This window comes from Urocitellus parryii, chromosome 4, assembly GCF_045843805.1.
Source record: "Urocitellus parryii isolate mUroPar1 chromosome 4, mUroPar1.hap1, whole genome shotgun sequence".
Classification (NCBI taxonomy): Eukaryota; Metazoa; Chordata; class Mammalia; order Rodentia; family Sciuridae; genus Urocitellus; species Urocitellus parryii.
The window spans coordinates 197,919,310-197,991,398 of record NC_135534.1 but is presented as its reverse complement, the minus strand read 5'-3'; the positions used below and the strand labels follow the sequence as shown (position 1 = coordinate 197,991,398).

Below are 72,089 nucleotides of genomic sequence, written 5' to 3'. Positions count from 1 at the left end.
CTTTTCTAGCAATATTTTCTTTTACAGATACAACCCAAACAACTGTCTGGAGAAAAAGGCTCTGTTTCATATGTATATTTGGAAGTCGTATCAAAGCATTTTTCAAGATCAAAAAAAATGCCAATAAGCTATGACAATGGATATCTCTTCGTTCATACAGACAAACCTGTTTACACTCCACACCAGTCAGGTAGAGTGCAAGATTCTTCCTTCTCTGGGGAAATTTGACACTGTGTTGTAGAACTTTTTAACACCTGAAATTGGAGATAGGTTTTCAACCCTGCTCAAGAGACTCAGTCCTAAAGACTTTTACATTTGCAAATAGCATTTTAATTTAGGGAGAAGTTGCTAAATAAATTGTGGAATAAACAATTTAATTATCTGGTCTGTCACAGTTATTTCACTTATTAAACTTTGTAAAATGTTGAGCTTACCTGTTAAACAAATGTAAGACTTAATTGCAAATACAATTTTGGCAATGGGAAAATAACTTATTATAGAACCACATACATGAAAAATTGACTCTGGAGCAGATCCCCAAACTGGGGAAACAAATCCAAGCCCAGGGGATTAGATGTTTCAGCAGAGAATACACCAGCTCACAGAAATGTGTGGATATTAATTTTCAAAGAGTTTCTACCTGAGAAAATGTCTGCTAAACACACTGTTCTTTTGTTAGAGGGGAAAAGCAGAATAGCCAGTCTAACCCTAGTGAGGAGTGCCTGGAAATATTCTCAGTGGATCAAAAGTTAAACCCAGAAAAGCATGATTCTGCCTACATGGTCATGTGTGCAAAGCCTTCACCTCCCCATCTCTCCTCCTCACCATCTTTGCCTCTTGACCACGCCAGAGACAGGATTATGAGAATGTGTCTGTAAACGGGGGAGCCTCTGACATTAGTGATAGTTTTGGGGAAAGAAGGCAGAACCAGCAGGTTTTGTTGAAAAATTTGGCACACAATGGGGACTTGCTAAATGTTGGTGGAGTTGGCATCAACACTGAGATGGGACATGGCAGTACCACTACTTCTTTAGCAGGGGCACCTGTTAAAATCCTCTCAATGGAAAGGTCCAGAGAGAGTGGGGATATTGCCATCATGTTAGACAGAATGTCCTTGCTGGAACAGTGCCATCTCCTGCCCCTTGAGGATGGCTTGGTGACAAGTTAACAGTCTCTACCCCACACAGGTCAGGTCTTTTAAGCTTGATCATACCTAGAAACAAGCACAACCTCGCCCTTTCTTCTTCCTGTATTAATGACGCTCCTTGACTGGGTCCTGTTTTCCCTGCCTACCACCTAGGGTCAGCGTCACTATCCAGTAAGTACCTAGTCTAATACCCAATGTCTGGGACCTTTCATGGCTATCAGTGCTTTCCTTAACAATGGCCTTGTTATTTACTGATCCTGTAAATCATATTGGGCTTATAGTACCAATCCAGTTTTATTATGTGGATAGAACTTTGGCCATGAAATGATTTAGGCATCAGCAAAACCTTAGAGAAATTACAACATGTCCTTAGAAGGCACTTGGTCAGTGTTTATCAAACAGCAAAGAGGTGGAAGATGAACAGAGGATATGTTTTAAAAGTAGGAATGTATTAATTGACAGAAAGAAAATTAACAATATAAGCCCCTGGCATTACACTTCTTTTTAAAAATATTTATTTATTTATTAGTTTAGTTGGACACAAATGTTTATTCATTTATTTTTATGTGGTTCTGAGGATCGAACCCAGGGCCTCACATGAGCTAGGCAAGCATTCTACCACTGAGCCACAACCCCAGTCCCCTGGCATTACACTTCTAAGAATGAGAAAATATTGGAAAGACCTGACTTAATAAATGTAACAAAAACATATAATTTAAAGCTGCCTTTTGCAATAAAGCTATTTTGGGCCTTGTTGGATTCAAAGGTCTGATTCAAACTCCCAACTTTTCATTGAAATCTTTAACCCTAATATAAAACAATATTTTATTCTTTTATATAACCATATGGTAGATGTCACTATTTTGCTACTTCTGATATCTGTAACAAATAATGGCCTAATATAACTAATTTTATACTATAGTTATATTTATCATGACTTGTTTAATAAAATAAATTGTACTTTAAATTCACTGGGAGAGCTGGGAGCAGTGGTGGATGCCTGTAATCCCAGCACATCTGGAGGCTGAGGAAGGAGGATCAAAAGTTCAAGGCTAGCCTCAGCAAGTTAGTGGGGCCCTAAGCAACTTACTGAGACCCTGTCTCAAAATAAAAAATAAAAAGGGCTTCTGATGTGGCTCAGTAGTTGAATACTCCTGAATTCAATCAATATTTGGAACCAAAATTTTTTTAAAAAAGAAATTATTGGAGTAACTCTTTAAAGAAATTTTAGAGGATTCCCTTTAACATAAAGAATTTTTAGAAATATCAACATCTACAAAGTGACATTTTCTTTCTTTTAAGTATTTTTTTTTTTTTTTTTTTTTTTGGTACCAGGGATTAAACTCAGGGGCACTCAACTACTGAGCCATATCCCCAGCCCTATTTTGTATTTCATTTAGAGACAGGGACTCACTGAGTTGCTTAGCACCTTGCCATTTCTGAGGCTGGCCTGGAACTTGCAATTCTCCTGTCTTAGCCTCCTGAGCCACTGGGATTACAAGCGTGTGCCACTGTGCCTGGCTTTAAATATAGATTATCAGGTATTGATTGTTTATTAAGTTTTTAAAATGAGAATTTTTCTTTTAAGGATGATTGTTTTTAAACATCAAAATATTCTTATGCTTAGCACAGTTTTTGATTATATTAATTTTTTTTATAGTAAAGGTTAGAGTTTATTCTCTGAATGATGATTGGAAGCCCGCCAAAAGAAAAACTGTTTTAACTTTCATCGTAAGTATATGATTTATTTAAATAATATTAACTCAAAAGTCCTATTCTATAATCCTGTCCTTACTCTACACTCAATCATTCAATATCCCATAAATGGTTATTAAGCATCTACTATCAAAATAGCATTATAGATGTATATGTCTATAATATAAATACATAAAAAACTAATAAAAATTAAATCTCAGCAAGTTGAAGAATTTTATTTTATTTAAACTGTTTAAATACATCCTTTATTATTTCATTTTTAAGAATACCCATCAATCACTAAGAATTAGTTGAATATCTGTCTTATGCATTGATTTTTGATTTGCATGACTTAAGATGAAGAATTATAATCCATAGTTCTTACTTTGAAGGAACTTAGAGTTTAATAACTAGTATGCTAACATGTGTGGAAATTTTTGCTGAACTATGACATGAACAATTATCAGCCATTTTTCAGACATGACATACATAATAAAAGATGTATAATAAACTTCCATGGTCTTACCCAGTTAGTAAGATTGTAATAAACTGACAATTTTACCCAGTTTCCACACATACCTAGGATATTTTTTATGGGGAAATAAAATACTTCAATTACTCATAACTACTCACTTATTAATAGTAGGTATAGGGGTAATGATCTTTTATAATAGGCTGGGTCACCTCTTCTGAAAAATAACAAATCCTTGTCAGAATTCAAGCACAAAAGAGTAGATACTAGAGAGAAAAACTATAGTAGAATATAAACTGAACCAATTATGCAGTAGGAAAAATAATGTAGGTGACAGAAGCTCAAAGGAAAGCAGTATAGGGTGAGAGTGAGGGCATATGTAATGCTTTTCTGGAATAAATAAAGAATCCCTTGAACTGGGCCTTATTGAAAGGATATAACTGTGTTAGTCACCTTTTTTTTTGCTGCTACAACTAAAAGAACGGACAAAAACAATTTTAGTTTATTTTGGGGCTAATGGTTTCAGAGGTCTCAGACTGTAGACGACCAGCTTCATTGCTCTGGGCCCAAGATCAGGCAGGATATGTCGCAGGAGTTTGGTAGAGGAAAGCAGGTCAAGGCATGGCCACCAAGAACGAGAGGGGCTGGGTGCAGGTGCCCCCACATCATGGACAAAATATAAACCCTAAGTGCATACCCCCAGTAACCCACCTCCTCCAGCCATACCCTGCTTGCCTATAGCTAACCACCCGATTAATCCTGTCAAGTGGATTAATGCACATTAGATTAATACTCTTATAACCAAATCATGTCATTTCTTACACATGAGTTTTTGGAGGACATCTAATATCTAAACCATAACACAGACATAGGTTCTTTTACAATAATAAATACCATTCCATTTAAGAAACAGCATGAGTTCATCTATGGGAGCAGGAAGACTAAAAAGTGAGAAGAGTAAATAAATTCCAGACTGATAGACTGTCTGGAAGAGAACTAAGCAGAAGCAACCTCAGCTCTATTGGAGAATACCAGGGCTGTGGACGCAGGCTCTCTAGCCCAGGTCTCATCGTTGATCGTGAGTGAAGCCGAATCCTGGCATCACACAGAAAATGGATGCCAGTGATCCCAAGTAAGAGCTTCCCCAGGGAGGGGGAGGAAGAGGAGCTGATCCAACAGCTGCAGGGAGTCAGAACGCAGTAAATTTCCTGAAAAGAGTACTCAGAAAGATCATATTAGATGGATCCTGTAAACTGATGATTAGATGAAGAACAGCAGGGAAGCTACTTAGCTACAAGTGTAATTTCTTCCTCAAAATAGGCTTTTGTAATTGTTAGTTTGTCATTCAAGAGGGAAAAAAAAGCTTAAAATTCCAACCATGAATTTCAGTCTGGATAAATAGTGCTTAGATTTTCAGTTAAGGTTCAACCTGACCTCCAAGTGTAGTTCCAAGACCCACAAAACCTCATCCTAATAATATGCTAAACCAAATGCAAAATGAAGCATGCAGGGACATTTTATGAGAACTTTCAAGTTGGTGTAGTCATGTGTGAGGGGCACTGGGTTCGATCCCCAGCACCATAAAAACAAAACAAAAAACTAAATAAACAAAGGTAAATTTAAACAGTGCCCACACTGCACATTTAAAAATTGTCTAGCTAATAAAATTCAGTTTGCAGAATATTTGTGTTGGAGAATTTCAAGTGAACACATATAAAAAATAAATTCTGATATTTCTAAAGCCTGTTAGGCTCACATTTGGTTTATTAGAAGCCTCAGGGATACTTTGCTGTTGTTTACATTTTGTTACACTTCTTTATTAAATTGTAAAATAGAGAGTAGAGCCTCCTCCAAATGATGAGGACAGACAGGGGAGCTTCCAAAAACAGGAAGGAAGTGGCTTTAAACAAACAATATTTGCCTTCAATAACATTAAACAGAATTTTGTCTTTCATATTTAATTTGAAAAGAGGAGTGTTGGTTGATAAGTGTTTTTGCAGGTCAAAGATCATATAATTTGTTGAAATTTGTTAAAATGTGGTTTCTGAGCCTTCAGGGCTGCTGTGGATTGAGTATGTGCCCCAAGCTCAGGTGAGGCAGTGTTGGGAGGTGGGGCCAGGGGAGGAGTCAGAAGGCTCCACCCTGATGAATGAATTAGGCCATTCTCAGGGGAGCAGGTGAGTTCTCTGGGAGAGGCTTTGTCATCAGAGCAAACTCTTTCCCATGGGCTTGTTTGCCCTTCCCCTTTTCCACCATAAGAGAAACAAGACCAGGGTCCCCTCAGATGCCAGCACCATCCTCTTGGACTTCCAAGGCTCCAGAACAGTGAGCCTAAATAAATCTCTGTTCTTCACCAGTTGCCCAGTCTCTCAGATATTCCATCCAGCCACAGAAAATAAACTAAGACAAGGGTGTGTTTGTTTTTATTTTAAGGATCCTGAAGGATCAGAAGTTGACATAGTAGAAGAAAATGATTATACTGGGATTATCTCTTTTCCTGACTTCAAGATTCCATCTAATCCTATGTATGTAAAAATATTACTTGATAAAGTTCCCTCTACAAAGCAAATCAGGAACTTTTGGCCTTGAAGCAGACAGTCAAATGAAGCCACCTAGTGTTAACAAAAGATGTCACAAATGTGGATATGCAAAGTCTTCAGTCTTTGGAAAAGTTGGATCAGTTCCTTGGGGCCGGGGGGGTGGGTGGGTTGGGGGTGAGGGGGTGGGGGGCATTCTTAGTACTAGAGCCTGGCCAGGCAAGTTGATAGACCTTGCAGGAGGCAGAAGTAGGAGGATTGGTTAAGCCCAGGAGATGGGGGCCAGGATGGGTTACATAGTGAGACCATGTCTCAAAAGAGGAAAAAAAAATCCCAATATGTCTCATTCATTCTCTTAACATATAGAAATAACAATTGGAAAGAGACAAAAATAGTCCTTGGGCTTCTTTTCATCAAAAGCATCACCTCCCACCTCTGAAGGAATTCTGTAGGCTATGGGTCCAAGAGACTGGCGTGGTGCCATTCTTTGCCTGGGTGTTAGATAATCAGGTCCTCTGTAGTTTCTGTCTGCATAGACCACCAGAAGGCAGAGTCCAACATGGGGACAGTTAGAGCCATTTCCTCATTGGTCTTCACGTGAAAGGACTTAAAATCGTTCTGCACAGGATCTGATGTAACACACCATTAATGAACACATTCCTGGCATGTGTAAATCACCATGGGAGGGAGAGGTGCTCAATGGAAACCAAGAATCCACAATCCCTGCTTTGAAGGAACTTAAAATAGAGGAGGACTCATAAGACAAGGGCACTTAGAGATGGCGACATTGTAACTTTGAGACACAATATTTTTATGGTCATTTCTCCTCTGTCCTCTAGAGGGGAGTTATATTATATTATCAAGTCATTTCCTAAAAATTTGGACTGAAATTGAGTGACTCTGATAATTTGAATGATTTACAAATTGTGTCCTTTCTTGAAAATGCTACATGCCATAGAGTACGGAATCAAGCCTATTACTTCACTACTATTATGGTGTCTCTATCTTGTGTCACTGGGAGATAATGTACTGGCAATGGGAATCTGACTGACCAGTAGTTTCCCCAGCCTGTTGCCCCTGTTTAGAGTGTGCTTCACCTTGTCCTTCACAGCGCAAGCTTCCTGTCATCTTTAGGCCTCAGGGAAAATGCTGCCTTTGCAAAAAGGCTATCGATCTATGGAGTCCCTCACTTTCTTTATCTCCATATTTGTGTATTTTTTTTTCATGACACTTATTTCAATATGGTAGTTGTTTACCTATTAATCAGCTTGCCTTTTCTTCCACACTATTTTGTAAATTCCTTGAGGGCAGGGGCCTTGTCCATATAGCTCACTGATGTATCACAGCACTTCAACATAATAGGCTCTTGGTGAATACTCATTGAGTTATGATGATACTAATAATCATAGTCATAATATTAACATTAATTGACAATCAGTCTTAAGGTAGGTGTTCTTTTTGTCATTTCAAAATAAGGTTAAGTAACTTACACAAGTTAAACCTGTTAGTAAATAGAAAAGTGACAATTTGAACTCATGTGGCCTATTAGCTCCATGAAGAACAGGTTTCTTCTATTTTGTTCTTTTTTTGGGGGGAGGGAGTACTTAATCACTGAACCACATCTCCAGAACTTTTTGTTTTTTATTTTTATTTTGAGACAGGGTCTTGCTAAGTTGCTTAGGGCCATGCTAAGTTGTTGAGACTGTCTTTGAACTTGTGATCCTCCTGCTTCAGCCTCCTGAGACACTGGGATTATAGGTGTATGCCATCATGCCCAGCTATTTTGTTCATTTTTACATCTCTAGTGCATTATCTAGTGCTCAGTAAATATTTTTGAATAAAAGTTGTTTGGTAAGTAAGTCATTTTCCTTCTTAAAGAAACCATAACTTGTCTCCAACCAGAATTTCATTTACAAAAGGTGTGAATATTATTATCCACATATGCTTGACCTACATATTGTGTATGTTTCCAGATTTATTATTATTATTATGAATTTGCTGCTCTATTGGGACTTTAGTGTTATGGTAACATAGTTAAGCTCCAGGATTAAATAAATTTCAAGTTATCATCAGTTCTTCAAATCAAAGCTTAGTGAATCTAAATTAAGTTAAAATAGGTGGGTATCATAATGCAAACCTATAATCCCATTGACTCCAGAGGCTGAAGTGGGAGGATCACAAGTTTGAGGTCACCCTGCTAACAGATAGACCCTATCTCAAAAGAAAAAAAAAAAGGCTGGGGATGTAGCTCAGTGGTAGAGAGCCCCTGGGTTCAATCTCCAATACCTCAAAGAAAAAGAATAAAAACAAAGCCTTGGAAAAATAAACCAATATACGAAGAACTAATTACTAAAAATTTCTATAATCCCCCAAATATTCAATTATTTCTGTTTATTGTTTAAAAATATCACGTAAACAAAACATTTACTTAGAAGATATATATATATGTACATATATATATATACATATATATAAACATGTGTATATATATATATATGTATATATATTTTTTCATTGTAACTTCTTTAAAATAGGAATTTATTCAGTTTCCCTGAGTGAATTAAAAATATTTTATCACAGCTATAATATTAAACATTTTGTTTCCACAGATTCGGTGTATGGACAATTAAAGCTAAATATAAAGAGGACTTCTCAACAACTGGAGCCACATACTTTCAAATTAAAAAATATGGTAATTTCTAACAATTAAAGGTCTAGCTGCTGAAAGTTAGAGCTTTTGCAGTAATTCTTTTCATTAGTGTGCCTAAAGCAAAATCTTCAACGATGAAGATAGGGCTGCCTGCTGGTGTGGCTGAGGACTTGTTGAATGTCTGAGTTCAGTGTTGCCTTTGTTAACCTTGAGCAAATCACCAGCTTCTCTGTGCTTGGGTTCCTCTTCATAGAGTTGGAAGAGCCTAGTCCCCTAAAGAGCTTGACTATTAAGTCCTTTGGAGAATGATGATTTTAGGAGAAGTAAACAGATGAGGAGAGGAAGACAAATAAATGAATCACTCAAGTCTCAATCACTTAGTGACAGAAGAAAGATGATCGAGTTTCCTTATAGCTAGTCCAGTGCTGTGCTCCTTCCAGCTCACAAATCCTTAACATTAATTTGAAAATTTCAGGTACTCTCATTTGAAATCAATCATATTAATGAACTAATAATTAACATGTGAATAGCTTAATGTCTGCAATTCTTATACTAGTTTACTAGAATATTCCATATGCTCTGCTATCAACTTTAACTTTCTTCAGCTTGAAGTCATTTTTCATTCTCTCAGAAGATTCACAATGATAGAAGGATCAATACTTAACAAAAAGTTTAACATCAAGGAAAACAGTGCCAAAATTTTATACTGAAACACAACCTGAAAGATTATAGGCTCCCAGAGGCATGGTATTCAAACTGACCTCATTTTCTCCTCATGCTTCTGCTACTTTCTGTAGCCACCCTGGTCTGTTCATCACTAGGCTCTCTCCTGGACAACTGCTAAAGCCTCCCATCTGGTGTCTCTGCTTCCAAGTGACCTTGATTGGTATTAGCCAAAAAAAAAAAAAAAAAAAAAGAAAGAAAGAACCCCAAAACTTCTTATTCATGATGAAAATCAAAATCCTTATTTAGACTGGCCCTGTCTAGCTCCTCCTCATCCTCACTTGAGTTCACTCCTGACTTCTCTCACCTGCAGCACTGGGGGCTTTACACATGATGTTCCCTCTGCTTCCAACACTCTTCCCTTCCCTCCTTGCCCAGCCAGCTCCTGCTCATGGCTCATGTCCAAGTTGAAAAGCCACAGGAAGCTTTCCTTGAACTCCTTTCCCTGCATGGGATCCCTGTACATCACATCAGTGCCCATCATTGTAGCTTGGGTGTGTATCTGTGTAATTAGTTACCTGTCCTATCTTTCCTGCTTGTTCCTGTCTGTCTTAGTCATCCCCGTGTCCCTGTTGATAGGTGTGTGCTGCTATATGGCGAGCAGGTGTCAGCTGGAAGGCTAAGATAGTTCCCTGCCCCTCCCACCCTGGAGAGAGCACACCTGCCTTGGTCTCTGAAGAACAGGAACACAGCCCACAGCAACAGATTGCTTCATTCTGTTTCTTCTACCTTCAATGTCTAGAAGACCTGTGAGCCATGGCTGCAGCTGACTCACCCCTCTCTAGGTCACTCTCTGTCCACAATATCCATTCCATGCAATCACCCAGTTTTCTATTTACTGTAGTGCAGGTCATCAGAATCCGAATCCATGACCCTTGGATGTGGCCTGAGTTAGCATAAAGAGAAGACAGTGCCATTTCAACAGATTGAATCATTTTCTCTTGGGCAATGAAGACACTAAAGAGATAAAAGAAAAAAATTAGACCCCTGCCTCCTTTTGGTCCTATTTTTAAATTTGACATTGATGTTCATTCTTATCTCTAATTGGGAGTTCTCTCTCCCTTTTCCAACATCAGAGTTGCTTGCTGGCACTTGCAGACTAGATGCATTTTTTTTTTTACTAGATGAAAATGGGAGATGCTAAATAGACCAGAATTTTCCTTTTATATTCCAAATTTAATAAATACTCATTGAACACATACTTTGTTAAGGACTTAGGAGAAGGGTGAAGGGAGATATATAAAAATGGAGAACAACCTTTCCTCTGTTTTGAAGCAGCCCTTATTTAGTGGAGGGAGTAACCCGTTGCCTGTCATGTACATTATAACCAAAATGGAAGAAGCCAGGTGCTTCCGGTGGGGAGGCTGGACTGCCTGGGGGGCAAGGCTTCCCAGGGGCATTGTTGCTGATGGCAGTGGTGATGCCAAGGCAGATGTGGCGCTGATGGTGCAGCCTGCCCAGGTACCAGCAAGGAGAGCCCTTTGCTGTGTTTTCAAGGCCTAATTCACCTGGTAATATTCCTCCTCCTTTCTATTTTCAGTCTTACCAAATTTTTCTGTATCAATAGAACCAGAAGGCAATTTCATTGGTTACAAGAACTTTAAGAATTTTGAAATTACTATAAAAGCAAGGTAAGAAAGTTTTGTGGGTTTTTTTTTATTACCCAGCTAAACTAGGAAACATTGTGCTCATAGTTTATTTGCTTATTCTGATTTTAGCTGATTCTGATTTTAGTTTTGTTGGTTATTCATCAGTGGGTGGCAGGGGAAGAAGAAGAAATAAAGAAAAAATGAAAAGGTCCTAAATATTTAAACTCTATGTATTTATTTAGAAGCCAGGATGACTTAGCATATCTGGGCTGAAATATGAATCCTTCACTTCTTGTCATTTTTAGTGGCTTACTCAGCCAGCAAAAGCTCCATAACTTTAAAAACCCAATGCCTTGAAACCACCACTGTTTACAAGTCAGCTGGGCAGTTCTGCTGACCTGGGCCAGGCTGATGTCAGCTAGGCTCACCCTACAATATAATGTAGTTGTTAATAACCAAGTGTGCTCCACTCAGTACACAGGTCATCTTGGGGGTTGGGTGGCAAGTACAGGTAGGTCTTATTCACATGTCTGTCAATAGCGGCAGGGGTGGGGGCTAAGAGTGCTTGGAACATACAGGTATCCTACCCAGTAGGCTAGCCTTCAGCAGTAGCAGTGCTCTGACAGAAATGCAATCAGAAAAGTTCTCTGGAGGCCTATGCTTGGTACTGGCACACTCTTACTTCCACCATATTCTTTTGTCCAAAGCAAGTTACAAGGCCAGCCCAGAGGAAGTAGGCTCCTCCCACGCCTTCTGCAGGCAAGGGCTGCCAATGTTGTGGATCCAGGGAGAGGGAGAGAATTGGGGTTAGTGTTGTAGCAAGCTATCACAAGAGCCAAGGTCATTTAGAAATGTCAATATAATGTAGTCGTTAATAACCAATTTATATAGCTACCTGGGCAAAGTGGTTTTCTGAGAACTCCGTATATCAGTACATTTAATTTTCCAACAACTCTCCATAGCACAAGTACAAAATTGAGGTGGATAAATGCTAGATAAGTTGCACACAATCACACAGCTAGTAAGTTGCACAGCTTGTTGGTTCTGGAGTCTGTGCCCTCCAACACTACCCCATACTGCTTCTTTTGTAAGCATATACTCTTATCTGAAATAGTGTCATTTAGTCTATACCCCTGTAAATGACACACTTGAGAGAAAATTATAGAAACTAAGCTCTTGTAATGGAGGCAGTGTTTTCAAACCATGAATGAGGAAAGTTAGCTCTTGCTGTAGTATTATTTGAGATGCAGAAAATTCACTGTATTACTTAGATCTAAATTAAAAAGGAATATGCTGGGTTTTTTTTTTAAAGAAGTTTTAACTAACAGGAATATCAGGCATGCTACTTTTAAAGAAACACACATGAAACAAGGAGTTGCTCCCCACTGATGTCAAGATCATCCAGGAAGTAACGTGGGCTGGAAGAAGGGCCTGAAGCTGAATGTCTTCATCTCCCCAAGATCAGCTCTATCATTTCTCTCTTAGTAATAAAAATCCTTACTCTAGATTTCTTACTGTGGCTTTATGAAATGTAACAGTGGATGGAAGTGTATCAAGTGCTTTATGTGATTTCAAATTGCTACTTTTTATCTGAATCTTGTAAGTGTTTGGGCAAAACTATTTTATGGTATTGTTTGATAGATATTTCTACAATAAAACAGTTACTGAGGCTGAAGTTTATGTCACTTTTGGAATAAAAGAAGACGTAAAAGATGATCAAAAGGAAATGATGCCAAAAGCAATGCAAAACACCAAGGTGAGATGCTAAGATGTGTTCGCTCATACCTAAGGATGACGTGAGAGCTGTGAGTTATTTCAGAACCCTCTGGTCCAATCCCTCGTTCTTCTTCATAAGTGTGGAAGCTGAAGCTTAATACCCTCCATTGGCTTCTGGTTGCCCTTGAGATAAAGACCAGGGCATCATCCTCTTATCAGCTGATCTTGTTCCATTTCTCCCTTCCTTCCCCAAACATCAAAAATTTTCCTTTCCAAAATGTCAATATCAAGGGGGACTATTCCTTCTTTTCATAATGGCTTATTTATTTATCTCATTTTCAACATTAAACTCTTTGCAGGTCCAAATCATTCCCACCATGTGGCCAGAGACAACTTATCTCCTTGCAAAGCGTAGATTTCTATAAGTATTTGGGAGGCTATTTGTTCATGGTTAAGAGCTAGTGATTGTTAGAACTGAGATTAGAGCCCTGGCCCCTTTTCCTCTCTTCAGTGTTGTTTACATTATACCATGGGTGATAAGAGTTTATGTCATTTTACCTTACTTTTGCATACTCATGTATTTTTCATCAATTATTTATTCTCTGCTTTTTAAAAATCCTTATGTATTTAGAATATAAGTTTAATGTCTTTAAAATGCAAAATTCTACCCTTGATGCTGAGATTTAAAGCTAAATCAGGGCAGGTGTGTAGCTGAGTCATAGACTAAGTTCTTAGTATGTATGAGGCCCTGGGTCCAATCCTTAGCATCCTTAAAAAAAAAAAGATAAAGTAAATAAAGCTAAACCATATGAAAATGCCCAGCTTCAAGTCAAAGTATTTTAGAATAAAAAATAAGACAAAGTAATAAATATGACATGGCTTCACCTGATACCCCTTACTTTGTGATGTGTTTTATAGTTAGTGTTTAAAATTATAAGTAGCCAAGTACAAATTAAATATAAATTCAGCAAACTTTTGGCTAATGGCAGAAGCAGCATGAGAGGCCTCTGAAGGTAGATTAGGACTCAGAGGTTGGAAGAAGCATCTGTGTTTCTAGTACCCAAAAGGCCTAATGTTCCCTGTCACCTTCCAGCCTCCTCCATATCTGTAGCTCCACACAGATGAAGCAGGAAGCAACTGCTGGACCTAACTGTGGCCCCAGTCATCTATTTTACTGACAATGCCAAAACAGTCATCCAACATTTGCCTTCAATTTAAGGCTAGTTAATACAGATTGTTAAATTTTCCTTGTAAGTTATGTAAAATGACTTATATTTTCCCTTCTTAAAAAGTTGATAAATGGAACTGCCCGTGTCATGTTTGATTCTGAAACAGCAGTAAAAGAGCTGTCATATCACAGTCTGGAAGAGTTAAACAACAAATACCTTTATATTGCTGTAACAGTCAAAGAGTCTACAGGTAAGTGTGTGTGTGTGTGTGTGTGTGTGTGTGTAACTTTCTCTTAGGAAGTATTTAGAGAGCATAAAAGTGGTAGAAATGATTTCTAGGGCTCCTTTACATTTTACTTTCATTTATAGTTAAATTTTATGTATTACTTTTTATTTCACTGAAGGCTGGGATTAGAGAAGAGCTCTACTACTCTGTAGTAACTGGCAAGCCACTGGGACTCTAGGATCTCAATAGCTGAAATAGGATAATACTGCCCGGCTGATATCCAAAATGGCTCTGCAGGCCATATAGCTTGAATATCGGGTACTCCAGTGTTTTCTCCTGGTGAGAATCAAAATCAACATGAGATTATGTGTGAGATTATGTGATGCAATGCCTATGTATGTGAGTTATTCCTGTTTCCACGTTCTGGACTCCTTATCTGTACAGTAAGGGGGTTGAACCTAATGCTTCCTAATGCCCTTTTAGATACCATCTGTGCAGGAAGGGAGTGAGAGAAAGAGTGAGTCTGTGGAATCCTGGAGACAATGCAGATACCCATACATATCATTAGACTTCAAATATGCTAATACCACGCTTGCCATTTCTTTAGGTGGGTTTTTTGAAGAGGCAGAAGTACCTGGCATCAAATATGTTCTCTCTCCCTACAAACTGAACTTGATTACTACTTCTCCTTTCTTGAAGCCTGGGATTCCATATTTTATCAAGGTAAGTGGGGCTGGGGAGAACCTGCTGAATATGCTTGTCTTTTTCTGTGTATGGAGGTAGGAAAGAGAAGGGAGCTGGAGAGGCAAATCACAGAGGGACTCCTTGTCAGGTCAACCCCTCCTGTGGGCACAGGTGTGGCACATTGCAGACCAGTGCAGCCTTGTGGGTGATTGACATTTAGGGTCATGCCATTATTTAGTAAGCCAGGCTTGCATTATGCATCTCCTCAATAAACACTGCATTACATTAGTGTAAATAAAACTGTCAATCCAAAATTCAAAAACACTTAACATTTATACAACTACAATGCACCAATGAAAAGAATGGAAAAATACTAATATTTAAAATTATTTGGTGACAATATTTATTATTTACAGTGGGCCACTGAATTTTAAGAGAGCAAGATTGACCAAACTCAAATAATGCACTGGATGTACTTATAGCTTCTTACATAACTACATAATATATCTTTATTTCTTAAAGAGCCTTAAGCTGAAGAGGTCATTCTTTGAAAATAGACCCCTTTCTCTCATCATTTGTTTCTGCTGTGTCTGAGTGCCTTTCTGTGGGCTTTTCTTTTTCCGCCATCTCTGTGCACAACCCTGTCTGGGCTCTCCTTTCTCTCTGTTGCGCTCTGTCCTTCCTATTTTGACACTTTTTGTCTCTGACTCTATTTCTTCTGTCTTTTTTGCTCCCTTCTTTGTCTTAAATTTTCTCTTTTTCCTCTACTCTTCCTTTATTAAATGCTGATAGTATGGAGTCAAAGCATCCTTTTAATTTTTTATTATATTTAATATTGTTAAAGATATTATTAAAATAATGTTATGTATTATAATTATTAAATGGAAATTTTTATTTTGCCTTTAATTTAGAAAGCCTGGAGCACAATGTTTTAATTCTTTCTTTGAAAACCTTTTACTGTTAATAAAATCCTTGGGTATCCAGTCAGCCCTCCATGTCATTGGTGTCTGTATGTGTGGATTCCACCTGCAGATTGAACTGCATAGACTTTTTTCCTTATTATAATTCCCTACACAATTCAGCATGACAACTATTTACATGAGGTTTCAATTATACTAGATATTATAAGGAATCTAGAGATGACTTAAAGTATAAATCTACTCTGCCAGAATTTTATAGGAACCTTGAACATCCTCCTAGAACCAATGTGTCTTGGATACAGAGGAACAACTATATTTAAAATTCATCACTTACAACTTATTTACAGTAGGCCACTGAATTTTAAGAGAGCAAGATTGACCAAACTCAAAGAATGCATTAGATGTGCTTATAGCTTCTTAGATAACTACACAATATGAGTATGTATATACACATAACATACAGTGATATGTAACATATAAAATATGAAATATTATGAGATTTAATATATATTTATGTAACATATAAAAATAAAACAAAGATATCCTTAGTGAAATCACATATATATATGTGTGTGTGTGTGTGTGTATATATGTATATATCATATATAATCATAGATATGTGTGTGAGAATTAGAAGATAAGAAAGAAATGTATCCATTTATTGTTTCTCATACACAAAAATATTGTTTCCAGAAGCCATTGCTTCATTTTCTCCATTATTCAGTCCTAATATAATTAAAGAAATGCAGAAGGTGGGTCACATAGATCTTGTCACATCTTTGTTGCCATAATGAAATGATGTCTGTGTTCTGAGTCAGGTTGATATGTGGGGGAATCCATTCAAGATGATTAAACTAAATAGAATTTAACATTTCTTTATGTCAAGAACACAATCTTACTGAATTAACAACCATAATGAATTTTTGCACTGATGGAGAGGAAGGAAAATGTCAGACTTGTTGAGCTTTCAAAGACATGATAAGCTGTTGACATGGATGGAATTGTTCTAACAAACAGGTGCAGGTTAAGGATTCTCTGGACCAGTCGGTAGGCGGGGTCCCTGTAACCCTGAATGCACAAACCATCAATGAAAACCAAGAGAAGGTCGGCTTGGAATCACAGAAAAGCATCACAGGTCTCAATGATGGAGTAGCCTCGTTTGTGGTTAACATCCCATCTGGAGTTACGGCACTGGAGTTTGATGTGAGCTGAATCTCTGGCTATATTTTCTAGGACAGTGTGTACTTTTGACTGTATGTTTTGGCAAACTGTAGAGAACAGATGTGACAGATTTTACACATGAGTCCAGTGAACAGTTCTACAATTTTGAAAACAGACCAAATGACTACGAGAGATAATCTTCTAACCCATTGAAAGGTTCTTAAGGAAGATCAATCCACCCTTTTTTTTTTTTTTTGGTTTGGGAATTAACTATTTTCTCTTACACCAATAAAATTATATTAGAATCCAGAAATTTCAGAATAGGAATAGCAGTGGACATCAGTGGTAAGAATCCCCCCTGCCACACACACACCCATTCTTTGTCTCTTTTCAGGGCCACACAAGGGTGAAATGTGAATGCCTCCTTTTTGTCTAATGCACAAACCACTCTACTTTAGGGATCAATCATCTTCTCTTCCAGCAAATAATGTTTAGGTTCCCAGTCTCAACCCAGGTATAACTAACTACACAGATCAATGACTGCAGCATGCACAGATTCACTATCATCTACTGAGCCCTTACTGAATACTTAGGCATTGTGCTAAGAGATTTCTGAGGAACAAATTCATTTATCAGCAGTAAGAGTTGGAAAATATCATCTTTGCCATTTTGTGTCAGAGGAAAGGAGACTTCTACCTCTGTTTTGATCTCTGTTTTGATCAAATAACTTATCCAGAATTAATAAGTGGCAGCACCAGGATGCAAACCAATGTGTACCTGACCCCAGATCACAAGCTAGTAATCTTTCTGCTGTCTGAAGGCAGATTTTCCTGCCACGATATCATTTCTGTCCCACCTGTGTTTAAGAGCATTCCTCTGTATCATTACTTCACAAAGATGGTGTCTGTGATGTTCATTCATAACTTCTGCCCTCCAGTGCTTGAGTTGGTGCTACCTCCCATCATTTTCCCTCTCTTCCCTCAGTCCCTGCCCTCCCATCCCCAGAAAGAGTAGTCCAGCTCATGTGGTATTTCAGGAAGGGAGCTGGTATTTGTTCCTGGAGCATCTTTCTCTCTTCATTTCACCAAACTTTTCCACCATGGCCCATAATCCCATCATTATTTACCATAGTCTTTACAAAATTACTTGAAACTGCAGCTGTACAAACACTGGAGTACTAGAGGATTTTTTTCCCCTCAGCATTTGGAATTGTGAAATTTAGAAATTGAAAAAGTAAAGAATTTAAAAGACGTTTTTACAAAAAGCTTGACACACCATTCATGTGTCTTTTTGAAATTTTCCTTTTTAGGTCAAAACTGATGCCCCAGATCTTCCAGAAGAAAATCAGGCCAGCATAGATTACCAAGCAATAGCATACTCATCTCCCAGCCAAAGTTACCTTTATATTGATTGGACTGGAAACTATAAGCCTCTGCTAGTAGGAGAATATCTGAACATTACTGTTACATCCAAAAGTCCGTATATTGACAAAATAACTCAGTATAATTACTTGGTAAGTACAATAATGATAGACTTTCATCTTATTTTCCCACCCTGAACATTTTGTTCTTTGGTTTATAGAGAAACCTTAGAATGATGCTTTGCATTTATAAATACAAACCATTTTCATGAACAGTTAAAGGGATCTTTGAAGACATTTTGACTTTACATGATATTTTTTAACCCTAACCTCCAATATACAATATAATCTATGTTTAAAAATCTGAATCCCCAAATAAGATACATTTAACTTATTATTTTGGTGATACTGAAGATTGAACCTGGGGTCCACATATACTACGCAAGTACACTACCACCAAGCTACATCCCTAGCCTCTTTTAACATATTTATTTTGAGTAAAGATATTGCTAAGTTGCCCATGCTGACCTCAAACTTGTGATCCTCCTGCCTTAGCCCCTTGAGTATCTGTAATTATAGGTATTCATGGCCAGGGCGAGTGCATCTATTTGTTTTCTTCTTTTTTCCTGGTACTGGAGATTGAACCCAGAGCACTCCACCCCTGAGCTACATCCTCAAGTCCTTTTTATTTTTTATTTTGAGACAGGATCTTGCTGAATTCCTCTCTAATTTCTAGATATGTCATTTTGAACTAAAATCAGTCTGACTTTTACTCAGTTTCTAAGCCTCAGATTCTCCAGTGGGGGACTATGCCTGGCTTCTCTACTGTAAGAACTGGAACATACACATATGTCAAATTTTTTCTTCAAGCTTCATCCTGATGCACAGGTTTTGTTTTTATACTTATTTTCACTGCCACTGTTTATTTTTAGATTTTATCCAGGGGCAAAATTGTACACTTTGGCACAAGAGAGAAAGTTATAGATTCTTCTTATCAAAGTATAAACATCCCAGTGACTCAGAACATGGTTCCTTCAGCTCGACTTCTGGTCTATTACATCGTCATTGGAGAGCAGACTGCAGAATTAGTGTCCGACTCAGTCTGCCTAAATGTCGAAGAGAAGTGTGACAATCAGTTCCAGGTGAGACACAAATTATATGTCACAACTGGATTTTCTTCTTGTTGATTCGCTCCTTCATGATTTCACCTATTCATTCATTTGTTTTAGACATTGATTGCAGCATGTATTCTATGTACAAAACACCTTGGGTCAATTTCTAAGAATCTTCAGTCTTGGGTGAATTTTGAATAGGCATGTATTTATAATTATAAAATCACAAAACTGAGGCATAGAGATGGGAGATTTTGTCCTGGATAAACCTGTGCCCTGTGCATCTCACAGGTTGCGCTAACCACTCAATGCCCAGTATCTTTAGTTCTTCACACACCTGAAGAAGCTCATCCTTTTGCCTTTCTGGACAGGCATTCCAAGCTCTAGAGAAGAGTGACCTGGGCTGTGGGGCCGGTGGTGGCCGAGACAATGCAGATGTGTTTCATCTGGCTGGACTCACCTTCCTCACCAATGCGAATGCAGAGGACTCCCAAGACAATGGTAAAGCCTGCGTTTATCACTGAGATTGACTTTGATCATTTGCTTCCCAACTCTCCTTTTTGTCCCTCTTCCAGAATATTCCCCACAATGATCTTAGAATGCTGTGACTACATAACTCCCCTGTATAAGGTGTTTCAGTGGCCTTCAAGATAAAGAACAAGTTCTTTAGCATAGTACTCAACACCTTCTGTGATCTTCTCCCGGGTCTTCCAACAATTTCTCACCCTGCTGTTCCTGCCTGTCTACACAGCACCAGGTGTAGCTCTGATCTGCTGCTGTGCTCTTCATACCTTTGGGCCTTTACTCATGGGAACTGCTTTCCCCTTTATTAGCCTGGAGAAGCAAGTAGAAGAATCCTCTCTTCTGGGGGGCCTCTTCCCCACACAGAATTGATCACTCCCTTCTGCTTTAATAGGAGGGTCTTGTAGGGACCAGGTCTATTTATAACATGACAGCACTGGGTCATTCATATCCTCAAACTCAGTTATAGTCCTGTCTCACCCACAGCCATGTGGGCTCTTCATGGGCAGCGACCACATCTTAATCACTGTCCTTTGGTTTTAGAATGGTTCATAATTACTGGCAATTATCCAGAATCCAACAATAGTGCTGATGAGGATGTAGAGGAAAAAGGCACCCTCATACATTGCTGGTGGGACTCCAAATTGGCGCAAACAATCTGGAAAGTAGTATGGAGCTTCCTTAAAAATCTTGGAGCCACCATTTGATACAGCTATCCTACTCTTTGGCGTATACCCAAAAGACTTAAAATCAGCATACAATAATGACACAGCCACATCAATGTTCGCAGCAGCTCAATTCACAATAGCTAAACTGTGAAACCAACCTAGATGCCCTTCAACAGATGAATGGATGAAGAAACTGTGGTATATATACACAATGGACTATTACTCAGCATTAAAAGAGAATAAAATCATGGCATCTACAGGTAAATGGATGGAGCTGGAGAATATCATGCTAAGTGAAGTAAGCCAATCCCAAAAAACAAAAGGCTGGATGTTCTCTCTGATAAGTGGACACTGATCTATAATGGGTGGGGGGCATGGGGAGAATGAGGAACTTTCATTGGGCAAAGGGGAGGGAGGGGTGGGAAGAGGACATGGGGTCAGGATAGATGGTGTAATGAGACGGATATCATTACCCTAGGTACATGTGTGACTGCACATATGGTGAGATGCTACCATATTTTGTACAACCAGAGAAATGAAAAGTTTTGCTATAATTGTGTACAATGAATCAAAATGCATTCTGCTGTCATGTATAACTAATTAGAACAAATTTTAAAAATAATAAAAAGATGTGTAGTTCCCAATGCTTAATCAGAAGCAGGCTTTCAGAACAGGTTTCTCAAGTGAATGACTTGTGAATGTTTTAAATACTTAGTTTCATGCAATTTTTTTAATAGATTTTTAACTCCCCCTGCTTCTCCTTGTCTCTATCTTTTGCTTTTGTTTTAAATGAAACTGGTAGAGAAATTCTTAGGCCACGAAAACGTCTACAACAGAAAATACAGGAATCAGGTACTTTAAAAGTTTCATGTAATTGTAAAAAGGTTATGATCATATTGGCGATAATTGAATGATATGAATGTTTTAAATAGTTCCATGCAACTTTTTTTTTATCAAGCCCCCTTTCTCTTTGTCTCTATCTTTTGTTTTTGTTTTAAATAGATGAAGCTGGCAAAGAAATTAAGCTAAGGTCATCAGGAAATCTGCAACAGAGAATAAATGAACAAGGTACTCTAAGAGTTTCATGTAGTTGTAGAACATTTCTACATCATTGAAATGATGATATGATCATTTCAGTATCATATATTCAAAAACTGGAGAAAATGAAATATTATGTAATTTTACTTAAATAAAATGGGTGGGAAGAAAGATATATATGGATGTCTAGCTCACCTCCCTCAGAAAGATTAATCCAAATAAATCTAGTAGTTCATTTTCTATAATCTTAATATGAGGAGAACAAGTCTATATCAGTTCTATCTCTAAAATGTAAATTATTAATTTGAATTTATCACAAATATTTTCTCTCTACAAGCTCCATCTAACAATTAAAATATTTTTCCATTTTATTCTGACAAAATCCATGATTTGAGGGGCTGGGGTTCTGGCTCAATGGTAGAGCACTTGCCTCACATGCATGAGGCACTGGGTTCAATCCTCAGCACCACATAAAAATAAAATAAAGATATTGTGTTCATCTACAAATAAAAACATATATTTTTTAAATCCATGATTTGATTAACTTTGGAATATATGTAAAAATATATTTCTTCCATTTCATATATTTAATAGCTAATAACATTCTGGATTATTCTTTGGAAATAAGTCCAATGGGAATTATTTAAATTGTAATATGATAATCAGTCATGTTAAGTAGAAAGAACATCAATCTGGAATCTGTAGACTGAGTTCAGCTAGTTGTCATTCTTATAGTAATATAATGACTTCTTCTATTTGCATATGAGTTATTATACTTCTTTTTTTGAGTGGAGATTACTGGGTATTGAACTCAAGCCTGCTTTACCACTGAGCCATATCAAATTAAAAAATTTTGAGACAGAGTTAATTTGCTGAGGCTGGCCTTGAAATTGACATCCTCCTGCCTCAGCCTCCTGGGTTGCTGGGACTACAGGCTTGTGTTAGTTTGTCTTAGTTACAGTAATTCTAGTTTTTATTCTCTGTTTTAATGATATGATAGTAGAGAAGTTGATTGAACACTTACAGTGAAGGATAATGGCACTAGTAGACATCCACAAACCATATCCTATAAGGAATATGTGAAAAAGAAGGCTATTTAGCTTATGGAAAATAATTCTTATATAATAACAATATATACTTTCAAATATTTAAAGGCTTCTTAGATATTTAACTTATACTCAAATGCTGCTGAACCCAAAGTTCCAGCTTCGAAAGTTTGTAGTTAGCTTGGTTTGCAGGAAGCCCTTTAACCATTTAGTGTGAATTGGGATGACCACCTGGTGGGGTCACATTCTCCCTAATCCTACTGTAGTTCCAAGGACACACTGGAACTGTGGCTCCTGTGGGTAAGGGGAGCATTTGGTAGTAGAAACTGAGTATTTCTTGAGATTCCTTCTAAACCTGAGATGCTGACTCAGCCTGATCAAGGGCACTTACATTATTACCCTTTTAGCTGCTAAATACAAACATCCAGTGCCAAGGAAGTGTTGCTGTGATGGAGCCCACCGTAATGACGAAGAAACCTGCGAGCAGCGGGCCACACGGATCACCATAGGTCCAGCCTGTGTCAGAGCTTTCAAAGAATGTTGTATCATCGCAAACCAGTACCGAGCTAACACCTCACATAAAGAGATCCTTTTGCTTGGGAAGCGTAAGTATGGCATTTTCTATAAGAATTCTGTTTAATGTAGGGAATTTTGTGTAATATTATACTGCCAAGAGAGACAGTTTTCACACTGTAGTTAAAGTAGAAATAATAGCTCCTAAATACCCACAGAAAATCTGTTATAATTTTGGGGAATTTGAAGAGATGTAGCACAGAGCAGAGTACACTAGTTCAGAACCAAGACTCAGTGAATGACTATACTCTGTGAGCCCCAAGCAGAAAGCTTGGACCAAATATCTGAGTATGTCTTTGAGTTCTAACATTCTGTGATGCTGTGGCATTACCATCATTGAAAATTCTGTTTATACCTACACTGTCCAAATATAGCAAAAAGCTCTAAATCTAGCATAAGGTGAAGTGTGCTTATAAAAGTTAAAATCTTATTTCGGTTTCTTCCACAATAAACATTTTCAGAATTTATAGAACACTCAATGTGGTTTTAGAATTTTTCAGACTTTGTTTTCCTATAATTTTGTTTACTAGGTATTAATTTGATCTCATGGGGCCTTGGTATATAATTCTAATTTCTCTTCCATATTACACAGTCCTTTGCATATCTGAGAGCATTTATCAAAGCTCACTGAGTTTCCTTTTCTCCAGCCTGAGCACCCCTTTGCTTTGGTCATTCTTCCTGTAACTTTGTCCCAAGACGTTGGAAGCCTCTCTATAAGCTTTTTTCTCAAATTACGCCATTTAGATCGTCTAAATCTTTCTGTTCCAATATCTTTTTCTCTGTTTCAACCATAAAGTCAAATTGTATAAACTTTAGTTATTACAGATATGCATAAAGGTCAATTTGAAAATGTTCAATAATTTTCCTCAGAAATAACTGCTTTTATGAGTTTGGTTTGTATTCTGCCACCCCTACCCACCCCAAATATCCTTACACTATTGTGCATTTATGTATATAGGATAATACTTTATTTACTGTTTTACAACTTGCTTTTTTTTCATATAGTAAAGTGTGTCTGACATCCTTCCAAGTCAGGCCATATAACCCGACCTCATTTTATTAATAGCAATATACTATGCCACAGCATGGACGTTCCCTGAGGGGCTTTTTAGTCATTTGGAGTTTTCCTCATATGAATAATGGTGTAGTGAGCATCACTGTTACATAGGTACTTGTACATATACATATACAAGCATACATATATGATCTTAACATATTCTTGCAAGCATTTCTACAGAATATATTATTGGAAATGAGATCTCTGAGACATAGGAGCTCTATGTTTAAAATTTGGATATTTTTGCCAAATTGCCTTCTAAAACTTTTTGCCAATGTACACTCTCACCAACAATGTTGTTGAGATATATATATATATATATATATATATATATATAGATAGATAGATAGATATAGATATAGATATAGATATATAGATAGATAGATATAGATATATATAAAATATATAAACACTGGGAACAGTCTCACCAGGGCACCATCTTTCCCCATTGTGCTGGATACCTACCTCACATACTGCAGCCACAGAGAGCACTGGTTTTTCTGGCAGCCATATCACACAGTTCACAGTCAACTACAGTCTATAAAGACTTTTGCACATATTAAACGGCAAATTTCCCCTTTTTTATGGTTGGGAAGTTGTATTTCTTAGAGCCAAAGGTAAAGCATTCTTTACCTTATGAGAACATAGTCAAAGCAGTGTAAACACAGACTTACCAATTCATTTTTTGTGTGCTTAGATCAAATTCTAGCTCCTCAAGGATTGTATCACATGATCCCCTCTTTTAATGATTTAACTTATTTTGATTTTGAATTCCCTTAAAGAATTTTGTTTGTTCTTAAGCTTTTCAGTTTATAGCATCTTCCTTTCCAAGTCTCTTTCTGACTTTTCTGTCAATAAAAATGTAATTGTTTATTCATCATTATATTTCCTCCTTTTAATAAGTAAAGAACATTTCTAAAATAAAACAATGCAAAAGAAGTCTAGGAATAGTGCAGTTCCACTTTGAAAATTACATACCATGACTTTGGGAGAAAAGACCACATGGAACTGGTCTATACTAGGAGGCAAGAAGGCATTGTTATTTGTATTTGGATGACATTTAAAAAAGATAATACTTTATTTCCAAGTATTTTATTTGTTTTATTATATTGATAAATGGAGTTTTCCTCCAATCCCCTTTAAAATACATCGTTTTATTTGATGTAAGTAATTACATTTACAAGGATACGGCAAACACGTTTACATACTATATTATCTTAAAATCCTTCAAGGGCTTCCTATTACTCTTAGAAGATCCAAAAAGCTTTCATAAAGGGCTGGGGATATAGCTCAGTGACAGAGTACTAACCTAGTATAAATGAGGCCCTGAGTTTTTCTCCAGCAATGAAAACAAATAAACAAATCAAAAAGCTTCCATAAGAGTTCTCATGGGATCTTCATGATTTGGTCCCAATCTCCCTCTTGAACCTTATCTTTAAGCATACCTCTGCAGCTTTCCTGAAATGACTTTGTTCTTTATACTGACAATACCTCTTGCCCCTGAAGGCTTATTCACACCCTGTGTCTGGACCTGCCTGTCTTCCAACATTTCCTTTAGGTCTCTTTTGCATCCTTTAGGTCTTGAGCTTTACAAACCTTTTGGAGAAGCCTGCCCTGACCCTCTCCTCTACCCAGGTTAGATGATTCTCAGGGAGGCTCCCATGCTACCCTGAATTTATGCTCTGGCCTTTGTCACACAGGGAGTTGTAACATCCTATCTGCCTGCCTCCTAAAACTTCAGGAGACCAAAAACTCTATCTACCTGGTCTCCACTGGGTCCTAAGAGCCCATCACATTAAAGGCTCCTAATTACAGTCTGAAGTCATGAATGAGCCATAAGTGGTTGAAACATTTCTTCCAACAGTATATTATATGATGACTTTGCTTTAAATTATTTAAATTTTTAATGATTCCAAAACAAACTTTAGAAAAAAAATGTAGAGTTGTGTGTGTGTGTATGGGGGGGGGTGTCTTAACTAACAAAAATTTACTATATTTCTGAAGTATTGGATCAAACAATATGAAACTGATGTTTTTTGTAGGTTGAAAGTGAACTAACATCAATTCCAAGTGGTTGAACATACCAGCTTGTTACCCAATACTCTAAAATGGTGATTTCATATCTTCCTCTTTTTCCTCAAACCTTCCATATTTCTTTGAGTCTCTTTCTGAGCTGAAGACCTCACATTTTATTGAGAAAACAGACCCTATCCATGGGAAAACTCTTATTTTCCCAACACCAAAGGAACAAAACTACCCGTGATTTGCACATCTCTCCTTTCTGAAGGAGAAAGTATTCCCTCCTCTTTCTCTAATCCCACCCTCTGATATTCTCAAGGACAAAACAATTGAGGTATGATTTGTTCTTCACTCTGCTGTTGGGTATTTCATTTCTTTATTTATTTGCTACTGGTTTGAGGTTAACTACTTGTTGTTTCTGCCCATTTCCTGGTATAGAAACTGAGAAACTGATGTGACTCCATTTTTGAGAAACCAGCTTCTACCTCAAGGCCTGTCCTAAGGAAGGAGGCATGACCCTTGTCCTGAGAAAAACCACAGAGCACTCCTAAGCACATACCCACCCTGCTGAGTTGTTTGTCTGCAAATAATAGGAGAGATCTGTGGTGCCAGGTGTCCCTGACTCAGGCTAGTTGAAGACCCATAGCAACCCCCTAGCAACCACCAATCAGCATGAGACAGGGAAAATACCTGGGATGCCAGATGACCCCCCCCCCAGTAGTTTATGGTGGTTGATAACATGTTGGGAAACCATGTAGTTTAGCATGTACACCCCTCATGGCCTAAACCAATCAGTTCAAAGGAATCCCCCTCTTGCACGAACCAATTACCCCTACACAACTTGTTCTCACCATTGAATGTGCTAATCAATGTTAAGAGTTGCTGTTTGACTTTCCTGTGGTATGGAATGATTTGCTGTGTGATGTTGTGACACATAGAGTATCCCCCCAAAACCTATAAAATCTCACTGGACAAAGGACCTGGACTCACTCCCTGGATGGCTGCATCGGAAACGGTTGTGAGTCCAGGCTCAAGCTTGCAATAAAGACTCTTGTGTGCTTGCATCGGATTTGGCTCCTGGAGGTCTATTGGGATCCCACGAATCTGGCATTACAAAACTACTGGTGAATTTTTAGATTTTTAAAAAGTTCACGTGGAATTAAGTATCATTTTTAAGCAGATGACTATCAAATTTATTCAGGTTGAGTCTCACTTATCCAAAATTCTTGAAACTAGAAATATTTCAGATTTTGGATTTTTTAAGACTTTCCAATATTTGCAATTACATAATGAGTTATCTTGGATGTTGGACCCAATTCTAAACACAAAATTCATTTATATTTTATATACATGTTATATTCAAAATAGTCTGAAAGAATTTTATACAGATTTTAGAGCTAAACATTTCAAATTTTCAGACTATGTATGCAAAATACATCCCTTTTCTCTTTGTTTTAAATGAATGAACCTCAAACTCCAGACTCATATTTCTAACTCTGTATTTGGTTGTCTCACAGATAATTCAAACTCAACATGTCCTAAAGATAACTCTGAATTATCCCCATTTTCTACATGATATCACCGCCTAATTAAGCCAATTAAGCCAGAAGCCTGAGATTTACCCACTCCATTAGAGAGTGCTGCGGATTCTACCATTAAAAGTGATCCATCTATTTTTCATTTCCACATCTATCGCCTAAGCACAGGCCACCAACACTTCTAGCCTGCATAACTGTCATAGCTCTTCCTAACATGCCCCTCCATCTCCTCTTTGCCCTGCTCCAAATCATTCTCCAACCTGCATCCAAAATGAGCTCCTTAATATAGAGCCTGTTCCTGGCCCATCCCTGCTTAAAACTTGCCCATGGTTTTTTACTGCAGCTAGAATAAAATCCAAACCACAAGGCCCTGTTCCATCTCTAACCTCCCCCTTCTCTCCAAACTTTTTCTTGCACTCCTCCAGTCATACCGATCTTTCAGTTGCTTGACCCCACTAGGGTCTTTATAACCCCAGAGAACCAGCTTCCCCCTCTCCCTGAGTGCCATTCCTCACATGGCTGGCCTCTCCTCCCCTTGCCTTCAGCTTCCATGTCACTGCCTCAAGAAGTCACTCCTTTACACCACTCTGCACCACAACAGGGCTCCCCTCTGTTGCTTTACCTGGGTTTAACTGCTTTTTGTCTGTTCCACAAAACCATAAGCTGCATGAAGGCCAGCACCAAGTGTCTTGCTCACCATTGTATCCTTAGTGTCAAGTGCAGTGCCTGGTGCACTGAATATGCTCAATTAAATTAATTGATTTATGGTGGCATCTCTGCAAATGTAATGTCATCAGAAAGTTTATAATACATTTTTTCTAGGTAAGTTCTGAAAACAAATTCTTTCCTCATTCAAATTCAGTTTTTTAAACTGTCATCTTACCTAAACTGAATCTCTCAAAAGCCTCCTCCCTGTCCTGAGTAGTTACTGGCTGACCTTCCAAACTTTCCAACTAACACAGGTAGAAAATGGTAAACTGGAGATAGTGAGGAAGGGTCACGACTGGATTTTCAACTAATATCAGAGAAGTCAAATCTTGAAGTGGTTTCAACTTGCTGACATCCTGAAGCTGAAATGACATAACAGTAGCATTGGTATATTTTACTTTAAAAATAATAAACTACCAAAGGGAAATAACAAATAAAGGAAATTTCTCTTAACATGGCAAGAAACCTGTTCATGGAACCCAGGGCTCAAAAGTAGTAGTGTGAAGAGAACAGAAAGAGAGAAGTAAGCGTTCAGCTGATCAGGACAGTGCTGGACATTTCCGTATGCCACTTCATTTGTCACTCCTCACAACGACCTATGATGGAAATATCATCTTCACTTAGCAGATGAAGAAAGTGAGATTCAAAAAAATCAGGTGACTTTCCCAAAGCTCAGAGCCTAAGTGAATGCAACAGGATTTGAATTCAAGTCTACATTACATTAAAGGTTTTATCTTTTCATGATACTGATTGAACAAATTGAAAAATGGATATAAAAAGGATTTTATTAATCTTCAGAATAACTGAGCTGTAATTTATGGCTAAAAGGCATAGGTTTTGAAGTACAGTTCTCAGTTCTCATGTTTATTCAAAGAGAAAAGGGTTGGGAAAAAAACTACTCCAAATACCTCATACAGAGACATGTTTTCTCTCCTAAGTGAATGTGCATCACTATTAATGATGCCTATGTCAAATATAAGCTGGAATGAGACCATTATGTAAAATCAGAAATAATAAATATTGATCAAATGCTACTCCTGTTCTCAGGATTGACTGTTACTACCTAAGGATTAACTACTTTGCTGTATATTTATGGCAAATTTAGATTCATGGCTTCCTCTTCCTTTATCCCATAAGATCCAAGACCTCAAATTGATACTCTACAGCATGGTGTGAGCCTTGGGTCTGAGACTCTTGGAGAGACTTCCACTCTCACATTGTCAGAGTGGAATGGTAAGAGAGTGACATTACTAGATCTTTATGAAGATGAAATAAAGAAGCATAGATATTGTTAATATCACAGTATTAAACAAATGTTGCTTATTATTTTTGGCCTCTACGGATGAAAGTTTAAGGAACACAGCCTTAGTATTTAGTATTTAAAAGTTTTTAAAGCATTTCACAGATAACATTTTCTCTAAGCCTTATAATATTCCTATAAAAGAAGCAGTACATGATTATTTTCTCCAATCAACACAGTGAATTTTAGAGGGATTAAAGAGTTCTCTAAGGTCACATAAGGAAAGTCTAGGCTGATACTTGAAGTCACTTCTTTAATTTTCTATTTTATGACTGATGTTCTTTAAATTCTAGCATGACCTTTTCAATCTTAAAAAGAACTTAAATAATATTTTTACTTAGAAAATGCTTATTGAACAGCTAACTTATAAATAGATGCCAGAAGAAAATTATAAATCATAATCCAGAGAAAAATACACATCATTATCTAATTATGTGAACTAGGACAACAAAATTGTTAGTGAACTTCCTCTAACACTTAATGGCATAATCAAGATTAACTGCTATATGTGATATAGTTACTATAAGGTTATATAGTCAGAACAAAAGAACTCTTCTAGGCATTCAATAATCTGAATTCTGGTACAAGCTGTGTGGATAAGTAACTTAACCTCTCTGAATGTTTACTTGTAAAATGGGAATGGAATGAAATGATAAATGGGAAAATGCTAAGAGATCAACTCTTAGTTATTGTGGAGCCTATGCAAAATGTGAACTTACTGTATTTAATTACTCTAGAGCATTCTACATTATATTTGAATTTGGATTTTGGTCAATAGAAAAAAGGAGAAATATCATTCTTAAAAATCTTAGGTTTTTAAAATCTTTTTTCAATGAACCTTAAAATTTGGAAAAATTTTTACTACTTTGAATAACTTACTGATCATATCTTGTTGCCTTTCAGATTGAAGACTCGAAAAAATTTCAACTTCTTCCTAGCCATACTGGAATATGCTCAATTTCATTTTCTGCAAGGTTTAGCTTTTGTACATTACACATATATTCTATGCCTTCTATTTTGCTGGAAACCAAAGGACAAAAATCAAACTTAAATATATAATAATAAAGTTCCTTCCTTGTAATTTTGGAATAAATACCTTTGGTTCTATATGGAGTTTGTTTTCATAATTGTGATTTATCAACCCGTGTGATAAATGAGAAAGAAGTAGCTAAAAACAAATTTACCAGAGCATCTAAACTGCCACCTAAGCCTGGTAATTATGCTCATCTGACTTTCAGATCTCAAGACTTGTAACAGAGGACAGAGGAGTGTGTCCATGCCAGTCCCACTGACCACTGCGAGGAGAATTAGCAGCCAGCCAGGGCAGAGCTGGAAAACTCCACAGCACACACTGTGCTACGTGCTATAATATAAATTAGTAATATAATATGACCATAGTTATGCACTGGGCCACTGCCAAAAGGTAATTGTGCAGAGGGATATCAGAGCCCCTAAAATGATGCTGTGCTTATGAACATAAATATTTTTATAAGAATATGTAGATTTTTAAAATGCTTATCATCCATATTGGTAAATTTTCATTGATGAAATTTTCCCCAGGTTATTTGCAATATAGTTGTCAATTTAACTCCATGATCAGTTTTCTACACTGGGCAAAAATATTTAAACCTCTATATTTTCATTTTTATTTTTCCAAATTTTTTTTTCATCAGGATTCATTCCTTTTTATACAAATCTATATTAAGACTTTTAGAGTTTATTTTTTCCATTTTGGTTTTGTCTTACCAAGAACTTCTGCAACTGTTAGTTGTTTTACTTTGATTTAATATTTTCCAAGTCTAACATATGTGTATACACACACACACATATTACACACACACACACATATATATGTGTGTGTGTGTGTGTGTGTGTGTATATATATATATATATATATATATATATATATATATATATATATAATATCATACACAAACATATATTTGATTTGGCTGGAGGTGTGGCCAAGTGGTAGGACACATGCTTAGCATGTGTGAGGCCCTGGGTTCAATCCTTAACACTAAAAAGACAATACAAAACAAAAAAAGATTTTTCAAGATTTGTTTGTTTTGTCATTTTGTTCATAAATTTCTAAATGTAGTTTTACCTTGTGAGAGTCTTATTGTTTATTTCTCCCTAACATTTATTATGAATTGAAAATAAGATTGAGAGTATATTTTTGTAGCAATGAGTGAACTATATAGGATAAATATGTAGGATTAAAGGTGTTGAAATATCTTTGGGTCAAAATAGAAGGGTTAAAAAATTCTGCTTAATATTGACATTCTTTTTTAAAAAAAATTTAGATGTTGATAGAGCTTTATTTTATTTATTTATATGCAGTGCTGAGAATTGAACCCAGTGCCTCACACATGCCAGGCAAGTGCACTACTGCCACAGCCCCAGCCCCCATGTTGACATTATTTTTTGCAATAAAGCAATGAACAATAGATAACAACTGGGGAACCTTCTTGTCCAAAATGGAATTCAGATAAAATTTGGTATTCAAAAAATGTATCTACGTCTTTGATAATGCTAAATAATATATTTTTCTGGGCTTAATGCCAGAAGATAAAGACAGTTGTCATTTGTCAATTGAAATATAATGTTTGGCAGGTATAATGACCACACAGTAACTACTTATTAATTTGACATTTTATATTTAAAATATCACCACATTTCCTTTATTCATTTTAAATTACACAAGTAAGACCTGAATATATTCTAGAAAAAAATTTAAAAATATAGAAACCTCTCTTCATCAAGATGCCATATGCTCTTCCCCCAAAATACCATTGTTCAAAGTTTTGTTCGTCAGCTTTTCATTGCTATGAAGAAAAGAATAACTTATAAAAGAAAGTTTTATTCTAGTCCATGGTTTCAGAGGTCTTAGTCCATGGTCAGCTGATCCCATTGCTCTGGGCCTGAGGTGAAGCAGAATGTCCTGGAGGAAAGCTGCTCATCTCGTGGCAATGAGGAAACAGAGCAAGGACCAGTGACAGATACTGTCCCTAACATCCCCCGTGAACTGCTTCCTTCAGCCACCCAGTAGTCCCTTCAAATTACTAATCCACTGATGAGTTTATATCACTCATGACTCAATCATTTCTTAAAAGCCCTGCTTCTGATGTTGCTGTACCTACTAACACATGAGATTTGGGTTACATTCCAGATCCATACCATAACAAAAATTAACTATTGTTAAGAGGGTGGTGTGTATGCATCCAGCCCTTTTTATTCATGCCCATTCATATAGTCATGCAGAAAGAGAATATTAAAAAATATTTTGTGACAACTAAATAAAATGCTTTAGAATATTTTATTTATTTATTTATTTTTATGGTTGATAGCTTTTTTATTGTTGGTTGTTCAAAACATTACATAGTTCTTGATATATCATATTTCACACTTTGATTCAAGTGGGTTATGAACTCCCATTTTTACCCCATATACAGATTGCAGAATAACATCAGTTACACTTCCATTGATTTACATATTGACATACTAGTGTCTGTTGTATTCTGCTGCCTTTCCTATCCTCTACTCTCCCCCCTCCCCTCCCCTCTTCTCTCTCTACCCCCTCTACTGTAATTCATTTCTCCCCCTTGTATTATTTTTCCCTTTCCCCTCACTTCCTCTTGTATGTAATTTTGTATAACCCTGAGGGTCTCCTTCCATTTCCATGCAATTTGCTTTAGAATGTTTTAATGGAAATTACTTTGGACATTTTTCCACATTAACACATACAGCTCTAAATCACTTTTAAAAAAAGTCTTCATATATGTACCATAACTTATTTAAACAAACCCCTATTGACATATTTTTAGTTATTTCTAATTTATATATTTATATAATGCTTAATAAACGTTATAATATTGCCATTTCTGTATACATGCATGAATAATATCAGTAGAATAGACATCAAGGAGTAGAGTAAGTACAAACTCAATTAATGAATTGAAGAATAAGTACATTTGAAATTTTGATAAATATTACCAAGCCACCTTCCTTTAGGAAGGCCACTGCTCAAAAATCTATTTAAAATTTCCTACTTCTGCTTCCGACTCTTTAAAAAAAATTTTAATTAGTGCTTAGAACTATACATAATAGTGGGATTGTGACACATAATCCAAGCATATAACAATTTGCTCCATTTCATTTCCCAGTGCTACCTCTTTCCCTCCCCTCCTTCTACCCCCAACCTTCTTCTAATGCATGGATCCAGGCATCAACTTCTTCAACAAGACGCCTAAACTCAAGACAAACCCAAGAATCAATAATTGGGACATCATCCAACTAAAATGCTTCTGCACTGCAAAGAAAACCACTCTCAGGTGAAAAGAGAAGTTACACAATGAGAAATCATCTTGGACAATTACTTTTCTGACAGAGAATTAATATCCAGAATATGTAAAGAATTTTAAAAAAATCTAAACACCAAAAATAAATAAATAAGCCAATCAATAAATGGGTGAATGGACTAAACCAACATGTCTCAAAAAAAGTACAAATGACCAACAAATATGTGAAAAAATGTTGAACATATTCAGCAATTAGGAAAATGCAAATTAAAATTACATGGATATTTGATCTGATTCCAGTTAGAATCAGCCATCAAAAATACAAATAACAATAAATGCTGGTAAAGATGCAGAGGGAAATGAATTCTTACAGGCTGTCAATAGGAACCTAGTACAACCACTACAGAAATCCGTATGGAAATTTCTCGAAAGACTAGGAGTGGAACCAACACATGATCCTGCTATATCACCCTTCAGTATTTATCCAAATAATTAAAATTAGCATAATCTATAGATACATATATGCCTCTGTTTATAGCAGCATGATTTACAATAGCCATGTTTTGGAATCAGCCTAGCTGTCCATCAATGGATAAGTGGATAAAGAAAATGTGGTATATATGCATAATGGAGTTTTACTCAGCCATAAAGAAGAATGGAGTTATGTTAATTATAGACATCATATTAAGTGAAAATAAGCCAAACTCAGAAATCCAAGGATCATATGTTTTCTCTTTGGTGTAGATGGTAAAGAGATAAAAAAGAGATCTTATGAAAACAGAAAGTAGAGGGAGGGGGTCATGGGAAGGGAGCAGAAGAGGGACAAGAGAAGTAGTGGGGAATGAAATTGATAAAGTTGTGTTATGTGCCTGTATGAATATGTCACAATGAATCCCACTATTGTATATAATTATTATGCACCAATAATTTTTTTTAAATAACACTTTTATCAATTTCACTCCATGGTTATTCTATTCTCTATTTGATTTATTTCTGTTTGATCTTTATTACTTCCTTAATTCTGATAATTTGGGGCATAGTTTGTTTTTCTTTTTCTGCAACTTTGAGGCATAATATTAGCCTATTTCTTTGATCTTTCTTCTTTATTAAGGCATGCACTCATTATTTTGAACTTCCCTCTCAGAACTACATTTGCAGCACCCCATAAGTTTCATTATGTTGTATTTTCTTTTAATTGCCTCAAGATATTTTAAACGCCCCCCCCAACCTTTTTTTTCTTTTTTTGACCCATTCAGGAGCATGTTGTTTGATTTTCACATTTTGTGAAATTTCCAAAATACCTTATTATAGATCTCTAGTCAAATGCCTTAATGTTATTCTTCTTTATACCTGAGCAATACCCATTGTGTATATATACCACATTTTCTTTATCCATTCTTCTACTGATGGGCACCTAGTTTAGCTATTATGAATTGTGCTGATATAAACATTGATGTGGTTACATCCCAATAGTATACTGATTTTAGATTTTTTGCATTCCTATAGTATGCTGATTTTAGATCTTTTGGATATATGGTGAAGAGTAGGACAGCTGGATCATATGATGGTTCCATTCCTAATACTTTGAGGAATCTCCATACTGCATTCTAGAGTGGTTGTACTAATTATCAGTCCCATCAACAATGTATAAGTGTACTTTGTCTTCCACATCCTCGCCAACACTTATATTATTTTTATATTATATATATATATATTCTGGATAATTGGCATTTAAAAAAAAATTATTTGTTCTATTTACTTATACATGACAGTAGAATCTTGTTTTAGCCAGCTTTTTTACTGCTGTGACTAAAAGGTCTGACCAGAACAATTTTAGAAGAGGAAAAGTTTATTTAGGGACTCACAGTTTCAGAGGTCTCAATCCATAGACATCAGACTCCATTCCCCTGGGCTCAAGGTGAGGCTAAACAACATGGTGGAAGAGTGTAGCAGAGGATAGCAGCTCACATGATGATCAGAAAGCAGAGAGATCTCCACTTGCCAGATACAAATATATAGCCCAAAACCATGCACCCAATTCCCACCTCCTCCAGCCATACCCTATCACTTCAGTTACCACTCAGTTAATCCCTATCAGGGGATTAATTCACTGACTGGGTTAAGATTCTCACAACCCAATTATTTCTCCTCTGAACCTTCTTTCATTGTCTCACATGTGAGTTTTTGGGGGATACATCACATCCAAACCATTTTGGCAAATTATACATATATAGAGTATAACTTATTCTGTTTAGGATCCCACTCTTGTAGTTATACATAATACAGAGTTACCCTGGTCATATATTCAAATACAAAGCTGGGAAAGTTATGTCTGATTAATTCTACTATCTTTCCAATTCCTCTCTCCTTTCCCTTCTTTTCATTGCCTTTTGTCTAATCCAATGGATTTCTATTATTCTTCTCCCCAGAGGGATAACATCCACAAATCAGAGAAAATATGTTTGGGTTAGCATTCACAAATCAGAGAAAACATTTAGCCTTTGGTTTTTTGGGATTGGCTTATTTCACTTAGCATGATATACTCCACTTCCACCAATTTACCAGAAAATACCATTATTTCATTCTTCTTTATGGCTGAATAATATTCTGTTGTATATGTATACCACATTTCTTTATCTATTCATCTGTTGAGGGACACCCAGATTGGTTTCATAGCTTGGCTATTTTGAATTGAGCTGTTACAAACATTTACTTGGTACATCACTGTAGTATGCTATTTTTTAATTCCTTTGGGTATAGACTGAGCAGTGGGATAACTGGGTCAAATGATGGCTCCATTCCAAGTTTTCCAAGGAATCTCCATACTGCTTTCCAGAGTGGTTGCACCAATTTGCAGTCCCACCAACAATGTATGAGAGTACCTTTCTTCCCACATCCTTGCCAACATTTATGGTTACTTGTAGTTTTCATAATTGCCATTCTGACTGGAGTGAGGTGGAATCTCAGTGCAGTTTTAATTTGCATTTTTCTAATTGCTAGAGATGTTGAACATTTTTTCATATTTTTTGCTCATTCATATTTCTTCTTCTGTGAAGTGTTTGTTCAGTTCCTTTGCCCATTTATTAACTGGATTATTTGTTTTCCTGATGTTAAGCCTTTTGAGTTCTTTGTATATCTCGGGACTGGAATGAAATGAAATCTCAATGTGGTACTGATATGCATTTCCCTGATTGTTAGTGATGTTGAACATTTTTCATATGTTTTTTTGGTAATTTGTATTTCTTCTTTTTAGAAGTGTCTGTTTAGTTCTTTTGCCCATTTATTAACTGGGTTATTTGTTTTTTTCTTGTTAAGTTTTTTTGTGTCCTTTATATATCCAGGAAATTAATGCCCTATCTGAGGAGCAGGTGGAAAAAATATTTTCCCATTCTATAAACTGTCTCCTCATACTCTCAATTTTTTCCCTTGCTGTGCAGAGTTTTTTAATTTGATGCCATCCTACTTATTAATTTTTGGTTTTATTGCTTGCACTTTAGGAGTCTTGTTTAGGAAGTCCATGCCTGTGCCAATATATTGGAGTATTGGGCTTACATTTTCTTCTATCAGTTGCAGAGTTCTGGTCTAATTCCTGGGTCTTTGCTCCACTTTGAGTCAACTTTTGTGCAGGTTAGAGATAGGGGTCAAGTTTCATTCTTCTACATCTGGATATCCTGTTTTCCCAGCAACATTTATTAAAATTGCTATCTTTTCTTCAATGTATGTTTTTGGCAAGTTTATCTAGTATCAGATGACTTTATCTATGTGAGTTTATCTCTGTGTCTTCTATTCTACCCCATTGGTCTTCATGCCTGTTTTGGTGCCAGTACCATGCTGTTTTTGTTACTGTAGTTCTGTAGCTTAATTTAAGGTCCAGTATGGCTATGCCTGCAATGTTGCTCTTTTTGTTGCAGATTGTGTTGGCTATTCTGGGTCCCTTTTTTTTTTTTTCAAATCAATTGTTTGTATTTTTTGCTTTTTTTTTTAAAGAGTTATTCCACTTAATCTTCCAAATTCAAAATTTATGCTGTCAAGTTTTTAATATCCAAGAACACGTTTTGTTATCTCACTGTTTCTTTTTTATGATAGCAGTCCTTGCTTCATGGATGCAATATATTCCCTTATCTTTTTTTATCTTCCCCTATCTTTATGAGTAAAATAATGAAGAAGATTTTTGTTTTGTTTTTGTGAGGTTGGAATCATCTTCCTTTTCGTTATCACAGTCTCTATTTTCTCCAAGTTTGTTTTTATTACTTAATATTTTGTTCCTGGTCTTCCACGTTGGAGGCCTCCTCATATATCTAGTAACACTCTGTTTTCCATGTTGGAGAGGGAAGATCTTGGTTGATTCAGTTTTGCATAGACTGAGTTTAATGTGGTAATTAGATACAAAAGTGTAGCTATTTAGTAAGGCAGTTAGATATACAGTCAGTTGTTCGGGAGGGAGATTCAGGAGATTAAATGAAGGGGTGTTAGCATGTATATATTGTATCCCAAGGGATGCAATTGGATACAATTGCTTAATGAGTGAATTTATACAGAACAGGGGTCTGTGTCCTGAGTCCTGGGGCACTACAACTTTGAGGGGAGAGGTTCCTACTGGAGATATAAATTTGGAAGTCATCAGTAGAGAAATGGTATTTATAGTGATGATTCCTCCTCTGGAAGGAAATGGAAGGGTTAACATTTTTCCATAATTACTTAAAATAGTCAAATAGCATTATGAGGAGCCTGCTGAGTTCTGCATCTTCCATAGGAACACAGGTAAGTACTTTCCCATCTGCCTTTAAATTCTAAGCCAAGCACACAGCAACTCAGTGATTTTCACCCAGGGACTGCCCCAAGCTGGGAATATTTGCTAAAGTCAGGGACATTTTGTTGTCATGACTCAGAAGTTCTAATGACTTCTAATGGGGAGAGGACAGGCTTGCTTCTAGGCAGCCTTCAATTCACAGGGTAGCTGTCCATAAGAAGGAATCATTCCATACAAAATGTCAATCATGCTGTGATTGAGAAATGTTAAGACATTCTTACCATTATTTCTTTTTGCCTCCCATTTGTGACCAGGTTGGGAGAAACAACTCTGAAAGTTATGATATTTGAGAATGTTCTATAATTGTGGCCTATGTTAAACAATTACTAATCATAGTGTGAAATTTGACCAGAATTTTTTGGCTGCAAATCTTTGTCACTGTGTTTGCTCTCTCTTGTTGACAATGTGAGTCCATGCCTGGGAAAGAGTACAAAGCAAGAAACAAAAATTGTCTTTCAGTGGCCAAAATTTTTAGATTTGTATAAGAAGTGCTGATCCAATATGAACTATGCCTTTGAAATGAAGTTTTGTTTTTTTTCCTTTCAAATGGTTTCAGTTAGCCAAAATTTAAAGCCTAGCTGCAATCATTTTCATCAGAAATAAGAGTATTTTCTTTCAATGTTTATCTGGAAATGTCCCGGAGTGGATTAAGGCTAGATTTATCTGTTGTACCAATTGATCTATAGGTCTTTTTACATTATATCATCTTGTTCAGTGCATCATTGAGTAGTGATTTTCTTATCACTGTGTCTGTGTCTGAATTAACCTGTTTGATTTGGTTCAAAACTCAAAGAGTGGTTTAAATATCAGCCTAGTTCAGAAGATATGCATAAATATACACAACATCACTTGCATGAGGATGTTTATTCACTACTCACACAATCCCATTAGTCTAGCTTTGTAGTTGTGAGACTCTTGATTAACCCAACATCAATATCTACTGCTATCATGATAGATCACTTAAAAAGTTACTGTTATGAATGAATGTTTGACATCCCAGGTTTTTATTCATCTTGTTTGCATTTTATCTTGAAGAATAATTTCATTATTACTTTGCATAGCATATACTAGCTGTCTATCCTTTTGATGAATTAAAAACATAAGTAGATCCTAGAAGATGACATCTTTAGGATCTGAGCAGGAAGGCCAAAATTTTCCATTATATACAGAATGAAGTCCAAATTTCTTAGCATGAAATTCAAGGCAATATAAAATTGACCTTCAGCCTAACTTTCAACATCACTCTGACCTATTTATCATTCATTCATTATACTACAATTGGACAAGGACCCAAGTGTCTTTTATGGCACTGCCATAAGTTTTGGAGGATGTCCCCATTGTATGTGTTAGACCTTGCCCCTGGTTCTCATAGAGCTTATAGTCTGGTGGGAGGATAAAGGTACAAGTGATGAAGCAGTGACAAAACACATCAGCCTAACCTAGACCCACCCCAGCAGTTCCTGGGAACATCTCAGCATTTGGAAGATTGCTTTGGGACATCATATCTGTTCTACAGAGGATCTTACAGGCCTCTTGGAACCTAGTTCAATCAGGAATCATTTCAGAGAAGCCTCACAAACATCTCCAGCCATGAGACATTCTGCATGGAGTCCAGGATGACCATCTTACACCATGTTCCCTAAATTTAGAGTGTTTCCCTAGAAGCAGAACCTTCTAAGACGTTTCTGGGCAAGCTATCATCCATGACAGAGCTGAATTACTTGGAGAAGTTCAGAGTAAGGAAACTTTGGTAGCCAAAACTTCGCACCTGAAAGGTGGGTATAATAGCCCAGAAAGGGAGATCTAGTCAGGGGGTCAATGGCCTCTACTACACCCAGAAAATGCACACCACCAGACCAGCCCCCAGATGGTTTGTGTCTGTGTCCAGCTTTGAAACATTTTCCTAGAGATAAGCATTTGAGTATTTTACCATTTTATACTGTATCAAAATTGAGTTTCTCCTCTGAATTCCAGAATTACCTGGGGACATTAAAAGGTTGTCATTTAAATTTGGAGATTTCCCTCTCAGTGATTCCACTATTTGACATTAATAATTAACCTGAGGGCCAATTTAACCAAATTCTTCCAGCAGAGTTCATAGAAGGAGTGTTATTTCAAGAGAGATTGTGTCAATAACCTACTGCTCCCCCAGGCATGGATATTTTAAGCATGCTCTGTATTTTTTTCTGCTTGGGGAGAAGCTGGGGACAGAAGCAAATGTAAGTGAAGAATGCCATTTTCATTTGAAATGTATCTTGGTTGTATTTTTACAGAGGGCAAAATTCAATCAGTGCTATATGAGATTAACTTTCGACTTTCTGAGAGCTCCAGGTGAATTTCTTCTCTCCTGTGGTGTCCAACGCTGCTACTCCGTGTTTTAACATAAGTAGTTTGTGAGCTGTGCATGACTTGTATTCTCATACTTTATCTTTTGCTCAGGCTGTTACCTCTGTCCCGCCCAAAGAGTAACTTCCTGACTGGTATTTTTTTTTAAATGGATTCTTCAAAAGATAGAACTGTGATCTTTATTTGCACTTCTTTCAGGGAACCTTAAACCTTCTCCTGAATGTAACTAATCAAAATAGCTTTTGCCTGTCTTCCTGAAATCTCATTCTTAGGATGCTTTATGGAAGCTATCCTGGCTTTACCATAGCTAAAGACATTTTGAGAAATAAAAAATATATTGCTAAATTTAAGGAACATTGACAATTTATATGGATTCTCCTAAGTGAAATGCATTAAAAATGATCTTTTATCAACAGATTGACTGCATAATTTTATTATTTCAACAGATATATCATCTCAGCACCTAAAGCATTCTATGTTGGAGCCTCTGAAAATGTAGTAATTCAGGTTTATGGATACAGAGAATCATTTGATGTGACCATTGCTATTAAAAGTTATCCTGATAAAAGTTTTACATATTCTTTTGGCCAAGTAAATTTGTCTCCAGAAAATAAATTCCAAAACTCTGCAAACTTAATTGTAGGTATTCATCTCATGCTTTCTTTTATGTAAAATGTTCATTTATAAAATATAACAAAGAGATGGTACATTGTTCCATTTTATATGTGTGGGTACAAAATGTGACATGGCATGCTCTGTTGATGTGAATATGTCATAACCAATGTTTTTATAAGTAATGGGTCATGTTAAGTGGAGAGTATTTCTAATTTGGGGTCAATGTAAGGAAATGTAAAACTGAATAAAGGATATTAAGATGAAAATATTTGGTAACAGGAGTAAAACTAAATAATCAACATATATAGCTGTTTCAAAATTTATAAGATAAATGCTAGGAAGAGATAATTTAGATATTTAAGCTTTATGTTACGTTAAAAGAATATAATACACCACACACACACACACACACACACATACACGAGGTTTGGTCCTGTTTTTAAAATTTTAGAGAAATAAATGGAGATCATTTTGAGCATTTGTTTTCCAAAAATATCAACTAAAACATTTTAATTCCATGTTTATTGAAACAGTAATTTTTTTCTTAAAATATGTATCTATGATAGACTGTTTATATTTCCTCATTGGATATGGTCCAAACAAATTGTCTTTCAAAGAAATTTGTGTACAGTGTTTAAGGAAAATTAGAGAAGTGTTTATTATCATAAAATATACTAAGCAAATGTGATATATTTGAAGAGGGTTGCATACCAATTATGAAATGACCAGGAGACACAAAAAATAAGAAAAAGATTCAGATTTTCAGCTGAAGTACAAATATAATTATAAGTATAAAGAATACTTTCTTCATTTCCACTGCCACGTGATAAGTATTTTAGTCCACTGTCTACCTGACATGTGAATCCTCCATTCTTCTCTGCCTCCATTTCAGATAAGCTTTTGAATTTTTGATATTTTCCTAATGACTTTTGAATATTTCATCTATTAAAAATTGAATTTTTTCAGTGATTGTAGTTTTTAATAGACATTAATTTAGAGCAATGTTTTAAAATAAATGTTTCCAACTAAATTTTATAAGAAACTAATGTATGAAAGTGTTTTGGTAGAAGAATAAATGTACCATTTTATTTTACAAAATTTTTTTTGTAACATATAAACAATGATTCAAATTACTAGCATAGATACCTAGTTTCCTTTTATGCTTTTTAGGATGTTTATATAATATTCTTCCATTACCTATTTTTTTAAACAGATAAAACCAGAAGATTTATCTGGAGGGCCAAACGCAGTTTCAAATGTATATTTAGAAGTTGTATCTGCCTGTTTTTCAAAAGCATCAAAAATTCCACTGCGATATGACACTGGGTTTCTTTTCATTCAAACAGACAGATCTGTTTACTATTCCAATGAGCAAGGTATAACAGAGAGGGAATTTTAATCCATGGGGGAAGAGTGGGATGATCTGATGAATGTTTGAGAACAACTGGCTTATATTTAGGGGGAAAAGAGGTAAATATCATAATTTATATCATACACAAAAGTAAAGAGTTGATACACTGAAGATTAAATTGCAAATTATAAATACAAAGAACAAACAAACATTAGCATATTTTTTAGAGCAGAATTAAGAAAGGCATTTTTTAGAATGATGCCCAGCTTCTTCCAAAACAAATTTTTTAAGAGCCTGACATTTCTTTTGCACATAGCAGGTATGAAGATTTGCATTTTCCATTTATTATAACTGACTTCTAAGTTCAAGAATTCTATAAAATAGGACATAGAATAGAGATGGTGATGATGCCAATTAGGTGAAATATGATGGAAATCATTTTAGCAAGAGGACAAGAGTCCCGCCAGCACACATGATCTGAGACAGGCTTTGAACAGTCTCCTGGACACTAAGGCAGAGGATGCTCATGTATTTAAGGTATAAAAATAAGTAGTAAAACCTTGAGAAACTGAGATTTTCACTTACATCTTGCAAGTTAGACAAAATGCTCTATTGACGCATTCTGTTGACAGAATTTACTGCTTCAGTTTTTTCCTCTAAAAATTTCAGATAGCAGTGAGCTGCAGTCTTTCTTATCTAGCAGTGGTTTAAAAATACATAAGTTGAGTGCTAGACACAGTGGCACACACCTGTGATCCTAGTTACTCAAGAAGCTGAGGTAGGAGGATCCCATGTTTGAGATTCCCCTGTGCAACTTAGTGAGAACCTATATCAAAATTTAAAAATCAATAAAGAAAGGTCTGGGGATATAGCTCAGTGGTAAATTGCACCTTGGTTCAGTCTCCAATTTAAAAGAATGCAAAGTTGGGTAAAAATAGTTCTTACTATGTCAATTTACATTTTAAATGCATAATGAGAAATATTTAAATAATTCATTCAGTACTTTTTTGTGAAAAGGATATTTTTTCAACTTTGTGATAAAGTTAGGATTCATCTTAATTCATCTTATTCATCTTTTCTTTGAAGCTTGGATTTTATGCTTTGGGCTTTCCAATTTTTATTTTAAATTCCATGGACCTTGTGGAGAGTGTCAATGATATTGTCAGATCATTTAGAGTTGAATGAAGTTTCTAACTATGACATTTTTTCTTACAGTAAAAGTTAGAGTTTATTCATTGGATGAAAACCTAAAACCATCTCAAAAAGAAGTTATCTTGACTTTTATAGTAAGTATAACATTAATTTAAAACAAAATTTAACCCTGGGATTTCTATGATATGGATACAGAATCTTCATTCTTACAAAACTCATGGTAAATAGCATTAATTTATTCAATATTAAATGGCAGTAAGAATTTACTCAGCAGCTACTGTGGCTAGAATCTGGAAATTCTATAATTTTCTCATATTCATTGATAATTTAAAATTTTTGGTTGAAATATGCTTTTATGTTTCCATTAAAGAATACTTTTTTGGTGTCCCCGTCTATACAGTATGTCAGCTAATCAGTCTGAATCCTCTTGCCATCTGTGTCAGGGAAAGATGCAGCCAGGGTTGTAGAAGCATAAAATGTGGCACCTGGGAGAAGGCCATGAATGCATTATACTGTGATAACAATCTTCAGTGTCATTGTCCCCATTTTATAGATGAGTAGACTAACAGTTAAGAAAACCAAATAACCTTGACAACCCACTGATAATAATTGGCTAAACCAGGACTCAAGCTCAGGTCTGTCTGTTTGTCTGCTGAGACCCAGCACTTAGCCTCTCTCCACTTGTTTGGGGGACCAGGGAGTATGACCCTCCACGAGCATTTGAGTTTAGAAGGCCAGCACAGCACACGTAACTCAGCAAGCCAAACAAGGGAGGATGTAGGACGAAGAGCAGACCAGCTTGAAGGGGAGGCAGTGCTGCAGATGAACACCCCTCTCTGGGGACAATTACTAAGGACAAGGATGAGTTCTGAGAGGGGCTTGGACAGAAGCTGGGCTGTGTCTCTGGTGGAATGCAGAAGTAGAGGTCTAGAGTCAGGAGGAAGCAAGACATGGGGAGATGGCTATGGCAGAGGCTTGCCCCAGTGGACTGGCCTGCAAATGCTTTAGGGAGAGATGCTGGCAGCTTTGGTGAATTGCTGTATATTATGTTTGGGGAGTTGTGGTGAAGGAACCTGTGGAAGAGGTAATGTCTGGCCTCACAGGGAAAGCAGATGTCAAGAGGTCGGAGGCAATGGCTGTGGCATGTCCAGACACCAGAGACAGCAGAGAGCCAAGGGAGCTCTTAGGCCATGGCAGAGACAGGATGGAGGAAGTGTTGGAGAGACAATGTTGAAGGAAGATCATTCCAGATGTTCTCTTCAGAAAGGAGGAAGTGGGGGGAGAGTCTGCTGAGAATTTATTTAATATTATCTTAAATATTTGTGGTACTACTTATGCCTATTAAAAATATGCCTTTTGTCTTAGAAGATAGTCTCAGCCAACAAGTCCAATTGAGGCCGGTCATTGCCTCGGTGTATATCAACTTTGCACTTGCTAAGTTCCAACAATGTTTCTTAGAACATATTAGTGGGTATTTTTTATAAGAACTTCAATCACATACAATGTTTATGTGTGGATTCTGTATTTACAAGTTGTTAAAAAAAAGAAAAACTTTAAACTTGTATTTTTGTTTTTCTTTTCACTCAAAGGATCCAGAAGGGTCAGAAGTTGCTGTGGGGGAAGAAAGAAGTGCTACTGGAATTATCACTTTTCCTGACTTCAAGATCCCATTTCATCCTAAGTATTGTTATATTATTTGCAGGTTAACTCTCTCTTGAAAGCAATGAAGCCATTTGGGGCTATTGAACAGTCCAAGGAGTCATTTACGTGTCACTGAAAGCTGCTGATGGAAAGAAATTCTGGTTTTGGCTATTTTTTTAGGTCTAGTGAGTGTCCTAACCTAAGGGAAGGTGGAGCCTCCTGGGCTCTCCTGCATCAAGGCAGGGGGCCTGACAGTGTGTTTCCCTTTAAGAACCAAGCTGGTCTGCTCTACAGAGCATCTTCCACAGCAAAGTCTAGACAGCGGAAACTGGGGATACTGTCCCCACCCCCCAAATGCTGACAGAACAATGGAAAAAAAAAAGCAGAGGGAATACAAATAGAAGATGTCCATCTTCATGTCTTTACTCTCTCTTATAAATAATTTCTTTGACATTTTAGTTCCAATTTCTCGTACTTGGAAAATATTTTGAAGTACAATTTGGGACTCTTCAATAAGCCCCAGGAATTGACATAGCAGATCTCCTACCCTGTGCCAAACACTGTGCTAGAACTTTTATCTTCCCATTTTCAAGATATAGTCACACAATTAAATGGTGGGACAGAAATGGGAACCAGATCTCTTGGAGGGAAACACTCATCCTTCTTTGTTTCTACCCTATCACTGGAATTGAGCTGTAAACTTTTTAAAACTCTTTATTTGTCTCATTTAGGTAGGTTTCACTTGATCAATTGGTCCTGAAAATGTAGTCTTGATTTTCTGGCAAACTATCTAGTATATACAGTGTGTGTGTGTGTGTGTGTGTGTGTGTGTGTGTGTGTGTATTCATGTTTTTATTGAACTCAAAAAGCAAAAATGGGTCTAAACTAAAAATAATATGTGTACATATATAGATACATGTGTGTATATATGCTGAATATATATTATATATGTATATATACTCTATAGTGTATATAAATTTATGGATATGATTCAGCCTTGGGTTAGTTCTTCAATTGAATCTAGTTAAAGATATACTATAATCTACTAGAAAAAGAGTAATATGGAAATAAATTTTGGGTGTAACAATTTTTCTTAAAACGTATGTTTTTAAAAATAATTTTAATAGCTCTTTCTAATATGATACATTGATTGGCATATGCAGAACTCAGGGTCATTTAATGGAGTTGTGGTTTTGTAGCAAGAATGACCAAGTTTGAATCCTGCTCCATCACCTACTAGCCATGTGTCCTTGGGAAAGTCACCTCACCTCTCTGGAGCTCAAGTTTCTTATGATATAATAATACAACCGATTCCACAGCATTTTTATGAAGATTAAGACAGTTAACATGTGTAAAGCTTTAGTGCATGGCCCATAGTAACTGCTCCTTTGAATATTAGCTACAACCAATGAGTGAATTAAAGTCATATTATCTGATATTACCTACAATTTTAAATGTGATGCTTTCACAGATACGGTTTGTGGACAATTAAAGCTAACTACAAAGAGGACTTCACAACAATAGGAACTGCAGATTTTGAAATTAAAAGACATGGTAATTTCTCAAAAATTACTGAGATTTCCAATGTGATGTGTTTTTTTAAAATAGTTCTCAATAATTTTGTGGAATAAAAATTTAGTAAAGAGTAAAGAAGGTGGTGAGGTGTGATGGACGGAGGTGAACTGGGAATCAGAGTACTGTCCATCTGGTTCACTGTAATGTGCTCACTGAGCTCTCTGTGCCTAGTTTCCTTGTCGTGGTTGTGCAGGTGGACAAATCAATGGGAGGAGAAGACAAGGCAAAATCCTTGCAAGATCCATGGTTCTCTAACATTGTAAGAGATTGTCCACTTCAATCCCCTGGTGTCCAGGTTCTCACAACGACTTTGTTTAGTCAGAGAACCAGAATGCTACCTTTGAATCCTTCAGCTCAAAAAAATTGCTGGTGTGTTTGGAAAATGATGATGTGTGGGAAGAAAATAAATATTTACTTTGGAAATAGTCATATTTATTATATTAATAATTAACTTACAAATGGCTCCTTCTATTAATCTCTCATAAGAATTTCCTAGAACACTAAATTTGTATGTAAAGTTGCTATTTAAGCTTTTTTAAAAATATTTTTATACCTTTATTTTTATTTATTTATTTTTATGTGGTGCTGAGGATCAAACTCAGAGCCTCCCATGTGCTAGGTGATCGCTGTATCGCTGATACTCCACCCCAGCTTCTGTTATTTACGGTTTTTAAACCATGTTTTCTGCCCACCAGGTTGATGAGAGGAAGAGAGGTATTTATATGTAAGGGATAAGAGCAAGTACACATAAAAATTTAAAACATTCAATGTGCTAAAAGCCACAGCAACAAAATACCCTCAGAAACACCCAAACTCGGCTTTGGAGTTGTTTATTAACTCTCTTGGATACTTTTCAGAGTTACAAAGTCCCTGCTCTGGTTTTGCTTACGCCCTCCAGGGCAATTTTCTCTGATCCAGAGAACAACACCCTGAACAGGTGGAGCCAGCCCCTCACCACCCCCTTGCTCCTATTGGACAGCCTCCTCCTTTAGGGTTGAACAAACTTCAGAGCTGTGCATGGCAGTAGATAGGGCTGGGTGGTCTAACACCACTTCTCAAATGGACGTAAGGAAAAGATGAGAATTTGAGATTTATATTCATGTTTTAGATCAGGAATGGAAGATAATTGCTAAATACCAAGGAATTTCCAATTTAATAAGTATTTATCAAAAACTTACTATATGAAAGGCACTGGGGGGAAGGTTGACCCAGAGAAGCAAGACCAGGTCTGTGACCTTATTGAGCCCCTGCTCTGAGGGTATTTTGTTGCTGTGGCTTCAGCACATTGAACGTTTTAAATTTTTATGTGCACTTGTTCTTATCCCTTAAATATAAGTACCTCTCTTCCTCTTGACAACCCGGTGGGCAGAAAACATGGTTTAAAAAGCTTAAGTAGTGAGGGGCTGGGACTGTGGCTCAGCAGTAGAGTGCTCACCTAGCACGTGAGAGTTGCTGGGTTCCATCCTCAGCACCATATAATATGTGGTTTAGTACATGTCAGGGTTTTGGAGCAGAAAGCTGCCAATCACTGATGGGAAGATCATAAGGATTCCGGGGATATTAATGATGGTCATGACCAGGGAAGAATACTGATGCTGGCGGTTTTCATCTGTTCCATTGTAACAAGACATTTCTTGCTTATGATATATATTTGTAGTTTCAACCATCTTGCTTTTTGGGTTTTTGTTTATTTTTGTTTGGTTTTTACTTAGGTGTGTTTTTGAAAAAACCACACTTCTCTATCTTAGTACAACCAGAAAATTACTATATCAGCCACGAAAACTTTGAGGACTTCAAGATCACTATAAATGCTAGGTAAAAACTTTTTTAATTTTCAGATTCTTGTAGTTCCTCTATGGAAAACAGGTTTCATTTCAAGAGTCAAAATTACTAATTGGTAGTGCTTGTCTGGGACCCTATATTGAGAAAGATTCTGAGGCTCAGTGTAAAAATAATAAATAAATAAATACCTTTATGATTAATGTGATAGTTGTGGGAAATGGGTCCAAAAGAGTTGGCTGAAGTGTTTTTGCTGACTCCACTCTTGCTGTTTTTCTTAGTTTCTTCAGCAAATAAAATTAAATAACATGGTCAGGTATCAAAACTACATGAAAATATCCACATATACTTTGTTACTCGCAGCCTAGTTAATATTAATTGATTATACAACTTAATCATCAAAATCATCTATAGAATTGATTGAATTAGCCCATAAATCCTACTTGGCAGATGCGCTATGGAAAATTGTCTTTGGGGATACTGGCTTCCCTATTTTATATTTAAATAGGGAAAATTCATGTTTTTCTTGAACTCAAAAGGCTAAAATGGGTCTAAACTAAAAATAACATACTCCAAATGCATGATGTTGTCCCCTTGGTAAAAGGAGAAACAGGGAGTGGGTCCCTATTGTTGCCACACGGTGTTATAGTCATGACAGCAGTGTGGTCCCTTGCAAAACTCCGGGTGCTATGTTCAGTTCTTCACTAACTCATTATAAGCATAACAACAGTGGGATGTTAGCAAGTTCTTTCCGTCCTCTGGGACTCAATTCTCTCTCATGCCCATGGGAACAATACTTATTTTTGTTTTACCACTACAGAGTGGTGAAATGAAATGAAATGAAAATGAAATCTAAAACTCCATATGAATATGTTTTAAGAGCAAATTGCAATTTCCCCATGGCTGTGTTTTATCTTATCTCATTACTCTGATGGCTTAATCAAAAGAGGTTAATTATTCTCTTTGATAGATATTCTCATAATCAGAATGTAACTGAAGCTGAGGTTTCTGTCATTTTTGCAATAAGAAATGATTTAGAGGATCATAGAAAAGAAGAGATGCCTGAAGCAATCCAAAATGCACAGGTAAGGGAGTTTATTCACAGAAACAAACTGGGAGCAAGTCACCAAAGAATAGAGTTGTAAAGTGGGTTTTCACTCCTAAATGCTCATAGAACTAAAAAAAACTCTGAACTATCATACTTTGGGCTTTGGGAGCTTCCACTGTTGGAAATAGATAGGTTAAAATGACATTCGTTTTCAGTTTGGAAGTCTGAGTAGTTAAAACTTAGTTTTCGTAGGCAATTTATGTCATTTGGACATGAAATCTTGGACTTTAGACAAGGTACCATCAGATAGAATATGGTACCCAAATTAGAGACTCAGATTCTGAATATTATACATAATTTTGAATCAAAGATTTTAAGCCAGAGTTCTTTCTCCATGATCCTGCAACATGGCCTGAGCCTTCAGGCTTAAAAGAAATTACCTAAATATTAATCAGTTTTGAATATACTTCAAAGAATCAAGGTTGTGTTTTGTATCACCATGGGCTTCAACCAGAACATTATTGCCAAGTAGAGATTTTGCAGGCTGAAAAAAGCACAATTTGTTACTCCTTCTCTGTAGTTCTGCTCTAATCTATCTTGTAACTTTTTGTCCCCCTTTAAAAAACACAGCTGATCAATGGAATTGCACAAGTAAATTTTAATACATCAAAGGCAATTAAAAACCTGCCATACAAAAGTCTAGAAGATTTAAACAACAAGTACCTTAATATTTTTGTGAAAGTACAAGAATGTACAGGTCAGTTCCTAAACTAATATATACATTCACTTCCCAGAGTTCTTTCTTATTCCAAAATTTTGGATAGAAATCTGTCACTCACTACTGGTTCATTTTGGGCAAGTGCAGTTACCAGATGTGGTTCACAAAATATTGCTCACTAGATAAATGTGAGAGAAATTCTGATAAAAAACATCTTTCAGCATTGGTGACCTGTTAATCCCATGTAGATGAGATAGTCTTGTATGACTTTTTGTGTTATTAAAAATTAAAAGTAGTGGTACCTGGAAATTTTACTTGAATAAGTCAGATGGTAAAATCATTCACATTAGGAAAACATCCCTGGGTCATTTGTATATTGATTACATACTATTAAATATTTAACACATATCTTTTACAACCCGGCCTACAAATGTTGTATTGGAAATTAGAAATAGTTGTTCAAAATCTGACTATCCTTTCTAGCAGGATTGCCAATTCCTTGAGGGCATGAGGCTCTGCTCATTTGAAGAAAAAAAGAAAGAAAGAAAGAAAGTGGGATAAATGATCTGGAACAGAACACAATATTTGAAACAGATGAATGGGCATTTTACCAACCTCCTAAAAACCACTTTATCAGGTTATAGAGTGACCAGCTTTTCCAGAGTGGCCACAGCAAATCGTTCCTACTTAGGTTAATTCTTATGTTTGAAGTGACCATCATTGGACTAATTCCTTATCCTTATCCAAGTGAAGAAATACATAGGAACAGAACAGGGACCACAAAGATCACGATACTGTACTGTACTTGCCAAATTCTCAACACAATGCACATTATTTCATTAGGTAGATTCTTCAAAGGAACCAAAGTAACGGATGTCAAATATGTCCTCTCTCCCTACACCCTGCATTTGGTTGCAACTCCTCTGTCTCTGAAGCCTGGGATTCCATATTCCATCAAGGTTAGTTGGTTAGAAGAGCTAATATGGTTGAATTTCCCTATTTACTTTTAGGTTGCTTTTTCTATGCCAGGACAAAGGGGGCGAGTCTCAAATTTTGTTCCTGTGTGACCTCCAGTGTAGACACTGGAATGGAGAAAAGAATGGTGGGAGGATGAGGAATAGGCCATGACAGCCAGCAAGGCTGTGATGGAAAACAAGAGCTGAGATCCAGGCCTGGTAGTAAGTTCACCCAGCCCATGGCTTACGTACCAACACATAGCAAGTACCTTGCTTTTCTCAAACATTCAGTAAGTGTGCATTGAATTGAATTAAATGTAATTCACATCACACATGCCCAGAGGAGTGAAAATGCTTGGAGACATGCATCTGAGTTAAATCCTATAAAGTCTGTGCTTGGCAAAAAAGGAGGGAATTGTTTTAGAATTTTCGTGATGTAAAATAATAAATGTTAACTCTTAGAATTGATTTGGTCCACCAGGTACAGGTGAAGGATGTCTTTGGCCATGTTGTAGGAGGGAATACAGTAATCTTGAAAGCAAAATTAGTGGGCGCAACTCAGGAAAGCAAAGATCTGGATCCAATGAAAAGTACAACAGATCATAGTGGAGTTGCTTCATTTATGGTTGACATTTCCCCTGGTGTGTCAGCCTTGGAGTTTCATGTGAGTAGAATTCTCATTTGTTGCCTAATATTAGTCTGTGTGGTAGTTATTGTACAGGACAGATGGAGAAGATTTTATATGTAATTCCAGTGATTTGCTTTAAAACATTTGACCCATATGAACAGAAGATATATATACGTATTGTGTAATCGACATTCAGTAAAGATCTCAGTCCATTGATTTTGTATTCAGGAATTTTTTCTTATGGTAAACATAATATTATCCAAATCTGGAACTAAGAACCCACCAGTGGAATGCAAGAATTCTAGCAGAATCCTCTCTTTTCTGTTATTTGCAGCTATCTTCTTTGTTCTTTATAGCCTCCATTATGGACCAATGATTGCTTGCTTGTCCTCTAACCTCAGGGATCTGGTCAGACCCTCCTCTCTTTTCAAGTGACACATTCTTATTTGATAGACTTGTTCAGTGATCCCATCTACTCCTATTCCTTATGGTGAGGAGGGGCTGGGGACATAGCTCAGTTGGTAGAGTGCTTGCCTTGCATGTATAAGGCCCTAGGTTCAATTTCTAGCACCACACACAAAAGATTATCCTTATGGTAAAGACACATCTCAGATACTCAAGAGTCTTTCAGACTTTGCCTTCTCCATATCTCTTTGTTATTGTTGTTCTAACTAGTTATACATGGCAGTAGAATGTATTTTGACACATTATACATAAATGGAATATAACTTCTCATTCTTCTGATTTTATCTTTTTATTGGATGGTTCAAAAAAGCATAAGCATTATTTTGTCTGAAACTAAAGAAGGTCTGCCAACCTCAAACCTGGACTCCTCCCAGGTGCCCTAGTTCAGTGGATAGCCCCCGTGGCCACCTAGTTCCTCATGCTCTTCTCTGTCACTCTTCTCATTGTGGCAGAGAGACAGAGTGATCATCCCAAGCACACCTTTGATCTTGATTAACCTTGTCCCTCTGTCCTCTCCAAATACTGCTCACCACTCTTCCCAGCACATCCCAAACTCTGGCATGCTGGATGGTTTGTAGCTTCCTAACACCCCACTTTCTATTGCCACAAGGATTTTGTAACCCTAACATCACTGTCACCACCATTATCACACTGATGCGAAGTTCAGCATCAGTGTTTTTTTTGTGTGTTTGGCACAATCTGTTTTAGGTTAGAACAGATGACCCAGGCCTTCCAGAAGAGTACCAGGCCAGCAGTGACTATCGAGCAGTGACCTACTCATCACCCAGCCAGAGCTTCCTTTCTCTTAGCTGGACGGACAGTAACAAGAGCTTACTTGTGGGAGAGAAACTGAGCATAACTGTTACCCCTAAAAGTCCATATGTTGACAAAATTGCACACTATGTTTACTTGGTAAGTCCCGTAATATCTTACTTGCATCTAGTCTATTTGGAACACTTTTTTTTTAACTTATGCAAAGAATCCTTAAAATGACTCCTTACCCGACACAATTGACATTTAGTGAATGAATGATTTATGTTCCACTTTACAGTTCATAAAGCACATTCACAAATACTCCCAACAGAACCTCACACTTCCTTAAGTTCAGCAGACAATGGAGTAGATTGGAAAAGTTGAATGACCAGCCTGTAAGTAGTGACAGGTAGGTTTAGGATTTATTCAAGGGCTGCTGACCCCTAGCTTTATAATCTTGCCATGGCACAATGTCAAAGGTTCCACCAGAGCATCTTTCAGTCTCCAGACTAGTCAGTGACCACAGCAATGTTTCATGGCTAACCAGAGCATTACCAAGCAACCGACTGCTAGGTCTTGCCTGCGTTACATAAGAATATGCTTTATTTACAAAGGGAAAAATCCATTGCATTGATTTCATTCAGGTGCTTATGCTTCTCTTATTATATCTGCTCAATTACTAAGCCAACATTAAGCCTATGCTTGATGTTTACTTGTTGCCATGTATTTTTAGATTTCATCTAAGGGCAAAATTGTACACTTTGGCACAGAGAAGAAACTCCCTGGCTCATCTTACCAAACTTTAAAACTTCCTGTGACTCAGAACATGGTTCCTACAGCCCATCTCCTCGTCTATTACATCATCACAGTGGAGCAGACAGCAGAATTAGTGTCTGACTCAGTCTGCCTAAATATTGAAGAGAAGTGTGGCCAACAGCTCCAGGTGAGATGCCAACCCTATCCCCAGTCTGAGTTCCTCCTGAGTGATGATGTAATCTCATACTAAGAGGTTTTCTTTTCCCACTAATTTTAGATCCATCTCTCTCCAGACAAAGAGATACATTCTCCAGGAGAAGCCGTTTCTCTTATCATGGACACTCAGTCAGAAATGTGGGTCGCCTTAACAGCGGTGGACAGTGCTACATATGGCATCCAAGGAAGAAGCAAAAATCCTCTGGAAAGAGTTAAGTGGAGTCAATGTCATGGTTATTGGTGCAAAACATGACTCAGGGCCAAGTGATCATCCTGGTTCTCTCAGGTCCCTGCATTGGTCATGGGAGAGGAATAAAGGAGAAAAGATGCAACTATACCTCTGTCTTCCAAACTAGACTTAAGGATAATAACACCAAAAGCTAATATTTCCTGAACACTTTTATATTCAGCATTAGTTTAAGCCTTGACATCTATTGTCTTATTGTATATTCACAACAAAGCTATGAGATGGGTATGAATAATTTAGGTAATATTTAAAACGTACTGAGTGCTTACCCACAGAGTCCCTATGTTATTGATGATTAAATCTTAGAGATAATCAGGTGACTTATGGCCTGAATAGAACAGCACAAAGACTCAAGTGAGTTACCCCTTTAAATTATCCCTTTAGATATATAAAGAATAATTACCCACCAAATTTACTTTCCAATTTATTTTGTTTGGTGAGAACACACTTTGGGAATATCCTCAATGAAATGCTGAAATTCAAACTTTTCCAGGAATAAACTAAAATAAAACATAATCAAATCCATGTCAGTGGGTCACATGGGCCATGGTCACAACCTTGCAAAGACCAAAACCTCTTCACCAAGCTATCTCCATTTTAATGAATGATAGCAGTGCCTGTTATTTGGAATAAATAATAATTTAGTGACTCTGAGAGAGGGCATTTTTTAAGCTAATGCCTAAAATTGAATTATTTTCCTGCTCCAGGAAAGGGATATGACTGGAAATGCTGGGGTTCTGGTGAGTTGAGTGTCCTGAATCTGTAAGAGGAATGATGGAGAGGGCAGTAGAAACCAGGCATGGCGTAAGACACCATCCAGCTGCATAAGAGAAAGTAATGGCAGCCATACATAACTATTGCCTGTCCACCAGCCCCTTCCCCAGACACAGACACCCTCCCACCACCCACCCCAATCACCAAGAAACGCTTTCATGGGTCACATGGGCCATGGTCACAACTTTGCAAGGACCAAATTCTCCTCACCAAAATTAATTTATTATTTCCATGTTTTTGCCCTGCTTCATTTTGGATGAAGCAAAGAAACAGAGGATCCCATCCTTCCCAGGACTTAGAAAAGGACCCTGAGGGATAGTGAATATTTCCTCTCCTTATTCATTGATTCAACAGATATTAGTTAATTCAGTGTTCAGAACTTTAAGAAGGAAGAGTATAAATCATTTTCTAAGAACTTCCACATCAGAGTTATATCCTCAAATTTAGCTCCTGGTCAATTTTGACTAGTGTGTATTTGTAAACCCATAGGTAAAAACTAGGGAAAGCAAGAAAGGCATGGGGAAACTGGAGAATTAGGTTTTAACCAATCAGTAAGTGAGTGACTTGCAATTATCATTCTCCATGAGTCCGGTGCTCCCTCAAACAGTCTCTGAATGTTGTATTTTTAAGGGAATAACTTCCTTTCTAACAGGTTCTTGGAGCTTTAGATAAAAGTGACCAGGGCTGTGGAGCAAGTGGTGGCAGAAGCAATGCTGAGGTGTTCTACTCAGCAGGACTCACGGTCCTCACCAACACAGATGTGGGCCACTCCCTACAAAATGGTAATTCATTCTGTTCTGTCAAGCAACGCAAGTGTTCTTACTGTGAAAACACACTGCTTTTCCTGGCCATGCACTCATTCTTCCTCCAAATCCTGTTTCCAATTAAACATCATAGAGCAAAACAAAACAATTAAAAATTATTTTATTGTTGCAAGAGAACTTAACATTAGATCTACCCTCCTAACAAATTGTTGAGTGTACAATACATGACTGTTGATGATAGGTACAATGTTGTACATAGATCTGTGGACTTATTCATCTTGCTTAACTGAAAATTCATATCCATTGGCTAATTAATAACTCCCAATTCTCCCTCTCCCCAGCCCCTCACAACCATCATTCCATCCTTAAATTCATTTCTCATCCCTTATATACGTAGCATTGTGTACTATTTGTCTTGCTATGAGTGTCTTATTCCACTTAGCATAATGTCCTCCAGGTTCATCTAGGCCTTTGCATACTGTAGAATTTTCTTTTTTTCTGGGGCAGGATTGTATCCCAGTGTCTACCACCTTTTTTTCATCTATTCATTTGTCAATGTACATTTAGGTTGTTTTCACCTCTTGACTGTTGTCAGTAGTACTGCAATGAACATGGGAATGATAATATCTCTTTGAGATTCTGATTTCACTTCTTTTGGATGAATACTTACAAGTGGGTTTGTTGGATCATATAGTAGTTATATTCTGAAGTTTTTGAGGAGTCTCCAGAGTTGCATTACTTTGAATTTTCACCAACATTGTGCATATGGGTTCCAATATCTCCACATCATCACCAACTCTTGCTCTCCTATTTTAAAATAATTGCCATATTGATAGGTATGAGGTGGTTTCTCATTTTGGATTGTATTTTGCATTTCAAGACATTTAGCAATATTGAGCAATTTATTTATATAGATATTTTACATTTCTATTCCTTCATGAGAACCATCTATTTGAGCTCTTAGCCCATTTTTAAATTGGGTGATTCATTTTTTAGTATTATGTTATAGGAACTCCCTATTTATATTTATCAGATGTATGGTTTGCAAATATTTTTTTTCCCATTAAACAGGTTGCCTTTTCACTCTGTTGGTTGTTTGCTATGTGGAAACTCTTCTGATGCAATGCTGCTTATTTATTTTTTGGGTTTTTTTTTGTCTAGGCTGTTGATATTATATTTTTGAAATCATTGCCAAGACCAATGTAGTGAAAATTTTAAGATTTTTATATTATTATTATTATTCCTTAATTTGCATACTAATAATTGGTCAATTCAGAATTTATTTCTTCATGATTCAATCTTGGTAGTGCTAAAAGAAAAACTCTTGGCAAATCCAGCAGAATTTTGAGCAAAAAACAGTTGACAAATTGGACAGCCAGCAGAACTAGGAGAGGTTTGGAGAGCTCTAACTGCAGTGTTAGCTGGGAGTATCCATATTTACATACAGAAAACAGAAGAGAGGAAAAGAAACAGCTTCAGTGTTTGCCTTGTTTGGATATGGTCTGATCAGTTGGCAGACTATATTGATTAGACTTAGCTAATTATTACAAAAAATAAGCTCTTGTTAGACTTTCAATTTGTTTCTGTATTAAATTAGGTTGTAGTCCATTACCTAGGAGCTCACTGTATAGAGGCAGTCTCAGACCAAATTTAACAGTAGATTCTGTGTTTCAAAAAATTCTTTTAGGTTATCCAGTTCGTTGGCATGTAATTGCTCATAGCAGTAGTTTATGATCCTTTTTATTTCTGTAGCATCCTTTTTATTTCTTCTTTCATTGCTGATTTTATGTATTTGAGTTCTCTCTTTTTAATTTGTCTAAAGGTTTGTCAATTTTGTTTTTTCTTTTCAAAACATCAACTCTTAGTTTTATTGCTTTTCTATTTTCTAATCTTTGTCATTTCTTTCCTTATGTTTGGTCAAAGTCTATACTTTTTCTAGATTCTTGAAGTATAAATTAAAATCTATTCTTTTTTAATGTAGGCATTTATTGATATGAATGTTTCTCTTAGTATTGCTTTTCATGGATCCCATAAGTTTTGGTATGACTTGTTTTCATTTTTATTTGTTTTAATGAAACTTGTTTTCATTTTTATTCTCAGTGTATCTTCTGTGTGCACGCATGCATGCACATTGGGGAACAAACCGAGGGTCTCACACATGCTAGGCAAGTACTCTGTCACTGAGCTACACTCCCAGTCCTTCTCAATATATTTCCTAATTTCTTTCTTTCTTTTTTTTTATTCTTGACCTAGTTCAGGAGCATGTTGTTTATTCTTCATATTTGGGAATTTCCCAGTTTTTTCTTCTTTTGATTTGTAGTTCCATTCTATTGCAATGTAAAAAAAAAAAAGTATGATTTCAGTATTCTTAAATTTGTTGAGACTTATTCATGACCTACCTTGTCTTCTGTCTGGAGAAAGATCTGTGTGCATTTGAGAAGAACATGTATTCTTCTGCTGTTGGTTGCCGTGTTCTGTTTATGCCTGTTAGGTTCCTTTGGTTTACAGTGCTTACTTAACTCCTGTTTCCTTATTGGTTTTCTTTTTTCTTTTTTTTTTTTTCTTTTTTTTTTTATTGGTCGTTCATAACATTACATAGTTCTTAATACCTTATTGGTTTTCTATACAGAGGTCAGATCTATTACTGAAAGTGGGTGTTGAAGCCTCACACTCTTATGTATTGCTATCTATTTCTTCCTTCAGTTTTGTCATTGTTAATTTTGTGTGTTTAGATGCTCTAATGGTAGGTGCATATATATTTATTATCATTAGACCTTTCTAGTAGACTAACCCTTTTATTATCATAAAACATCTTTCTTTGTCTCTTATAACAGTTTCTGATTTAAAGTCTTTTTTTTTTTTTTTTGTCTCATGGCTTTTTTTAGGTTACCATTTGCAGAGACTATCTTTTTCCATTCCTTCACTTCCACAGCACAAATCAAATAGCTTTATCAGCGTTCTTCACCAGATTCCAATCAACTCTACAAATCGGATTCTATTTTGAGTGGGAATAAACTCCTCCAAGATCCTCTCCCCCATTTCCAGCTGACTTCATCTTTCATCCTTCTCTTCCACCTTTTCCTTTCAAACGCCTTGTGCTCAAATGTCACTCACTTCCTTAAGGTACCTGAGAAGGGCCTGGATTCTGTCATGCCTCTACCTGGATTGCTCTTTCCTTTCTAATTTGCCACGAAAGCTCAAGATTCACCTTCTCCTCCAGCCCCCACTCCCAAGTGGGCCTGGAAGAACTTACCTCTTCTCCCATGTTAGTTTACTAGGATTGCTGTAACAGAGCCCCAAAGACTGGTTGGTTTAAGCAATGAGAAAATTTGTTTCCTCACAGTTCTGAAGGTGGGAAGTTCAAGATCCAGATGTTGCAAAGTTGGTTTCTTCCCAAAACCTCTCCCCTTGCCTTATGGATGGCCACCTTCTCAATTGTCTTCACACGGCCTTTCCTCTGCGTGCATCCACCCTAATGGCCTCATATAACCTATTCTCTCCTCAAAGCCCCTGTCTCCAAATACATTCAGATTCTGAGGTCATGGAGGTTAGGACTTCAACATATTAATTGTGGGGGACACAATTCAGCCCATGATGATCCCCTTGTACTCAGTAGGGTGTTACACCATCAATGGAATGAACTCATTTCATTCTTGAGGACAGGAACAGGATTTACTGAAATTTATGTTCCTTGCCTGAAATAAATGAGTACTCAATGTGTTTTAAAGAGACAGACAAACCACCATAAAAATATGTGCATTTGTTGCATTTTAAAAATCTTATTTGAGCATCTCAAGACAATACATTTGCAAAGAGTATGTAATGACACTGCTACAGAAATGTGTTTAATCATGTTCTTTACTATTGGTATAGATCAAAATTGCTATGGGAAATAGAACCTGATATCTGATAAAATGGGTTCCATTTGATTTTGCAAATGCTTTGAGTGTTTAGATAATTTGATGGAAGCATTTATTCTAAGGGATGTTCTCTTTCTGTGTTTTTTTTTTTAACAGATGAATCATATAAGAAAATTCTCAGACCAAGACGTTCCTTGAAAGAGGAAATAGAAAATCTAGGTGCTCCAATTTTTCATTTTTTTCTCTAGAAGTTATAATGGAATAATGCAAGATCTGCAACACTTTGTCATTCTAGATAATTGATGTAGAACACATGAAAAGGTCTATACATACTTCCAGATTTTACTATCAGAGAGGTGAAGCAAACTGGTAAAATTAACCCACATTTGTTCCGAATAGTCTTCACCTAAAAGATAAGGTATTCCTCGTGTCCATTTTCTATAGTGACAAAGTCCTTAACCAAGTCACTAAATCCCCCCAAGCCTCAGTTTCATTTTAAAGTCTCTTTGTGGCAGTGTCACACTCTAACCTAGAGAAATTATGATCAGTATTTCATTATGCCAAAGTGAGTTACTGAAAACTCAAGTATCTGGCCAAGTTTAAGTAAATGGGAGAAAAACATGGTCCAATGTTTCATCTCATGATATTGCCTCTTGGTTCCTGCCCTGGCACTGCCCCTTAGCAGGTACAATCACTTCACACCTTTGTCATCTCTAAATGACAGGAAAGGACATTATCATTCTAACCCACCGATCAGTGGTTTTTGAAAAAATAGTAAATTCTCTTCTTGCACCCACCCGGGATTCCTACTGACTGCAGCTTGACTGTAGTTTTAGTCAGCTTTTTGTTGCTGTGATCAAAACCCTGGACAAGAACAATGTAGAGAAGGAAAACTTTATTTTGGTTCATGGTTTTAGAGGCTTAGTCCATAGTCAGCCAACTCTATAGCTCTCTGAAATGGAATAGGCCAAGTGGGGAAGAGGCAATTTCCTATTCTGGGAGCTGATCAAATAGTTGGAGGAAGTTTGATCAGAGCCTCTAAGTCCAGCCCTGAGACTTCGAATCTATACTTGGTTGAGAATTGTTTGTTATTATCTCAGCATCCCAATTCAGACACCCTGTGATCCGGAAGTGCTGTTATGATGGAGCCCATGTAAGTGAGGAGAGCTGCAGGGAGAGAGCTCTGAGGATTACTGTTGGCCAGCAGTGTTCCAAAGCTTTCTTGAAGTGCTGTGACCTGGCAAGTGAGCTTCGGGCAAACAGTTCTCACATTGATGTAATCATAGCAAGGTCAAGTAAGTGTAAAAGCTTCCACTCCGTATGCAGTGCAGTAGGAAGGTGCTGGGTGGAGTTTGTACTGCCACAGGAAGAAGAGATTCCAAACTGGGCTTTGATGTACAAAAGATGAAGTCAACTCCTGCAGTTCACCTCAAAAAGCAGAACCAGAAACACAGTCATACCAGTTTGGGGATCACTAATCCCACATCACCACTAACTCATTTTTAAAGTCATAGGTCTTGATTTATCCTGTAAGAGCCAATTTGTAAAATGAAAATATTTGCATGATTGTGTGACATTGATTTTCTGCAGACTTCACTGGCTACAAGGAGCATGATTTTTTAAAAATTGCATAAAAACAATAACATACTTTGAAGAATCAAAATATCATCCATGATTTCACCACAAACCAATAAGATGTACTAGAAGTTGGTGCTTTATCTAGCTAATGCATGCTCTCTTCCTCCTCCTCCTCCTCCCTCTTCTTCTTCTCCTACCTTCTCCTCCTTCCGATGGCTAAATGTTAGGACTTGGTTACAGCTTAAAGCCTTTATATTAGTACTGATGCTGGTATTGATAAAGTTTGTGGATGACATTAAGTTGAGAAATCTTTCTTGATATTAAACTGAAAAATGCTTCTTTCTGTAATTAATTAGTGAAAGAAAAAGGTGAATCAGAAGTAAAAGGGATCTCAGTAGGCATATACAGACAAGAGTTTCCTTTAGTTCATTTTCACAGGGTTTAGGCTTTGTACAAATCAAAGAATACTGAGAATAATTTATTAACATTTTTTTCAATTTTACTGCCCTACTTTTTAACCTATTTTCTTTTGCATTCTATTTAACTATACTATTTGGGGAAACATACAAATGAACTTAAGACAGAAGGTAGCTAAGAAAAATATTGAAATTTTTGTTTAAAATGATACTCAAACAAGTAGGTAGTTTATTAAAAATTATGTTTTCCCACATATTTAAAAAGACATTCTTATGTCTTTCCATGAATGTGTGAAAGCATATGAATAAGATTCAAAATGTATTTTATTTTTAAAAAAATATTGGGGCTGGGGATGTGGCTCAAGCGGTAGCGCGCTCGCCTGGCATGCGTGCGGCCCGGGTTCCATCCTCAGCACCACATACCAACAAAGATGTTGTGTCCGCCGAGAACTAAAAAATAAATATTAAAAATTCTCTCTCTCTCTCTCTCTCTCTCTCTCTCTCTCTCTCTCCTCTCTCACTCTCTCCTCTCTCACTCTCTCTTAAAAAAAAATATTTATTTTTTAGTTGTAGTTAGACATGATACTTTTACTTTTATGTGGTGCTGAGGATCGAACCCAGGGCCTTGCATGTGCTAGGCAAGTACTCTACCACTGAGCCACAACCTCAGCCCCCAAATGTATTTTAAAATATAAAATTTATCTTAAATCCTCAGTAATTGTGCTAGTATAAGGGAAACCCTACCATAATTTATGAGTGCATATATTTTTATAGCTTAAAGAAATAAAAGTAATCTAACTCAGGTTTAAAAGGAAGTCCACAAAAAATTTAGGAGAAAAATCAGTAAAATAATAATAATAAGAGCAAACATTTCAAAATGTCACCCTCTCCACAATGTTAACTACTGTTAGGAGATTTCTACATAAATTGGGATCACACTACATAAATGGGATTCATGCCTTTCTGCAATGTGCTTTTCTTAAGTGTTGATAAATATCATGAACTCATTTTCACATTAGAGCAGAGAAATCTGCCTCATTCTTTTTAAATAATTGCATAGTACTTAATAATACTACCATGTCTTCATTTTTCTTCATTGTTTATATCTTACTGGTCACATTTGTTTCTGGGACCGCCATAACAAATCACTACCAACTTGGCGGCTTAAAAGAATGGAAATTCATTCTCTCACAGTTCTGGAGGCCAGAAGTCCAAAAGGTGTCAGCAAAGTCAGCTCCTTCTAGAGTCTCTAGTACAGAATCCTTCCTTAGCTCTTCATGTGTCTGATGGCTGCTGGTGATTGTTGGTGTTCTTTGGGTTACAGATACATTGGTCCAATCTCTGCCTCTGGCTTCACATGGCCATCTCCCCTATGTTTCTGTGTCTTCTCTTTTTCTGTCTCTTATAAGGACACTTTTAATGTTATACCTAATTAAGACATCTCATAAGGAGTTTGAGCCCACTCCAATCCAGTATGTCTCATTTCAAGACAATTAACTTAATTCTCAATTGAATTCACATTCCCAAGTACCAGGGGATTTAGACATATCTTTTTAGGATCACAGTAAAAATTTGGACATACCTTTTTAGGGCCACCTACAATAAGTATTTAAATATTTCCCCACATTTTCAATATTAGAAACTCCTAAGAAAAAAGCAAAACTATAATTTTGATCTTTTTTATGTGTATGTATATTTCTGTAAAATAGATATCAGTACGTCTTAGTTCTGGCTACTATAACAAAAATACTATAGAGGAGGAATTTAAACTATAAACATTGATTTCTCACAGTTCTGCAGACAGAGAAGGCCAAGGCCAGGGGCCTATGGAATCTGGTGTTTGCTAAGGGCCTTCTTCCTTACTTGTAGACTGCTATCTTCTCCTGGTATCCTTACAAGGTAGAGAGAGAAAAAAGGCTAGCCCTTCTCCTTTTCTTATAGGACCACTAATTCCAACAAGAAAGTTCCACTGTCATGACCAGATCATCTCCCAGAGGCCTCCTTCCAAAACTCATCACATCAGGGCATCAACACATGGGAGCACACAAACACTTAGCCAGTAGCACATTGTCTGAAGGTGGAATTGCTAAATCAGAGAGGGGACATTCTTGGAATTGATATATATTTAAAAATGGATGGTGGCGGGGTGTGCTGGGGTTGTGGCTCAGTGGTAAAGCACTTGCCCAGCATGGATGAGGCCCTGGGTTTGATCCTCAGCACCACATAAAAATAAATAAATAAATAAAGGTTAAATTCATTTTTAAAAAATCCTTTAAAAAAACAAAATGGATGGTACCAATTTCTACTCCCCACAAAAGCTGACTTTTCTGCCCCCTTGCCAAAATCTTTAATTTTTGTCAGTCTGCTGAGTCGGAAGTGTCTTACTTTATTAAGAAAATTAATGATTCCATGTAAACTGATGTCCAGAACATATGTTTATATGTTTATTGGACACTGATAGTTCTTCTGTGATTACCCTTTTCCATCTTGGCCAATTTTTCTTTGCCTTGTCTATCTTTTTGCCTGTTGTTTTATAGACATTGTCAAACATCATGGAAGCCAACCCTTCTCTGTAATATAAATTGCAAATATAGGTATGTGTATTAAGTACATACACACAAACATACAGACAGAAACATATAATTAATATGTTGCAAGTATTTTCTTCCAACCCTTGTTTATAGCATCAGGAGTTGGGTTTTTTTTTTCAATACCTTTATATATTTATTTGTTTATTTTTTATGTGGTGTTGAGGAATGAACTCAGTGTCTCACACGTGCAAGGCAAGCGCTCTACCACTGAGCTACAGCCCCAGCCCAAGGAGTTTTTAATAGTTGGTAAAATTTGTCTAGAGCTTCTGGGATTGATATTTCTCTCTATATATCCCACTAACCTCTTTCTTCTACTTTCTTCATTGGTTGTTCTCTTCTGAAATTTTTAAGTGAATTACACTATTTTCAATTATAAATGTTTAAGTTGTCTCCTATTTCTATCAGGTTTTGCTTTATGTATTTCAAAGCTATGTTAAGTGCAAAAGGCATATGTCTGTTCCATAGTTTTAGTAAATCATAATTTTATCTACATAAAATACTCCTCTTTGTTCATTGAGCATTGTGAGCTCTATTTTATTGAAAGTTATTATTTTCTCTGTAGCTTACTTTTGTCCTATTTGACCAATACATGGCTTTCTGTTCCTTTATTTTTAAACTTCCCACATTATTTTGGTGGCATTACATATTTTTTAAAAATCCATTTATTGCTGAGGATTTTTTTTTCTTTAACAGTTCAAGAATTTCTCACTTTAAAGGGGATATTTGAAACCTGCCTCAGTTTGTTGAGACTATACTTATTTCTGTTCCCTTGTTTTCTATTTCTTTATATCCTTTTCTTCCTGTTGATTCACTTTGGTCATCCTTCTTTATCCTGTTAAAATGTTATACTAGTTTCCTTCATAAAAGTAACACTGTTTAGAAGAGTATGAAGTTCAAGGTAGAAGTCCTTGACTGGGCTGGGGCTGTGACTCAGTGGTAGAGTGCTCGCCTAGCATGCATGAGGCACTGAGTTCGCTCCTCAGCACCACAACCCCAGCCCCGCCCTCCCATCCATTTTTAAATTCAGGACTGAATTCCTTATAATTATTAATTAAAAGTTAACCACCTTTAGCCGGGCACAGCGGCACATGACTATAATCCCATCCCAGGGGATGGGGAGGCTGAGGCAAGAGGATTGAGAGTTCAAAGCCAGCCTTAGCAACTTAGTGAGTAAAATAAAGATATTGTCTCACTTAAAACTAAAAAATAAAAATTTTAAAAAGTGCTTGGCTTTACTTGCTGTCCAATTTATGGCAATTGTGGACAATTTTATCTCCTCTCAGAAAAGTTGTTTACTATACAAACATTTGCATCTGGATCTATATCTGTATCTTTTGTTTTATACCTAGAGGATATCACCATTCTGTGCCTTGGGTTTTGCACTTAATATATTTTATTATTTTTTTAATTTTAAATTTATTTATTTATTCTAATTTATTATACATGACAGAAGAATGCATTTCAATTCATACTACACATACAGAGCACAATTTTCATGTCTTTGGCTGTTCACAAAGTAGAGTCACACCATTCGTGTCTTCATACATGTACCTAGGGTAATGATGTCCATCTCATTCCACAGTCTTTCCTACCCTCAGGTCCCCTCTCTTCTCCTTCCTCCCCTTTGCCCTATTCAAAGTTTATTCATTTCTCCCATGTTCCCCATCCCCCAGCCCCATTATGGATCAGTATCCACATAACAGGGAAAACATTCAGCCTTTGTTTTAGAGGGATTGGCTTACTTCACTTAGCATGATATTTTCCAACTCCATGATTTTATTCTCTTTTAATGCTGAGTAATATTCCATTGTATATATATACCACAGTTTCTTTATTTGTTCATCTATCAAAGGGCATTTAGGTTGGTTCCACAATTTAGCTACTGTGAATTGTGCTGCTATAAACATTGATATGGCTGTGTCCCTGTAGTATGCTGTTTTTAAGTCCTTTGGGTATAGACAGAGGAGTGAGATAGCTGGGTCAAATGGTGGTTCCATTCCAAGTTAATATATTTTAGATAGCTTAAATTAACGCTTTTATGGTTCCTATTTTGATATCGCAAAAATTAAATGTTTGACTAAATTCCTTACAATCATTAATTAAAAGTTAACCATCTTTAACCAGGCGCAGTGGCACATGACTGTAATCCCAGGGGATTGGAAGGCTGAGGCAGGAGATTTGAAAGTTCAAAGCCAGCCTTAGCAATTTAGTGAGGCCCTAAGAAACTCAGCAAGACCCTAAATTAAAAAGGGCTGGGGATATGGCTTAGTGGTTAAATCCTCCTGAGTTCAATCCCCAGTACCAAAAGAAAAGAAAAAATTAACCATTCTGCTTTAACATATAACTCTGTTGTATGTTATGTTTAACTGTATGTTTTTTCCTGTCTTCCTTCCTTCCTTCTTTCCTTCCTTCCTTTCCTGTCTTCCTTCCTTCCTCTTTTTTTTCCTGTGATGTTGGGGAATCAAACCTAGGGCCTCATGTATGCTAGGCAAGTGTTCTACCACTGAGCTACATTGCCAATCCCTGAGGTTTTATTTTATTTTATTTTATTTTATTTTAGACAAATCACCAACCATACTGGTGACGAAGACAGTTTTAGAAAACTGGTTGTGGAAAGTATATCACATTCCAAAAAGGTATTTTAAACTTTTATCTTTATTTTCATTAGGAAACTTAGAAAACATTCAAATATGATGAATATATGGTCTGCCACTCTTCTAAAATTTCCTTCATTAATTAAAGATAGTACTGACATTGGATCAGGGTTAATTTGGTTGGTGGTTGGGTTGATCTTTCCCTCAGTCTCTGATTGACTACAAAATGAAGGATCTTTGCAGAAGAATTTCATTCAACTTGTCTCAAACAATAACTGAGCTTGTCTGTAGTTTGAGCTGATTTCTGGGCTTTGCACTTTTGAATAATTATTTTGGTCTTTCCAAACAACCTCTTTATAAAAACTAATAATATATATTGTCCAGGTTGACATGCATTTCCAATGATATTTTTCTATATAACAAGGAAAAAGAGGCAATATTTTCCTCATATAAAAAACACATTCTGTAAGATACTAACTAGCCATATGGCTTAGAAAATGTTGGTTTTGTTATCACACCTTGTTTGATGTGCAACAGCATCCTTCACTCCCCCGACTCCAGTCTTACCCACTTTTCTCTTCTATTCTCCCAGCACAGCCACCAAATCATTAGATTAAATTCTGAGTCCACTCATGTTGCTTCCCCATGGGGTGGAATCTATGTGGATAGAGTGCCTGCTCCTGCCCCTCTCCCCCACAGCCCCAGCTTCTTCTCCCTGCAGGGACTGCCCTGGCCCGCTGCTGTTGGCTTTCTGCTCCAGCAATGCATGCCCCTGCAGCCTCCAGACCTTTTCCTGGAAATCCTTTCCTAGTTCCCCACTCCTGATAAACTCCAGCTCACTTTTAAAAAACCAACTCAGACCATGGGTTCTACACAAAGTGGTCTCCAGAGAATTAAATACTTGATTTTTCTGCACACTATAGTTTGTACAAGCTTCGAACTGAAGCACTTAGTTTCTTCTGTGATAATTTGTTTCTGTATCTCCCTCCTCTTTTAGAGTACATTCCTTGAAGGCACACCCTTTGTTATGTATCTCTTTATTTAGTCTAGGATGTGCCTGGTACTTGATGGACACTTAGGAAATATTCACAGAGCAGATAAATTAGGGACTTTTGATTTCCAAAAATTCCATTTTTGACCATGTTTGTTTTTATACTCCACTTTTCTTAGTAGGGTTCACTAAATATAATTTAATTTTATTTGATAGCTTATAATATCATAATTCCTTGAAGTCCTTATTGTGAAAGTAAGATAATGAACACAAAACACAGGAGTTTATATTAAGTTGAACCATATGTATCTGCTGGTTTTCAAACATTTTGGCTGACACAAACAATAATTTCATGTGGTTCAACTTAATACAGTCTAAGCAGTTGTTCTGAATATGTAAAAGGCTCCCTTATCCTCTGATCTTCTAATCTTTTCTTGGTCTCATCCTCACTCACGGCCATTGATTTAAGTTGGTTTCCTTGTGATTTGCCTCAAGAGCCCCTATGAGAAAAGTACGAACGTCCTGATTATCAGATGGCACCACGCTGGTTGCCCACTAATCAAGGCCCACCTGTGTTTCTTGGCTATGGACTATTTTATCTTCCAGGCTTCAGCTGGAGTTAATACTACCTGATTGTGTAACTACCTGGGAAATTCAGGGTGTTGGCATTTCAGATAAAGGTAAGTACCTGGTCTGATATAGTGAATTAGGGAACATTTTCCTTGTTGAGGTTTATCTATCATCTTGTTGACAGTTCACCCAGGACTTTGGTAGTAACCTATTTTGTATTCTCATTGTAATCAGGATAAAAACACAATATCTATGTCTCTGAACATATTTTATTCATTTACTATTTTTACAAGCCGTCCCTCAGTGAGCAACAAATTACAGCTTTCCATTTTCCTAAAAGCTTTCTGATCCACTGTGGATTTGAGGTGAGGGATAAATGAAGAATCCATTAGTGAACTCTCTGGCAAATTATGGATAACAGTACTGTTTTAAAATTATTTTTAATAATGTTTATTTGATTTTCACAGCTCAGTATCTTCACCCATCATCCAGGATATAAAATAATTAAAGAGCTTTCTACTGTGTTGAAAAAACAGGATTGAGAAAGACTGCTTAGAAGCCTATGTAACTTTGTAACTACCTTGCTAACAATGGAGCAAGAGTCCTGAAAGTTTAAAAAAGATATTAGATTCTAACAGAAGACATTACAGTAGACATAGTAAATTAGAGGGTGCAACAGAGGAGGTGTGAGGAACGGCTGAGGCTGCTGAGTTACAGAGAAAACAAAATAACCCACTTCAATTTGTTCAGCTACTATTACATAATAGTAAAAAATATTAATGTGCTAGAAAAAATTGCATATGAATCAATGGGATACTCTGCTATCATTCCTTTACTTTTCAGTCATTGTAAACTCATTAGCATTCAGGGCTACGCCTGTTGTGGAACAGACAGGACCTAAAAGCAAATGTTGTTGGTATGTAATTAATATTTTTAGTCTAATGCCTTAAAGGAAATGACACTGGGACTAGCAGAAATTGTGTTGATGTTATATTATTTTTTAAAAGTTCATGAACTATTGGAAGATCCATGAACATTAAGTGAATATTTGATGATATTAAGAAATTATTTGAGGGATGTAATATAATGACATCATAGATATGTTTGAAAAGAGAAGTTATTTCTTAGATATGTACCAAAATAGTAACAGATGAAATAATATGATTCTGGAATTTACTTTAAAATAATCCAGGAAATGGAGCTGGACATGGTAGTGCCACTGTGGGAGGGAGCTTGGGAGGCTAAGGATCACAAATTTGAGCCCAGGCTCAGCATCGTAGGAAGAATCTGTCTTAAAATACAAATTTAAAAAATTGGGCATGTAGGTCATTGGTAAAGTGCCCCTGAGTTCAATCTCCAGTACCAAATAATAACAGCAACAACAATAATAATAATCAAGGAAATGTAGAGAGAAGGAGGTTTCAAGGAAATAAATTTGTCCTTGAGTTGGTAATCATGCATGCTGGATAATGGGTACATAGGGGTACAGTATATTTTTTTGTATAGATTTAAATTCTTCTATAATAAAAACTTTTAAGTTCATAAATAATCATAATAAAACTCTTTATGAATGATCATTATCTGAACATTCAAGACAAAGGTAGGTGCCCCAGATATTCCCCCCCCACACACACATCATTCAGGCCTTCTCAGATGAGTCTGCCTAAAAGACCATCTACTCCTTGTGTTCTCTCTCTCACCACCCTGTCTTTTTTACTTCATGGATCACTTCCTGACATTTCATCACAGCTGCTACGTCTCTGACTAGGTTATAAGCACCATGAAGGCGGGATTTTGTCTTCTGGTTCTCTGTTGCATTTATATTGTCTGGAACAGCGGCTGCCCATGGTAGACTCTCAAAATATCAATCAATTTTGAGGAAATAACAGGTCACAAGACAGAACTTCCAAGAGCCACGAGAAATATAGGAGGGGAGAAGGAAACTTGATTATAGGATATTCTTCTTCTCCACAAAGTAAAGGCAAGGCAAGAATTTGAAAGAAGATAGAGTAATCTGGGAAGCCCCTAGTGCACTGAAAGTTACTGTCGATCCTCGCAGGCCTGTGTGTTGCTGACGGGCTGCAGTTGCAGGTGTACAGAGACCACTTCTCAGTCACAAGTAACAGTACTTCCAGAGTCAATTAAAAGGAACAGTTCCCAGCATCAGAACTCCAGGATTCCAAGTAAGTAGGTAAATGCACAATAGAGACTTCATGATTGGGAAATCTGATGGTAAAATCACTTTACTTTAATGCTCAAAGTATTAAGTGCATGTTGGGGGACTCAAGGACAGAGAAGAGGTAAAAAACTCTCTTCCAAATTATACTGTAGCAGGAGGGAGCCAGTTGAAGATTCAGGTAAGGACAAGGTCACTTTTTGTTGGAAATGATGGGAGATGAGAGGTGTCCCTAGGTAAATCAATACATCAAACCATGCTTGTAAAATATTTAGAAGACACTACTATATACAGACTATCTGCATTTTCTGCCCCATCAGCATGCTCTCTCCCACCCAGGAAGCAGCACAATCTGCAAAATGCCAACTCACAGAAAGCCACGTCACCAAAAGAGCCAGTTTACCTGATGATCAGCTTCTGAATATCAACTCCACCTACTTCACCAAATTTGTGAGCCTGGAGTGGCAGACCAACTTTATCAAGAATCTTTTTGACGTCTTTGACAGGAATGTTCCTTTATGAATTTTTCCAATTTTTTTTCTGGATGCTTTCAAATTTCAGATTAACATTAACTTTACATTTTCATATACTTTACATTTTTAATCTACATTTGAAATTTGAGTTGTTTAGCTTTTTTAAAAATTTAACTGACATCTAGCATTTAAAATTAAAAATTTTTTAAATCTGATGTTTTCTGATGTTTTAATTTAATTGTTAAGATTTTTTAAAAGTTTTAAATTTGTTTTAATTAATTATACATGACAATAGAATGCACTTTGATATATATA

The 72,089-nt window shown here is 36.7% G+C and overlaps 2 protein-coding genes across 2 annotated transcripts in view; both read left to right on the top strand.

Annotated features, from left to right (window-relative positions):
• Positions 1 to 30,660, top strand: part of LOC113197859 (complement C5-like) — a 45,073-nt gene extending 14,413 nt beyond the window's left edge. The window contains exons 3-17 of the mRNA XM_077797974.1: positions 28 to 190; positions 2,808 to 2,878; positions 5,748 to 5,839; positions 8,461 to 8,543; positions 10,765 to 10,855; positions 12,455 to 12,569; positions 13,822 to 13,948; positions 14,532 to 14,647; positions 16,546 to 16,731; positions 17,999 to 18,202; positions 18,982 to 19,191; positions 19,533 to 19,662; positions 21,354 to 21,419; positions 22,843 to 23,040; positions 30,534 to 30,660. Coding sequence (XP_077654100.1) covers positions 28 to 190; positions 2,808 to 2,878; positions 5,748 to 5,839; positions 8,461 to 8,543; positions 10,765 to 10,855; positions 12,455 to 12,569; positions 13,822 to 13,948; positions 14,532 to 14,647; positions 16,546 to 16,731; positions 17,999 to 18,202; positions 18,982 to 19,191; positions 19,533 to 19,662; positions 21,354 to 21,419; positions 22,843 to 23,040; positions 30,534 to 30,538 — 1,857 coding nt within the window. The 3' untranslated portion in view covers positions 30,539 to 30,660. The remainder of the gene's footprint in view (positions 1 to 27; positions 191 to 2,807; positions 2,879 to 5,747; positions 5,840 to 8,460; positions 8,544 to 10,764; positions 10,856 to 12,454; positions 12,570 to 13,821; positions 13,949 to 14,531; positions 14,648 to 16,545; positions 16,732 to 17,998; positions 18,203 to 18,981; positions 19,192 to 19,532; positions 19,663 to 21,353; positions 21,420 to 22,842; positions 23,041 to 30,533) is intronic.
• Positions 30,661 to 40,866: 10,206 nt separating this feature from the next.
• On the top strand, positions 40,867 to 71,833 carry LOC113197860 (complement C5-like). The gene is made up of 21 exons (XM_026410381.2): positions 40,867 to 40,960; positions 41,534 to 41,726; positions 42,916 to 43,078; positions 44,269 to 44,339; positions 45,795 to 45,886; positions 47,318 to 47,400; positions 49,134 to 49,236; positions 50,171 to 50,285; positions 50,879 to 51,005; positions 51,810 to 51,925; positions 52,404 to 52,586; positions 53,724 to 53,927; positions 54,502 to 54,711; positions 54,802 to 54,951; positions 56,414 to 56,543; positions 60,542 to 60,604; positions 61,486 to 61,680; positions 67,531 to 67,606; positions 69,162 to 69,235; positions 71,185 to 71,308; positions 71,641 to 71,833. The coding sequence occupies exons 1-20, from the start codon at positions 40,896 to 40,898 to the stop codon at positions 71,268 to 71,270; spliced, it is 2,499 nt and encodes an 832-aa protein (XP_026266166.2). The 5' UTR covers positions 40,867 to 40,895; the 3' UTR covers positions 71,271 to 71,308; positions 71,641 to 71,833.
• Positions 71,834 to 72,089: the final 256 nt, after the last annotated feature.

Coding starts and splice junctions, on each gene's coding strand:
- LOC113197860 (XM_026410381.2), top strand. CDS start 40,896: ATGGATATTTTAAGCATGCTCTGTATTTTTTTCTGCTTGGGGAGAAGC. Junction 43,079..44,268: donor TTACTATTCCAATGAGCAAG/GTATAACAGAGA, acceptor TTTTTCTTACAG/TAAAAGTTAGAGTTTATTCA. Junction 56,544..60,541: donor GGGCCACTCCCTACAAAATG/GTAATTCATTCT, acceptor TTTTTTTAACAG/ATGAATCATATAAGAAAATT.